We start from the raw sequence: 72,089 nt of genomic DNA on the forward strand, positions 1-72,089 counted from the left end.
TGGAGGTCCTTGATCCATTTGGATTTGAGCTTAGTACAAGGAGACAAGGATGGATCAATTTGCATTCTTCTGCATGCTGACCTCCAGTTGAACCAGCACCATTTGTTGAAAAGGCTATCTTTTTTCCATTGGATGTTTTCAGCCTCTTTGTCGAGGATCAAGTGGCCATAGGTGTGTGGGTTCATTTCTGGATCTTCAATCCTGTTCCATTGATCCTCCTGCCTGTCATTGTACCAATACCATGCAGTTTTTAACACTATTGCTCTGTAGTATTGCTTGAGGTCAGGGATACTGATTCCCCCAGACTTTCTTTTGTTGCTGAGAATAGTTTTAGCTATCCTGGGTTTTTTGTTATTCCAGATGAATTTGATAATTGCTCTTTCTAACTCTGTGAAGAATTGAGTTGGGATTTTGATGGGTATTGCATTGAATCTGTAGATTACTTTTGGCAAAATGGCCATTTTAACTATATTGATTCTAGCGATCCATGAGCATGGGAGGTTTTCCCATTTTTTGAGGTCTTCTTCCATTTCCTTCTTCAGAGTCTTGAAGTTCTTGTCATACAGATCTTTCACATGTTTGGTAAGAGTCACCCCAAGATACTTTATACTATTTGTGGCTATTGTGAAGGGGGTCATTTCCCTAATTTCTTTCTCAGCCTGCTTATCCTTTGAGTATAGGAAGGCCACTGATTTGCTTGAGTTGATTTTATAACCTGTCACTTTGCTGAAGTTGTTTATCATCTGTAGGAGTTCTCTACTGGAGTATTTTGGGTCACTTAGGTAGACTCTCATGTCATCTGCAAATAATGATAGTTTGACTTCTTCCTTTCCAATTTGAATCCCTTTGACCTCCTTATGTTGTCGAATTGCCTGAGCCAGTACCTCAAGTACAATATTGAAAAGATAAGGAGAAGGGGGCAGCCCTGTCTAGACCCTGATTTTAGTGGGATTGCTTCAAGTTTCTCTCCATTTAGTTTGATGCTGGCTACCGGTTTGCTGTATATTGCTTTTACTATGTTTAGCTATGGGCCTTGAATTCCTGTTCTTTCCAAGACTTTAAGCATGAAAGGATGCTGAATTTTGTCAAATGATTTCATTAAGCATCCAATGAAATGACCATGTGGTTTTTTTCTTTGAGTTTGTTTATGTAGTGGATTGCATTGATAGATTTCCGTATATTGAACCAACCCTGCATTCCCGGGATAAAGCCTACTTGATTATGGTGAATGATCATTTTGATGTGTTCTTGATTCGTTTGGCAAGAATTTTATTATTTTTGCATTGATGTTCATAAGGGAAATTGGTCTGAAGTTCTCTTTCTTTGTTGGATCTTTGTGTGATTCTGGTATCAGCGTAATTGTGGCTTCATAGAAGGAATTGGGTAGTGTTCCTTCTGTTTCTATTTTGTGGAATAATTTGAAGAGTATTGGTGTTAACTCTTATTTGAAGGTCTGATAGAATTCTGCACTGAAACCATCTGGTCCTGTGCTTTTTTTGGTTGGAAGACTTTCTATGACTCCTTCAATTTCTTTAGGCATTATGGGACTGTTTAGATGATCTATTTGGTCCTGATTTAATTTGGTATTTGGTATCTGTCAAGGAAATTGTCCATTTCCTTCAGATTCTCCAGTTGTGTTGAGTACAAGCTCTTGTAGTAGGATCTGATGATTTTTTGGATTTCCTCAGTTTCTTTTGTTATATCTCCCTTTTCATTTCTAAGTTTGTTAATTTGGATACTTTCTCTGTTCCCTTTGGTCAGTCTGGCTAAGGGTTTATCTATCTTGTTGATTTTCTCGAAGAACCAGCTCCTGGTTTTGTTGATTCTTTGTATGGTTCTCTTTGTTTCTACTTGATTGATTTCAGCCCTGAGTTTGATGATTTCCTGCCTTCTACTCCTCCTGGGTGAAATAGCTTCTTTTTGTTCCAGGGCTTTCAGGTGTGTCATAAAGCTGGTAATGTATGTTCTCTCCATTTTCTTTTTGGAGGCACTCAGGGCTATGAGTTTTTCTCTTAGCACTGCTATGTGTCCCATAGATTTGGGTATGTTGTGTCTTCATTTTCATTGTGTTCTAAAAAGTCTTTAATTTCTTTCTTTATTTCTTCCTTGACCAAGGTATCATTGAGTAGAATATTGTTCAATTTCCATGTGTATGTGGGTTTTCTTTTGTTTTTGTTGCTATTGAAGACCACTTTTACTCCATAGTAATCTGATAGGAGGCATGGGATTAGTTCGATCTTCTTATATTTGTTGAGGTCTGTCTTGTGACCAATTATATGGTCGATTTTGGAGAAGGTACCATGAGGTGCTGAGAAAAAGGTATATTCTTTTGCTTTAGGATAGAATGTTCTATATATATCTGTTAAATCTAATTGGTCCAAAGCTTCAATTAATTTCATTATGTCCTTGTTTAGTTTCTGTTTTCCTGATCAGTCCATTCAGGAAAGTGCAGTGTTGAAGTCACCCACAATTATTGTGTTAGGTGCAATGTGTGATTTGAGCTTTAATAAAGTTTCTTTTACGAATGAGGGTGCCCTTGCATTTGGAGCATAGATGTTCAGGATTGAGAGTTCTTCTTGTTGTATTTTTCCTTTGACCAGCAAGAAGTGACCCTCAGGGTCTCTTTTGATGACTTTGGGTTGAAAGTCAATTTTATCTGATATTAAAATGGCTACTCCAGCTTGTTTCCTGAGACCATTTGCTTGTAAAATTGTCTTCCAGCCTTTTACTCTAAGGTAGTGTTTGTCTATGACCCTTAGGTGTGTTTCCTGTAAGCAGCAAAATGTAGGGTCCTGTTTACGTATCCAGTCAGTTAGTCTATGTCTTTTTATTGGGGCATTGAGTCCATTGATGTTAAGAGATATTAAGGAATAGTGATTGTTACTTCCTGTCATTTTTGACATTATTTTTTAAGTTTGATTGGTTAACTTCTTTTGGGTTTGATGAAAGGTTACTATCTTGCTTTTTCCAGGGTGAAGTTTCCCTCCCTGTATTGGTGTTTTCCTCCTATTATCCTTTGTAGGGCTGGGTTTGTGGATAGATATTGGGTAAACTTGGTTTTGTCATGGAATATCTTAGTTTCTCCATCTACGGTGATTGAGAGTTTTGCTGGATATAGTAGTTTTTGCTGGCATTTGTGTTCTCTTAGAGTCTGCATGAGATCAGCCCAGGATCTTCTAGCCTTCATAGTCTCAGGTGAAAAGTCTGCTGTGATTCTGATAGGTCTTCCTTTATATGCTACTTGGCCTTTTTCTCTTACTGCCTTTAATATTCTTTCTTTGTTTAGTACATTTGGGGTTTTGATTATTATGTAACGGGAAGTATTTCTGTTCCGGTCCAGTCTGTTTGGAGTTCTGTAGGCTTCTTGTATATTCATGGGCATCTCTCTCTTTAGGTTAGGGAAGTTTTCTTCCATAATTTTATTGAAGATATTTGCTGGCCCTTTAAGCTGTAAATCTTCACTCTCATCTATGCCTATAATCCTTAGGTTTGGTCTTCTCATTGTGTCCTGGATTTCCTGGATATTTTGGGTTACAAGCTTTTTGCTTTTTGCATTTTCTTTAACTGTTGAGTCCATGGTTTCTATGGTATCTTCAGCGTCTGAGATTCTTTCTTCTATCTCTTGTATTCTGTTGTTGATATTTGCATCTCTGTCCCCTGATTTCTTCCCAAGGCTTTCTATCTCCAAAGTTGTCTCCCTTTGAGTTTTCTTAGTTGTTTCTACTTCTGATTTTAGATCCTGGATTGTTTTGGTTAGCTCCTTCACTTGCATGTTTGTGCTTTCCTGTATTTCTTCAAGAGATTTTTGTGTTTCCTCTTTCATGACCTCAGCCTGTTGACCAAAGTTCTCCTGTATTTCTTTAAGTGTTTTTTGCATTTCCTCATTGTTGGCTTTTGTATTCTCCTGGATTTTTTTCAATGATTTTTGTGTTTCCCTTGCAAGGGCTTCTAACTTTTGATCCATTTTCTCCTGAATTTCTTTAAGTATGTCCTTCATGTGTTCCTGTACCAGCATCATGACCAGTGATTTTAAATCTAAATCTTGTTTTACTGGTGTGATGGGGTATCCAGGACATGCTGGTAGAGGAGAATTGGGTTCAGATGTTGCCATATTGCCTTGATTTCTGTTAGTGATGTTCCTGTGTTTGCCTTTTGCCATCTAGTTCTCACTGGTGTTACTTGGTCTTGTCAGTGCTGGACTCACCAGTGCAAGCTGCCCCTTCCCAGTTGGCCTCTGGTGCACAGCTTACCCCCTGCACTGCCTGTAGACAGGGTGCTGCTGCCCAGGCTATTCAGATCCCGAAGCAGGCACCCGAAGGGTCCCTCTGGGGCCTGCTGGATTCACTGGAGCACACAGACTTCTCCCAGCTGGCCGCCCCGAAGCCCCGCTAGCCTCTTGCAGGACCTGGAGATGTGGTGTGGCCGCCCAGGCTGATCTGGATCCGGAAGCGGAGAGAGTTGAGCTGAGGGCTCCCGCCTGAGGCCTTGCCCCAGACTGTGTTTGTGGACCAGATGGATCCTGTGTACCCCCAGGGAGCGCCAACGGTGTATGCTGCTGGGACCTCCCCTGTGTTCCGCTCACTCCGCTGGGCAGCTGATCCCCCAACCGGGCTGGCACACACAAGGTTAGCCTGGCTGCCCAGGTCCTGAGTCCAGGCAAAAGCCTTGGAGGCCAAGGTCCAAGCAAATTCCCCTAGGGCTGTGACTGTTAATTGGGTCCGCCAGGTGACCAGGATGGCGGGCGTGTGTGCCCGCGCTCCCTGAAAGCACCGGGAGAGTCTGCTGTGCTAACAACCTCCTGGGCGGGTTGACTCACAGGTGGCCCACCAAGCTGCCCAGTTCTTGGGGTCAGTCCTGTGCCTTTTGGGGCCTAGACCCCCGCCTTGTTAGCCTCAGGCTATGCCCGTTATGACTCTGCCCGCCAGAGCTCTCTGTCGTCCTGCCGGCAAAATGGCGGCGCGCGTGCAGGCCCAGGCAAAAAACCTCCTGGCTGGGTTGACACCCGGATATACCCCCGAACAGCCCAGGGCCTGGGTGCAGGCCAACGCCCGTTGGGCTTAGACCCCCGCGGTGTTGGCCTCGGATTATGTTTGTGTACCTCAGTCTGTCTGATGTCTCTGGAGTCCGAAACCAAGACGGAGGTCTGTAGTAAGTCACTTGTTCATACCTTTATGGTATAGATAAAAGATAATATCACAGAAGATTATTAACACAGCATCAAGACCAATACCTGAAAACATCTCATATTCTTAGTTAATATATAATCTTGTATTTTCATGAAAAAGAAGTGTACATGTATATGTGTGCATGTATGTGCATGCATGTATATATATATATATGCTTAAACTCTCAGTTTATCTTAAAGGTCTTGCAACACTTGTGTTGTCTTTTGTAACTGTGTTGTCTTTTGTAACTGCATACTCCTCAGAAGTTACTTGACTCTGCTGTTCATTTCACAATTTAAACACTGGTCACTGCTCTATATTAATATGACTATTATCAAGATTATTAAAAAACTCCAAGGAGGTTCCACATACAAGAGAATTTGTAATGTAAACAGGTAGAAATGAACTGGAGCCTCTGATGTAATATCATTTTGCTTTACATAAATGTAAGGCACTTGCCTATCTGTAAGAGCTACTGCTGTGGTGCCCATCAATCTCAATCAGCAGATAGCCTCTGACGGCTTCCAGTATTATGATTCCATAAAAGTGGCAGATAAATGACGTTTCTTTGAAACATACAAATAATCACAGTTAATTATTTCTTTCACTATATTTTTCATTTTGAAGAAATTTTTTAGCACTTTATAAATACCATCTAATGCTTTTACATCTGCTAGATTGTGTGTTCTAATTAACTTAAGGTTTAGAAATGTTTCATATAAAGGTTGAACTGCAATAGATTATAAAGGAAACTCCATTAGTTGGTGGAAATTTGTTTTCAGTCTATATGAAGGATGTCATTCATTTGCCCAAGTAAAGTTGATTTTATTCAATATGGACTACCTCAGTGCTTTTATAACCCACAGGGAAATTATTTTTTAAATTACTTAAGGGAAAAATTAGCGTTGCTTGACATCAAGGATTAACAGTTTCTACATAAAAATTAAATTATATTAAGAATGTGCAATATGTTTATGCTGATTTTAGTGTTGAACAGCAGAGCCAAATATTACAAGTATATTTTCTGGACATTATTCTAAGAATGACTCAGAATTAATAAGCTAAGAATATTTATGAAGCACAGCAGAAATATCAACTAATTTATATATTAATCTGGAAACTTTTATATCTTAAATATAACAATTTGGCACAGTTGAGCCATGGCCTAAATAACACCTAAATAAATAATAATAATAATGAATTAATTTCAGCCATACTTTAAATGAATCTATTTTTGTGTGCCAAAATATATGGAGTGTGTATTGATGAAAAAAGAAAGAAGAAATAGAAATGGAAGATAGCACTTGTGTAGTTGTTTACAGCTCAGAATGGCTGAACATATAGACTATTCATAGTTGATTTGAGGTAGGCCATGTTAATGATACAAAAGTTAAAAACAAACTCCCAGGCAAGTGAGATGGGTTAGTAAGGAGAAGTATCTGCTACCAAGCCTAAGGACTTGAATTGGCTTTCTGGCAACAATTCAAAGAGGAAAAATAAGTCTGACTCCCTTAAGTTGTTTTGACCTCCAACACTATACCATGACATGATGTGCATACGCACATCTATGCATACTAAACAATTAAAATGTAAGAAAAATATGATATCATATATGTGATTGAGACCTTCTTGATCAACCTTGGGATTATTTATCCTGCCTCTCTCCTTGTCCTTTTGTGTTGAGCTCTTTCCTCCCTAGTTCAAGTTCTTTTTCCCATGTTTCCATTTTCCTCTTCATTTCACCTCTGTTCTGCTTTCTCCCTTTCAAACTAAAGGAAAATTTCTGTACTTTTAAAAATGTGTGTGTGTGTGTATGTATATCTGTGTGAGGGTATGCCAAGCAAATAGGTCCTTATGGAGACTCAAAGTTTTGGATCCCAACAGAGCTGGAGATATAGATATAGTTATGAGTCCCCTAGTGTGGATGTTGGGAAGCAAACACAGAAATGTTCTTTCCAACTGATTCCCTCTCTAGCACTAGTATATTGTTCAGTGTGGAAAACTAATGAGCAAAGACAATTTTAATAAATGATTAACATAAGAAAAACTAGATGTTAAATTCTAAAGTCAGGACCAATAATTCCTTCTTTGTTTTAGCTTTAAATATCTTTAGAATTGCTTGTATGTGTGTGGGGAGGAGGAGAATGAGACAGCAAGAAACAATCCCACATGCACACACACACACACACACACACACAGAGAGAGAGAGAGAGGGGCGGGGGGGGGGCAGGGCCGGAGACGGAGATGGAGATGGAGATGGAGATGGAGATGGAGACGGAGATGGAGACAGAGTAGTGACCTTGTGAATGTTGAAGGACTGTTTATTGTTTGTTTCAAGAGTGCATTCGACAATATGGAATCAAGGCAGTGAAATCAAGTTAGTGCAAAAACCTCATTCCTGTGATTCTACCAGTCACACTATCCCAATTACCCTAGGCTACAGTTTTATCAAGTCAGTCTGAGATTAAACTAAACCATGAATTCTCTTCTATCCAACACTATTTCCACAAGTCTCTCTTATCATAAAAATCAACTAACAAGACTCTAACTAGCATCCATTCTTCTCAAGAACTGATAATATAAATTTTGAAAATGCAACCCAAGGCATCTATAAAATTTAAGAAAAGGGAAGCAAGTGTCAGAATGTCTTCAATACACTATGAATTAAAATTATAGGCTAATTTTTGCTTGTATATTTTATTTGATGTTCTAATCATCATGTGGCTTTATGTTTTTAAAAGAAACTAAGACATTCAAATGATGTTTGAAGGAATAAGTGTGCTTATTGTAAACAATACTGAATATCCAAGTGACACTGTTGCTGTGGAAATCTGTTTTGTTGTTTTTAAATTGATAGAGAAGAGGTTGAAATGACATTGCAAAGAGAGTAACTATCATGGAACAGTAAACCACCAGCGCAAAATTCTGATTCTTATTGCAGAGAAGAGTGGCTTCTGATGACTGTGAAATCCAAAAGTTGAATGCAATGATACAAACTACATGAAGATTCTGATGCAAATGTTTTAATATACTCAGAAACATTACTTAGTAGAATGTAAAGAAAAAGAGATAATAGCAGTTCTAAAGGAAAAATTAAGGATGATATGACAGGGAATAGTGAGAAGACTCAAGAAAGAGCACGTGATGATCTGGACTAAACACCAGGTGAGTGTGAGGTCTGATTATATTTCCAACATATGGGAAACAGCAAAAGTGCTTCCCCAGAGCAAGCTGGCTAGCTAGATGAGCAAAATGGGTGAGTTCTGAGTTCAAGTAAGATATCTTTTTTGAGTATATGAGGAGGAGAGAGATCAAGAATGAAACAGCGAGAAACAAGCACACACACACACACACACACACACACACACAGAGAGAGAGAGAGAGAGAGAGAGAGAGAGAGAGAGAGAGAGAGAGAGGGAGCAGTGACCTTGTGAATGTTGAAGGACTGTTTGTAGTTTGTTTCAGTAGTGAATTCCACAATGTGGAATCAAGACAGTGAAATCAAGAACATCAGCATCTAGCTTCCCCATGTGAACACACATACAGAGACATATGCAAAAACATGCCACTACATACAAAGCATGCATGTACACCACACATACACATAGAGGGGGAAAGATGACACAACATATTAAGAATTTTGATAAAAATGGAAAAATATAAATGGGGAAATCTAATAGAAATCACTCTGTATAAGTGGCCTAGTGTAACACATTTCATACCACCCAGCCTACATACTGACTGACTACTACTCTGTGGGATGTGGGCATGAAATACTCATTGCTTTAACTCTGACTGATCCTGCTCAAAACACCTTTTTCCTTTAGTTGAAAAAATATCCCCAAATCAAACCCAGGAACATTGTATAAAATGGATGGGCAATGGCTCCTGTAGTGAGCTGTAGAGCCCTTGTCTATCACGAACAAGGACAAGGAAGGTCTTAGGTTCAATACCCAGTGCCACCTACAAATAAAACAACAAAGGGCAGGAAAATAAGAACAAAAGAGAAACTCAAGGTTATAAGATCACTCACAACACTGTAGATAGGAACAGCACTACAGGGAAAAAAAACTGCATAGTTACGAAAACAAAAGCCATAATCCTTATATTTAAAAAAATGTGTAAAATAAATCTCATAAAGGATTTATTTGAAACTATGGAAGTGACATGAAGGACTGATTTTTATAGAAAGAGATGATCGCAGATCCCTAGCTCAGTAGCTCGATTTCTGTGGATATAAAAACTGTCTTGAAACAAACAAACAAGCCTTTGCTATAAGGCAATCAGTAGTATGATAGAGACACAGATGAATATACAACTCTGTAAACCCTGCAGACCCCTGAGCTTGCTTCTCTCTCTCTTTTAAATTAGCACAAGGATGAAGACAGGCCTTGAGGTTTCCATAGAAGTGCTTAGAACTCTGGTTCTTTTTAATAGTAAGCACATTTATCCCCCCCCATTAACAGTCCTGTAGGAAAACAATGTTAGACATGGACCCCTGAACTATATGCACAGGAGGAGTGGGCCTTGCATTTAGAGCATTGCAGAGACTCGGGACTTCCCTGCCATGTGTTATTAACATTGACTCTCAGCATTTTATTAGAATAGATTTTATTTTTTCATTATGTCAATTACCTTGACTGACAGTCTACAATGAGATTCCCAGTAACATCTAAGGGATGCTTAAGTTTCTTACTTTAGTATTCTTATAAATATTGAATGCCTGTCACTAAAATCACTTTTTTTCCCTGCTGATGAAGACAGTTTTTCATTTAGCTCATATATAATTTGACAAATAAAACAAGGCTTTAGACTAGGCAATCGCTGACACTGTAGTTTTTAGGTTGCTTTTCCCCTTTTATTATTTATTTATTTATTTATTTATTTATTTATTTATTTTTCTTGATAATTCCCTGGACTACTCTGAAAGTAATTTAGTGCTTAAGATTGATTTGTTTGTTCAATAATATTCATTCATTTGTTCAGTTATGGCTTATATGCTCTAAATAGATGAAGCCTTTAAATTTTTGTTTATGTTTTTAATTACATGTAGTGGGCATCTGTGTGGGAATTTAAGTATAAGTTACCTAAAGAGCTAGAGGTGTTGGAGTCCCCTCAGCTACAGTTATAGGCCGTTATTAGCTGATAGAAACCCATTTAGGATACTTTGCAGGAGAAAACAATCAATATAGAAAAGTTACATCGCTTTAGTAATTTTGTGAAATACTGAGTGTGTGAATGAGTGAGTCTCTAATTATTGTGACTTCACATCAGCTCTTTTTCTTCCATTGGTTTGCTTTGTCCAACTTTGATGTTATTGCTCCTGTCTTATCTTACTACATTTGTTATGTTTTGTTGGGTAGAGAGGCAAGTTGGAACTGTGAGACGTGGAGGCAAGGGAAACTAATCAGGAAATATATATTTTTTGTAATATTTTTATTTTCTATATTCTTTGTTTACATTCCAAATAGGAGAAAATAATCCACTCTCAGTAATAGAGGAGAAACAAAAATTAAGTATACTTGATTTAAAATTTTACAAAAGGCATAGCATTTTTAAAAATAAAAATATTTATTTCAAAAATTTTACTGAAATATATATTATATATATTTCTTTGAATATATGTTGATAAACACAATACCAATCCATGATAATACATGCAGGTGCAATCCACTCAGACTTGGAGCCACATGGTATTTACCATTGTACTGGCTAGTTTCGTGTGTCAACTTGACACAGGCTGGAGTTATCACAGAGAAAGGAGTTTCAGTTGAGGAAATGCCTCCATGAGATCCAGTTGTGGGGCATTTTCTCAATTAGTGATCAAGTGGGGAGGGCCCCTTGTGGGTGGTACCACCTTTGGGATGGTGCTCTTGGATTCTATAAGGGAGCAGGCTGAGCAAGCCAGGGGAAGCAAGCCAGTAAGAAACATCCCTCCATGGCCTCTGCATCAACTCCTGCTTCCTGACCTGCTTGAGTTCCAGTCCTGACTTCCTTTAGTGATGAACTGCAACGTGGAAGTGTAAGCTCAATAAAACCTTTCCTCCCCAACTTGCTTCTTGGTCATGATGTTTGTGCAGGAATAGAAACCCTGACTAAGACAGACCATATTATAATGTATTATTGTGATTAACCTGTTCTACCATTAATGACACTTTTGTGGATTAGGCTATTAAGAATAAGGCTTGTATGAAGTTGTATTACATGCATTTTAAATCATTCAGACTTTTCATTGTCATAACAAACCAGTTCAGTAAAAGGGATCTCCTATGCTCATTGGATCACTAGGACTAAAATAGTAAAATAGGTTACATCTTACAAAATGTAACCTACAGATTCAATGCAACCCCCATCAAAATCCCAATTTAATTCTTCACAAAGATGGGAATATCAATTTCAACTTCATGTAAAATAACAAAAAAAAAAACCCGAGAAATTAAAACAATGAAACAAAATAATACAAAACAAAGCAAAAGAAACCAACTAACTCAACAAACAAACAAAAACAGAATAGTGAAAACAATTCTCAGTAATAAAAGAGGCTGCGCAGTGGTGGAACATGCTTGTAATCACAGCACTCTGGGAGGGAGGCAGATTTCTGAGTTCAAGGCCAGCCTGGTCTACAGAGTAAGTTCCAGGAGAGCCAAGGCTATACAGAGAAACCTTGTCTCGAAAAAACCAAACCCCAAAAAACAAAAATAAATAAATAAATAAATAAATAAATAAATAAATAAATAAATAATAAAAGAACCTCTGAGGGAATCAACATCCCTGACCTCGAGTTGTACCATATATCAATAGTGATAAAAATCACATGGTATTGGTACAGAGAAAACTGCGTCAATCAATGGAATGGAATTGAAGAACCAGAAATAAACCCACACGCATATGGACACTTGATCTTTGACCAAGACACCTAAAATCATACAGTGGAAAAAAGAAAGCATCTCTAACAAATAGTACTGGTCTAACTGGCAGTCTGCATATAGAAGAATGACAATTGATCCACGTTTATCTCCTTGTACAAAGCTCAAGTCCTAGTGGACTGAGGACTTCTACATAAAACCAAATACATTGCATCTAATAGAAGAGAAAGTGAGAAAGAGCCTTGAATATATTAGTACAGCAGAAACTTTCTTGAACAGAATACCAATAGCTCAGACTCTAAGATCAACAATTGACAAATGTGACTTCATGAAACTGAAAGCTTCTGTAAGGCAAAGAACTCTGTCAATAAGACAAAAGGACAACCTACAAATTGGGTAAAGATCTTGACATCCAATAGAGGGTTAATATCCAAAATATACAAAGAACTCAAAAAGTGAGATTCCAGAAAACCAATTAACCCAATTAAAATGAGTTACAGAGCTAAACAGAGAATTTTCAACTGAGTAAGGAGGGAGGGGGGAATCTGGGTGGGAAAGGGGAAGGATAGAAAAAAGGGGGACAAATCAGGTATGTGAGCAGAGACAAAAGAGAACCCCACAAAGCCAGGCATATTAATGGAAATATGCAGCAATGTGGGGTGGGGCACAGGGAGAACATCTAGAATGTCTCAGATACCAGGGATATGAGATGCTCCCAGGATTCAATGGAAGGAACCTTAGTTAAAATGCCCAACAGTGGGGAGATAGAACCTGAAGAGACCACCTCCAGTAGATAGACATGGCTCCCAGTTAAGGTATGAAACCCCTACACATCTCAAAAACTTTGACTCAGAATTGTTCCTGTCTAAAGGAAATGCAGTGACAAAACTGGAGCAGAGATTGAAAAAAAGATCATCGAGAGACTGACCCAATTTGGGATCCATTTCATGTGCAGGCATCAAACCTCAACACTATTGATGATGCTATACTGTGCTTTCAGACAGGAACCTGGAATAGCTGTCCCTTGGGAGGCTCTACCAGCACTTGACTGAGACAGATGAAGATACTTAGAACTAACCACTGGACTGAGCCCAGGGACACCTATGAAAGAAATAGGGAAGGACTGAAGGAGCGGAAGGGGATTGCAACCCCATAGAAAGAACAAGAGTATCAGCAAATAACACATTATTATAAAGTTTCAAAAAATGATTAATAAAATGGGACCATATCAGATTCTTCAGACACTATTTCAGGAAATTCTTAGCAAACCTAAATCTTCAACACAACAGTGATCAGGAAGCAGTAGAGAATGCACCTGCACTAATGAGCTTTCTCCATTTCCCAATGTTATTCTAACTAGGTCCTCACCCAATAATACTGTGAACTCCATGTTCAGATTTGATCTTACTTTATTAGTTAGTCCTTTCTAGAAACACTCTCACAGATAAATGTAGTGATATATTTGCTAAACAAGCAAATTCTTCTCAGTCTAGTCAAGATCATATCCACATTTTCTTAGATTTAAATAACCATTGAGAGTTCACAGATAAAATGTCCAAGTCACAGCACATGCACATATTCAGCCACAGTAAATGATGTGAATTAGATTAATTAATTCATTAGTTAAATTCATTGTACAATAGTGTATGCATGCATGTATCAAAATTTCACTCTACCAACAGCTCTATGTAAAATTATTTTCCAATTAAATTACAAAACACTGATTTTTCTGATTATATAATATAATAAAGTACAAGAAATCCAGATTAATGAAAGAAATATGTCCTAAGAACCTACAACTGCCCTAAAACCCATTGATCTTGCTCCTTATTTCTGGATTGATCTTATACACTCAATGTTTCCATTTTTATTTGATCATTCAAGGCCAATTCCCATCTACAATGCAAAATCCTCAAGTATATTCCTTGTCTATTATAATATTTCTTATGTGTAGATATTTTCATATGTACAAGGCACATAGAAAGTGATTTTGTATAAATAAATGTTTTTGCATAGAATTTTCTTTCAGCTTACATTTATCAACTTCAAAAATGAAAAAGGCATTTAAAAATTATGCAAGCCTACTAATAATGGAAAATTGATATGTTCTTTATATTTATATATAATTTAAGCACATATTTATATATCAATATAGATGATAGATTGGTAGAAATAGAGAAAGGGATAGATGTAGATATATAGCTACATATAGCTACATATGATACAGAGGATAATAGAGTTAGGTACAGATACAGATAGATGAAGAGAGAGAGATAAAAGAATTGTACCATTAAACAGATCTGTCATACTAATAAACATGATTTTAATAATTAGCATTCTATCAGTGTTAATTCAAGCTTGCTATATTCTGTCATGATAAATTTGTGGAACTGATTCTATCAAATAATCTACTCCTCTCCTCTTAAATATACTCTGAAAGCATGTCATAATAAGGAGCATCTCATACATTTTTCAGTAGTAACACTTTTAGGGAACTACCCTGACTTGTCTCAGAAAAATTTCAATTGAAAAATACAGTTCCAGCTATTTACACCAGGCATTATATTATCTCATACGTTCTAAATAAACATTCAGTGCATACACTCTACTTTCAAATGTTTGGTCTTGGACCAAACACAAAAGGGTCAACAAAGTAATAGGAAAAGATAGATTACAGTACTTTGTTGATATTTTAAAACTTATGAATAAAGATTATTTGCCTTCTGATGATTTTACTGAAAGCAAACACAATATAATGGCTATATCATTTTATATTAGAAAATGAATTTGTATCCTAGATAACTTTTATTTTAAATACTTCATGCATTATCATGTTTTCATTTGTGTGCTGTGTGTGTGTGTGTGTGTGCATTTGGATTTTTTTGAGACAGAATATCATGTACCCCAGACTAGCCTCAAGCTTTGTTACTGAGGATGACATTGATCTTTTTCTAATAAGAACATATTGCCGAGACTCAGGGCGGCGGCGGTGGCGGTGGCAGTGCAGCAGTGGCTGGTCCAGCTGAAGGGCCATCAGCAGTGGAACCAAGGCGACACAGGGTCCAGTTAGGCCCTGCGCCCCTTACCACTGACCTTCGCTGACCAGCGGGCTGCAAGCAGCTGTGGTTTTGCGGCGCCTTTCGCTGCACGGAAGCCACTTCAGAACTTGGCCTCCCCAAATGTATGGAGCTAGAGAACATCATACTAAGTGAGGTAACCCAGACTCAAAAGGTGAATCATGGTATGCACTCACTAATAAGTGGTTATTAACCTAGAAAACTGGAATACCCAAAACATAATCCACACATCAAATGAGGTACAAGAAGAAAGAAGGAGTGGCCCCTGGTTCTGGAAAGACTCAGTGAAGCAGTATTCGGAAAAACCAGAACGGGTAAGTTGGAAGGGGTGGGTGGGAGGACAGGGGAAGAGAAGGGGGCTTACGGGACTTTCGGGGAGTGGGGGGCTAGAAAAGGGGAAATCATTTGAAATGTAAATAAATTATATCAAATAAAAAAAATTAAAAAAAAAAAAAAAAAAAAAAAAAGAACTCGACTTCCCGCCAGTCAGGAGAGGCTCACCTCCATCTTGGTTTCGCACTCCAGAGAGATCGGACAGACTGAGGTACACAAACATAATCCGAGGCCAACACCGAGGGGGTCTGAGCCCGACGGGCGTTGACATGCACCCAGGCCCTGGGCTGTTCGGGGGGCCATCGGGGTGCCAACCCAGCCAGGAGGTTTTTTGCCCTGGCCTTCGGGCGCACCGCTATTTTGCCTACAGGACAACAGAGAGCTCTGGCGAGCAGAGCCGTAACAGGCATAGCCTGAGGCTAACAAAGCGGGGGTCTAGGCCCCAAAAAGCCCAGGACTGACCCCAAGAACTGGGTGGCTTGGTGGGCCATCTGTGTGTCAACCCGCCCAGGAGGTTGTTAGCACAGCAGACTCTCCCAGCGCTTTCAGGGAGCGCAAGTACGCACGCCTGCCATCCTGGTCACCTGACAGACCCGATTAACAGTCATAGCCCTAGGGGAACTTCGCTTGGACCTTGGCCTCCCAGGCTTTTGCCTGGACTCAGGGCCTGGGAGGCCAGGCTAACCTTGTGTGCACCAGCCCGGTTGGGGGATCGGCTGCCCAGCAGAGTGATCAGAACACAGGGGAGGTCCCGGCAGCATACACCATCAGTGCTCCCTGGGGGTGCACACGGGCTCCATCTGTTCCACAGACACAATCTGGGGCAAGGCCTCAGGCGGGAACCCTCAGCTTAACTCTCTCCACTTCCGGATCCAGATCAGACTGGGCAGCAGCACCACATCTCCAGGTCCTGCAAGAGGCTAGAGGGGCTTCCGGGAGGCCAGCTGGGAGAAGTCGGTGTGCTCCGGTGAATCCAGCAGGCCCCAGCGGGAGCCTTCGGGTGCCTGCTTCGGGATCTGAACAGCCTGGGCAACAGCACCCTGTCTAAAGGTAGTGCAGGAGGTAAGCTGTGGACCAGAGGCCAACTGGGAAGGGGCAGCTTGCACTGGTGAGTCCAGCACTGACAAGATAAACTAACACCAGTGAGAACTAGATGGCAAAAGGCAAACGCAGGAATGTCACTAACAGAAATCAAGGCAATATGGCAGCATCTGAACCCAATTCTCCTCTACCAACATGTCCTGGATACCCCATCATACCAGTAAAACAAGATTTGGATTTAAAATCACTGGTCATGATGCTGGTACAGGAACACATGAAGGACATACTTAAAGAAATTCAGGAGAAAATGGATCAAAAGTTAGAAGCCCTTACAAGGGAAACACAAAAATCATTGAAAGAAATCCAGGAGAATACAAAAGCCAACAATGTGGAAACGCAAAAAAACACTTAAAGAAATACAGGAGAACTTTGGTCAACAGGCTGAAGTCATGAAAGAGGAAACACAAAAATCTCTTAAAGAATTACAGGAAAGCACAAACAAGCAAGTGAAGGAGCTAAGCAAAACCATCCAGGATCTAAAATCAGAAGTAGAAACAACTAAGAAAACTCAAAGGGAGACTACTTTGGAGATAGAAAGCCTTGGGAAGAAATCAGGGGACAGAGATGCAAATATCAACAACAGAATACAAGAGAGAGAAGAATCTCAGATGCTGAAGATTTCATAGAAACCATGGACTCAACAGTTACAGAAAATGCAAAATGCAAAAAGCTTGTAACCCAAAATATCCAGGAAATCCAGGACACAATGAGAAGACCAAACCTAAGGATTATAGGCATTGATGAGAGTGAAGATTTACAACTTAAAGGGCCAGCAAATATCTTCAATAAAATTATGGAAGAAAACTTCCCTAACCTAAAGAGAGAGCTGCCCATGAATATACAAGAAGCCTACAGAACTCCAAACAGACTGGACCAGAACAGAAATACTTCCCGTCACATAATAATCAAAACACCAAATGTTCCAAACAAAGAAAGAATATTAAAGGCAGTAAGAGAAAAAGGCCAAGTAACATATAAAGGAAGACCTATCAGAATCACAGCAGACTTTTCACCTGAGACTATGAAGGCTAGAAGGTCCTGGGCAGATCTCATGCAGACTCTAAGAGAACACAAATGCCAACCAAAACTATTATATCCAGCAAAACTCTCAATCACCGTAGATGGAGAAACTAAGATATTTCAGGACAAAACCAAGTTTACCCAATATCTATCCACAAACCCAGCCCTACAAAGGATAATAGGAGGAAAACACCAATACAAGGAGGGAAACTTCACCCTGGAAAAAGCAAGATAGTAACCTTTCATCAAACCCAAAAGAAGTTAAGCAATCAAATTTAAAAAATAACATCAAAAATGATAGGAAGTAACAATCACTATTCCTTAATATCTCTTAACATCAATGGACTTAATGCCCCAATAAAAAGACACAGACTAACTGAATGGATACGTAAACAGGACCCTACATTTTGCTGCTTACAGGAAACACACCTCAGGGTCAAAGACAAACTCTACCTTAGAGTAAAAGGCTGGAAGACAATTTTACAAGCAAATGGTCTCAGGAAACAAGCTGGAGTAGCCATTTTAATATCAGATAAAATTGACTTTCAACCCAAAGTCATCAAAAGAGACTCTGAGCGACACTTCTTGCTGGTCAAAGGAAAAATACAACAAGAAGAACTCTCAATCCTGAACATCTATGCTCCAAATGCAAGGGCACCCTCTATCATAAAAGAAACTTTATTAAAACTCAAAGCACACATTGCACCTAACACAATAATTGTGGGTGACTGCAATACTGCACTTTCCTCAATGGACCGATCAGGAAAACAGAAACTAAACAGGGACACAATGAAACTAATTGAAGCTTTGGACCAATTAGATTTAACAGATATATATAGAACATTCTATCCTAAAACAAAAGAATATAGCTTTTTCTCAGCACCTCATGGTACCTTCTCCAAAATCGACCATATAATTGGTCACAAGACAGACCTCAACAAATAGAAGAAGATCGAACTAATCCCATGCCTCCTATCAGATCACTATGAAGTAAAAGTGGTCTTCAATAGCAACAAAAACAACAGAAAACCCACATACACGTGGAAACTGAACAATATTCTACTCAATGATACCTTGGTCAAGGAAGAAATAAAGAAAGAAATTAAAGACTTTTTAGAACACAATGAAAATGAAAACACAACATACCCAAATCTATGGGACACAATGAAAGCAGTGCTAAGAGGAAAACTCATAGCCCTGAGTGCCTTCAAAAAGAAAATGGAGAGAGCATACATTACCAGCTAATGACACACCTGAAAGCCCTGGAACAAAAAGAAGCGATTTCACCCAGGAGGAGTAGAAGGCAGGAAATCATCAAACTCAGGGCTGAAATCAATCAAGTAGAAACAAAGAGAACCATACAAAGAATCAACAAAACCAGGAGCTGGTTCTTTGAGAAAATCAACAAGATAGATAAACCCTTAGCCAGATTGACCAAAGGGCACAGAGAAAGTATCCAAATTAACAAACTTAGAAATGAAAAGGGAGATATAATAACAGAAACTGAGGAAATCCAAAAAATCATCAGATCCTACTACAAGAGACTGTACTCAACACAACTGGAGAATCTGGAGGAAATGGACAATTTCCTTGACAGATACCAAATACCTAAATTAAATCAGGACCAACTAGACCATCTAAACAGTCCCATAATGCCTAAAGAAATAGAAGGAGTCATAGAAAGTCTTCCAACCAAAAAAAGCACAGGACCAGATTTCAGTGCAGAATTCTATCAGACCTTCAAAGAAGAGTTAACACCAATACTCTTCAAACTGTTCCACAAAATGGAAACAGAAGGAACACTACCCAATTCCTTCTATGAAGCCACAATTACGCTGATACCAAAGCCACACAAAGATCCAATAAAGAAAGAGAACTTCAGACCAATTTCCCTTATGAACATCAATGCAAAAATACTCAATAAAATTCTTGCCAACCGAATCCAAGAACACATCAAAACGATCATCCACCATAATCAAGTAGGCTTTATCCCGGGAATGCAGGGTTGGTTCAATATACGGAAATCCATCAATGCAATCCACTACATAAACAAACTCAAAGAACCAAACCACATAGTCAGTTCATTGGATACTGAAAAAGCATTTGACAAAATTCAGCATCCTATCATGCTTAAAGTCTTAGAGAGAACAGGAATTCAAGGCCCATACCTAAACATAGTAAAAGCAATATACAGCAAACCGGTAGCCAGCATCAAACTAAATGGAGAGAATCTTGAAGCAATCCCACTGAAATCAGGGACCAGACAAGGCTGCCCCCTTTCTCCTTATCTTTTCAATATCGTACTTGAGGTACTAGCTCGGGCAATTCAACAACATAAGGAGGTCAAAGGGATACAAATTGGAAAGGAAGAAGTCAAACGATCATTATTTGCAGACGACATGATAGTCAACCTAAGTGACCCAAAAAACTCCACTAGAGAGCTCCTACAGCAGATAAACAACTTCAGCAAAGTGGCAGGTTATAAAATCAACTCAAGCAAATCAGTGGCCTTCCTATACTCAAAGGATAAGTAGGCTGAGAAAGAAATTAGGGAAATGACCCCCTTCACAATAGCCACAAACAGTATAAAGTATCTTGGGGTGACTCTTACCAAACATGTGAAAGATCTGTATGACAAGGACTTCAAGACTCTGAAGAAGGAAATGGAAGAAGACCTCAAAAAATGGGAAAACCTCCCATGCTCATGGATTGGTAGAATCAATATAGTTAAAATGGCCATTTTGCCAAAAGAAATATACAGATTCAATGCAATTCCCATCAAAATCCCAACTCAATTCTTCACAGAGTTAGGAAGAGCAATTCTCAAATTCATCTGGAATAAAAAAAAAAACAAAACCGATAGCTAAAACAATTCTCAGCAACAAAAGAAATTCTGGGGAATCAGTATCCCTGACCTCAAGCAATACTACAGAGCAATAGTGTTAAAAACTGCATGGTATTGGTACAGTGACAGGCAGGCATATCAATGGAACAGGATTGAAGATCCAGAAATGAACTCACACACCTATGGCCACTTGATCCTCGACAAAGAGGCTGAAAACATCCAATGGAAAAAAGATAGCCTTTTCAACAAATGGTTCTGGTTCAACTGGAGGGCAGCATGCAGAAGAATGCGAATTGATCCATCCTTGTCTCCTTGTACTAAGCTCAAATCCAAATGGATCAAGGACCTCCACATAAAGCCAGACACTCTGAAGCTTATAGAAAAGAAACTGGGGAAGACCCTTGAGGACATTGGTACAGGGAGAAAATTTCTGAACAGAACACCAATTGCGTATGCTCTAAGATCAAGAATTGACAAATGGGACCTCATAAAATTACAAAGTTTCTGTAAGGCAAAGGACACCATCAAAAGGACAAATCGGCAACCAACAAATTGGGAAAAGATCTTCACCAATCCTACATCAGATAGAGGGCTAATATCCAATATATATAAGGAACTCAAAAAGTTAGACTCCAGAAAACCGAACAACCCTATTAAAAAATGGGGTACAGAGTTAAACAAAGAATTCTCACCTGAAGAACTTTGGATGGCGGAGAAGCATCTTAAAAAATGCTCAACTTCATTAGTCATTAGGGAAATGCAAATCAAAACAACCCTAAGATTTCATCTTACACCAGTCAGAATGGCTAAGATTAAAAATTCAGGAGACAGCAGGTGTTGGAGAGGGTGTGGAGAAAGAGGAACACTCCTCCACTGCTGGTGGGGTTGCAAATTGGTACAACCACTCTGGAAATCAGTCTGGCGGTTCCTCTGAAAACTGGGCATCTCACTTCCAGAAGATCCTGCTATACCACTCCTGGGCATATACCCAGAGGATTCCCCACCATGTAATAAGGATACATGCTCTACTATATTCATAGCAGCCCTATTTATAATTGCCAGATGCTGGAAAGAATCCAGGTATCCCTCAAAAGAAGAGTGGATGCAAAAAATGTGGTATATCTACACAATGGAGTACTATTCAGCCATTAGAAACAATGAATTCATGAAATTCTTAGGCAAATGGATGGAGATAGAGAACATCATACTAAGTGAGGTAACCCAGACTCAAAAGGTGAATCATGGTATGCACTCACTAATAAGTGGATATTAACCTAGAAAACTGGAATACCCAAAACATAATCCACACATCAAATGAGGTACAAGAAGAAAGGAGGAGTGGCCCCTGGTTCTGGAAAGACTCAGTGAAGCAGTATTCAGCAAAACCAGAACGGGGAAGTGGGAAGGGGTGGGTGGGAGGACAGGGGAAGAGAAGGGGGCTTACGGGACTTTCGGGGAGTGGGGGGCTAGAAAAGGGGAAATCATTTGAAATGTAAATAAATTATATCAAATAAAAAAATTAAAAAAAAAATACTTGGAGGAAAAAAAAAAAGAACCTATTGCCATGCTTGGCTTTCTTATAACTATATCCCATATTAGGCTGTTCCTCCACCATCCCCTTTAGGTTTCAGATATATCAATGACATGAACCTCAAATTATATCTTTTTTTTACTCTCCAGATTTTATTTCCCTCCCAAACTACCCTCCAACTGGTCTATGTCCCATACTTCCTCCTTGCACCCCCTCCTCCACGAAGATGTCTCACCCCCAATATGCCTCTAAACAACCTGGGGCTTCCAGTCTCTTGAGGATTAGCATCTTATCTGACTGAACCCATACCTGCCAGTCCTCTGCTGTTTATGTGTTGGGGACCCCATATCAGTTGGTATATGCTGCCTGGTTGATGGTCCAGTGTTTGAGAGATCTCATGGATCTGGGGTTAATTGAGATTGTTGATCCTCTTACAGGGCTGCCCTCCTTTTCAGCTTCTTCCAACTTTTCCCTAATTCAACTACAGGGGTCAGCAGCTTCTGTCCATTGGTTTGGTGCAAATATCCTCATTTGACTTGGATCATGTTTTCAAGCACTCTATAGCCTCAGTAATAGTGTCAGACCTTGGGGCCTCCCTTTGAGCTGGATCCCACTTTGGGTCTGTCACTGGACCTTCTTTTCCTCAGGTACTTCTCCAATTCCTTTCCTATAGTTCTATCAGATGGGAACAATTACGGATCAGAGTTTTGACTGTAGGATGGCAACCCAATCCCCCACTTGATGCCCTGTATTTCTGCTGGAGATGGGCTCTACAAGTTCTCACTCCACACTGTAGTGAAGTTCATCCCTTTGAGTCCTGAGAGTCTCTTACCTCCGAGGTCTCTCATACATTCTAGAGGGTACCCCCAAACTCCATCCCTGGAGGTTTCCTGTGTCCATTCTTTATGCTGACCCTCAGGGCTTCAGCTCTTTCCCCCTATCTAATACAGATCATGCTCCCCTTTCACCCCATCCTTTTGTCCCCTTTCCTTCCCAGGTCCCTCCTTTCAACCTTGTGGTTGGTTTCTTCTTCCTCCTTAGTGGGACTGAGGCATTCTCAATTGGGCCCTTCAGCTTGTTGACATTTATGAGTTCTGTGGGATGTATCTTGGGTATTTGGCACTTTTTTTTTGGCTAATATCCACTTATTAGTGAGCACATACTATGCATGTCCTTTTGTGTCTGAGTTGATATTTTCTAGTTCTATTCATCTGCCTGCAAAATGTAGGATGTCCTTATTCTTAATAGCTAAGTAATATTCCATTGTGTAAATGAAACACATTTTTTTGTATCCATTCTTCTGTCATGGGACATCTGGATTGTTGCTAGCTTCTGGCTATCACAAACAAGGGCACTATGAAAATAGTGGAAAACATGGCATGGTGAGGCACCTTTTGGGTATATTCCCAAGAGTGGTATTGCTGGGTCTTCAGGTAGATCTATTTTCAATTTTCTGAGGAACTTTCAGATTGATTTCTAGAATGGTTGTACCACTTTGCATTTCCACCAGCACTGGAGGAGTGTTCCACTTTCTCCAGATCCTCTCCAACCTGTGTTGTCACCTGAGGTTCTGATTGAAGCCATCCTCTTTGATGTAAGGTAGAATCTCAGGGTAATTTTTATTTGAATTTCTCTGATCATTAAGGACTTTGAACATTTCTTTGGGTGTTTCTCAGCCATTTGAGATTCCTCTGTTGTGAATTCTATTTAGTTCTGTACCCCTTATTCTTCATTATATGTGTAATATAGGTTTTCACAAACTTATTGATATTCTTATTAAAATAATTTGCACTTTAGAAATAGATGGAGAAAGGTTTGTATTTAGGTAACAAAAATAGTTTAATTGGTTTTAAGGTTTAAATGTTGATACTATAATATTATGTAAGAATATTTAATAAGCATATCTAGGACATTTCTCATGTAAAGTTTTTATGATACAGTGAGCAATTACTCATGCAATGTGGGCAGCCCAAGCCATCCACACACAGGGCAGTTGACTCGTTTTTCTTTCTTTCTTCTTTATGTTAATTCTTCTTTGAGCTCTAAAATGAAGAATAGCCTTTTTAAAGTGTTAGAGTTCCTATATTCTAATAAACTCTATTATTAAATACAAAAGAAGAAAATAAAGAAAGCAAAACAAATGCAAGGAAGTAAATTTTATTGTTTTCTTTTTCACATCTTCAAATCTAGAAAAGATTTTTAAAAATTAAATAAAAAAAGGAGACTATTCTAACTCTAGTTATATTTACCAATTTCTGGAAAACAATTCCTGAAGAGTATTAGTTAATTTTAGTTTCCAATAATACATTTTATATTTTTTCAGCCTTACATTTTAAAATAATTTTTTCATTTATTTTCATATAACTGTTTTGTGACTAAGTGTATGTATGTGTATCATGTGCATGCAAATTCCTTCAGGAACCAAAAGGGGGTATCAGATCCCTAAAGCTAGAATTACAGACAGTGAGTAAGCCATCAAGGTGCTAGCAACTGAACTCAGGTCCTCAGAAAGAACAGCAAACATTCATCAGGTCCATGATTTCCTAATTCCTCTTACAGAATGTACCTTCAAGTTTAAAATAAGTATTATATTTTGGAGTTTAACTTCTTTATATATTTTAGATATTAGCCCTCAAGTGAATGTAGGGTATTGAAGATTTTTTCCCAATCTGTATGTCGCCAATTTGTCCTATCAACAGTGTCCTTTGCATTATAGAAGCTTCTCAGTCTCCTGGGGTCCCACTTATCAATTATTGATCTTTGAGCCTGAGCTATTGCTGTTCTGTTTAGAAAGTTTCCCCATGTGGCAGTGACTTTGAGTGTCTTTCCCAATTTCTCTTCTATTAGATTCAGTGTATTTGGTTTTATGTTGAGGTCCTTTATCCACTTGGACATGAGCTTGGTGCAAGGTGATAAATATGGATCTATTTTCACTCTTCTACATGCAGACTTCCAATTAGACCAGCTCAATTTATTGAAGATGCTTTCTTTTTTCCACTGTATGTTTTTAACTTCTTTGACAAAGATCAAGTGTACATAGGTGTGTGGGTTTATTTCTGGGTCTCCTATTCTATTCTATCGATTGGCTTGTCTTTCTTTGTACAGAAACCATGTGGTCTTTATCATTGTTGCTTTGTAAAATAGCTTGTAATCAGGGATGGTGATTCTTCCAGAAGATATTTTATTGTTGAGAATTGTTTTAGCTCTCATGGATTTTTTATTTTCTATATGAAGTTGAGAATTGATCTTTCCATGCCTGAGAAGAATTGTGTTGGAATTGTCATGGGAATTACATTGAATTTGTAGATTGCTTTTGGAAAGGTGGCCATTTCACTATGTTAATCCTACTGATTCATGAGCATGGGAGATTTTTCCATCTTCTGAGGTCTTCTCCCATTTCTTTCTTCAGTGATTTGAACTTCTTGTCATACAGATCTTTTACTTGCTTTGTAAGAGTTACACCAGGATATTTTATATTATTTGCAGCTATTCTGAAGTGTGTTGTTTCCTTAATGGGATGAGAAAGTGTAATCCCAATCCCGAGTGAAGTAACACAGACCCCAAAGGATGTATATGGTTTATACTCACTGAGAAGTGGATATTGGTCAAAAAGTACAGAATATCCAGAATACAACACATGGACTGTAATAAGTTTAACAAGAAGGAAGGTCAAAGTGAGGATGACTCAATAACACTTAGAAAGGGGAACAAAATAATCACAAGGCAAAGGAAGAAGTGACCTGGTAGGAGAGAGGGGGTGGGAAGAGGAAAAGGGGAACATGATCAGGTATGGCAGGACAGGAGAGAAGCCCAAAGGGCCAGGAGAATGGATGGAAACATGAAGCTTCTGGGGTGGGAGGGGGGACTCTCTAGAATGTCCCAGAAACCTGGGATGTGAGAGACTCCCAGGACTCAATGAGGATGACCTTAGCCAAAATTCCCAACAGTGGTGAGTGGAAACTCGTTAAGTCGACTTTTAGTAGATAGACAGGGCTCCAAATGGAGGGATTCAGTTACCAACTCCATCCAGTTACCATAATTTTCGACCTAGATTTTTTTCTGTCTAATAGAACTGCAGGGACAAAAATGGAGAAGAGTCTGAAGTAACAAGCCCAACTTGGTATCCATTTCATTGGGGTGCACTAAGGCCAGACACTATTACTGATGTTATGATGTGCTTACATACAGGAGCTTAAAATGACTGCCCTCTAAGAGGACCTACCAGCAGCTGACTAAGACAGATGTAGATACTTATGCTTAACCATTGGACTGAAGTGCAAGACCCCTATGGAGGGATTAAGGGAAAGATTGAAGGAGCTAAATGGGATGGCAACCACAAACAAACAAACAAACAAACAAACATAGCAGTCTCAACTAACTGGGTCTCTTAGGAGCTCCCAGAGACTGAGCCACTAACTAGGCAGCATATAAGGGCTGGTCCAAGGCCCCTGATACATATATAGCAGAGAACTACCTGATCTGGCTTTTTGGGGATAAGATGTCTTCCTGTTTAGTGTTTATTCCTGAATGTGTGAACTAGTGGGTCTCAGATTCTTGTCTCATATTTTTGGGCTCTGTCTTAGTTGGGATTTTATTTTTGTGAAGAGACACTATGACCAAGGCAAATGATAAAATGGTAAACATTTTAATTGGGGCTGGTTGAAAATTTGAAACGTTAAGTCCATTATCATGCAAGCCTATATAATGCTGGAGGAGCTGAAAGTTATACATCTTGATCTGAAGACAACTAAGAATTGGCTCCATTTCACACTGGGCAGAGCCTGAGCATAGGACCTCCATGGACACCCGCACAGTGACACCCTTCCTCCAACATAGTCACCCCTTCTAATAGTGCCATTTCCCATAGGCTAAACATATTCAAACCATCACAGGCTCTTCCCCTTCTCTTGGTATATCTTGTGCAAATTTGATGTGATAATTTTGTTTTATCTTAATATATACTTTATTTTATATTTTTAAAGAAAAGAGTGAATCAGCGAGTGAAAACCTAGATATTACTGTAAATGTTAACTTTATTATACCTGTTAGGAGGAAAAAAAGGAAGTTTTCTCCAGTGGAGTGACACTGGGTATGTCAACTACTCCAGAGGAGGAGTAGTTGAGTAACAAATAATAGACTACACGTTTTGTGTGTGGTTTATTTAATTATAGTTTGGTGAGTTTTGTTTGTTTTCTTTATTTGTTGTTTGTATTTCATTTTGTTTTCTCTGTTTTTTGCTTTTTTGTTTGTTTTTTGAGAAAAAATTTAAAGTTGGGTGTGTGGGTAGAAGATCTGGAAAGACTTGGAGGAGGAGGAGGAGAACATAATATATGTAAATTTAACACTTAAATTTAAAATATTTAAATTTAAAAAGTGCCTTACATGATTAAAATATAATAAAAGGGAAAAAACTGGTTCTCAGACACTGCATAATTGTTGACTCATTCAGAAAAAGTAGTATTAAATAAAAACCATCTGGAGAGAGGGTTTAGCTCTTAAGAGCACTATTTGTTCATCCAAGAGCACCACCGGTTCACAGTAGCTGACACTCAAACTAGGTAGCTCACAATAGTCTGTAATTCCAACTCCAGGGATCAGATACTTTCTTCCGGATTCTAGGGCCACTGCACTTGTGTGTACACCACACACACACACACACACACCCTACATATTAAAAAAATAAAGTTATATCTTAAAAGACTATAAAGAAACACTGTCATGTATATAAAGCAGAGCAGCTACACATAAGTCATAATGGAGAAATAAAGACAGAAAGTTTGATAAGGAAAAATGAGGTTGGATCTTGAAAGAGTTGTGGAAAGATGAATGCATATGGCCAAAACAAATTCTCAGAAAACTAATTTCTCAAAGAAATTCTCAAAGATCTAATAAAAATTGTAAATAAAAATAAACATACCAAAAATTTTCTATGAAGAGGTTGTTTTGGAAGACTCAAACTTTCCCCTTTTGTAAAATTATACCAAATATTTTGTTTTTAGGTGGGAATGCAATACAAAGATGATTACCTTACTGGTCTTGGGTATTCGGGAGGAGAGGCAGAGTGGATAGTGGTGGGTGGGAGGACAGAAGGAGGGGACAGCTGGAGTTGGGATGTATTGTGTGAGAGAAGAATATAAATAAATAAATAAATAAATAAATAAATAAATAAATAAATAAGCAAGATATACCAATTATTAACTAGGACATTGTGGTGAAGAGGCAGGAAATATCTCTGTTTAAGGTCAGCTTGGATTGACAAGGTTCCAGTAGAACCAGGGCTATACAGATACTGTCTTAAAAACCTAAAAGAAACATATAAAAAATAAATTATACCAATTATATTATTGGGGATTGAAGGCCATTGATATGAGAGATATCAATGAACAATGCACATTAATTCCTGTTATTTTGTTGTTGTTGTTGTTGTTGTTAATGGTGGTGGTGGTGGTGTGTGTGTATGTGTGTGTATACATATACATACATATATGTATATATACATATATATAAATGTGTGTGTGTGTGTGTGTGTGCTTCCCATCTTTTGATTTTGCAGGTGTGTGTGAGGCTAATTTTGTTTTCTTTGTTTCTCTGTCTCTTCTGCCTGTCCTTCTGATTCTTTTCCTCCTGTTGAGTTGCTGTATGCAGTCTCCATGAGGGCTTTGGCCTTGTTCAATTGTATTTGTTTTGACATGTTTGGCTGTTTTCTCTTGGAACCCTGATCTTCTCTGAAGAAGAAAGAGAGGGGGAGCGTATCTGGGGAAAATGGCGGTGGGAGACGCTTGCATGAGTAGAAGAAGGGAAACTGTTGTTGGCATGTATTATATGAAAGAAGAATCTATTTTAAATAAATAGGAAAAATAAAAAACTACTCAACCATACCTATTTTAGTGTACAGTGTGCAAATTATGTTTCTTTAAACAGAGTAAGTATGTTTAGAAAGAAAATATAGCATAAAATCATATGCATATGGAAGTTAACTAAATCTGTCCAAAATGCCACATGATTTTTTTTTGATAATGGTGGCACACACCTTCTGAGCTCGAGGCCAGTCTGGTCTACAGAGTAAGTTCCAGGACAGCCAGGGCTACACAGAGAAATCCTGACTTAAAAAAAAAAATTTTTTAAATAAAGAACGTTATTATAAATAGTTCTTCAATGAAAACAAAAAATTAAGAGAAAGATGCAAAGATAACTTATGTTTACTACATATTTTGACCAAAATAAAATATTATTCCGTCCTACTATTTAATTTACTTGAGAATGTAATGTGATGTTCCAGAAAGAGTAAATTATTACGTTTCTATGTTTTTAACATATAACTCCCCATAGTTCCTGAAATAGCATAAGGGTGCTGTGTGCTTTTGTACAATAATCCTCACTATAATCTTTTGGGAAGCTTTTATTCATCATATTGTAGATTCATTCCAAAACTATTTCCACCAGGGAATGTCTCGTGCTTCATTATGCTGAATTTGAAAGCAGTTAGCATGTTATGACAAAGTGCTCCAAAACTGTTTGAGCACAAGTGTCATTAAAATTTGCAAACTGCACGCTGAGCCTTCAGAGATATGCATGAACCATCTCTTCAGATTTTAGGAAGGTTCTGTTCCCTAAATAAAATGGCAAAATGTGCAAATAATAGAAACAGCCTTGTGCATATGTTTGCTGTTCCAAAACACATATTGGCTTTTCACTCAAACAAAATAATGTAGAAGGGAAGTGGAGCCAGAGAGAAGACTGACTTGCTGAATTATAAATACTCACAGAATATTCAAGAAGATCCATCTGGAATCCAGAGGAATTCAGTTTGAACATTGACAAAAAAATGTTTAAAGTGAAAGCATACATACATGTCTACTCAGACGGTGAAGGTGCAATTTTCAGTGGAGAGTCTAGCAATTGTAGTAAAGAATTGTCATGGGGTACCTGGGCCTTTGATATATCTACAACACAACTACTAAAACTAAGTCTCAGGCAAGAATCATGGAAGCTGGGGGAGGAAGGATTTTAAGAGGCTGAGGACAGGATGACTATTGCTACATAGTATCTTCCAGACCAGACAAGGAAAAGGCGCTGATGAAATCTCAAAAAAAATACATTTACCCAAGCAAGACTTGCATACTGACTATGATAGTAAATACCAACACGGATGGGGGGAATTTCACAAGTCTCTGCCACTAGATGAAGAATCACAGGCAAATATGGTTGCTGAGAGAAGGAGAATATGTTTTCTCCAGTTTCAAGGACCATGATGTGTTTTTAACCACAGTGGCCACACCTCAACACCTGTACATACAAGCAACACTAAATACACACACACACAAACACACAAAAACATGAGTATATATACACATGTATATGTGTATATAGATATGCATATAAATATGTGTGTATATGTGTTAAAATAATAATGATAAAGTGTTCGTGATTTTAAGAGGGTGTGGGAGAAATGTACTTTGGAGACGCTAAAGATGGGAGGGATGTGAAAATGGTATAAATACTCATTATGAAATTCTCAAAAAGTAAATATAAATAAGAAATATAAATATTAACTTTTTTTACCATTTTAAACACAAAATTTATGAATGAAATAAGATATTATATAATTGATGCTTACAGTATAGATTGACCAATTCAGAGCAATGAACAGACCAATAACCTTAAATTTTGTTCCTTTCTTTATGGTGACTACAATGAAAGTCCCGAGTCTAACTATTGGAGAGGTATAATAGAGTATTACTGATTATATTCTCAGTGCCACAGAGGATTAGAAACCTTATGTCTGTGAAAAATAGGAGGTATCTCGAGCTATGCTTCCCCCCATAACCCTTCATTGTCTACAGAGTCTTCAAATCACTATTCTACACTTGGCCTCCATGCAATCAATGTTTTAGATCTCAGTATTGTGGAGACCATTCAGTGTTTGTTGTTCTGGGTCTGACATTTCAATCAATACCTTTTCTCTCCATCCATATAGTATCATCTGGCAGAATTCTGGGTTATATTGCAATGCTCCAGATTTGGATAGAAGCTGCATGGTATGATAGGTATAAAAATTATGTACATCATAATATCTAAAGCACACTTAAATTTGACTTCTTCAAGCCTAAGTTTTCATAAAAAGGAATATTATGTGCAGAATATTTAGTTAGGAAGGAAGTTATTAAACTATAATAACAGTCTAGGTAAAAAGTAGAAATAATGCACATGTTTCAAGAACATTTATTTTATACTAAAATGAATTTATTTTAGTTTTTTTCCCCAAGTGTCTAGAATATACTTAGAAATTAGTATAAACAAATAGTACATGGGAAGCTATATTACACAATTTGTGTGGAAGTTATAGTTCTGTGGTAGAACACTTGTCTAGTATATATGAGGCTTAGGTTCCAGACCTAGCACAACAACAAATAAAAAGGGAAATATGTATTATTTTAACCCTTTATATGCTATGTATTGAAGGAATATAAATCTCAGAATCAAAGAACAGATGTAGATAGCATTTACTTCAAATGTATAATTTAAATATAACTTTACACTGTATATTTTATACAATAAAAGGACTAAAGATAAAGACTAATAAAGCAGCTTATTGGTAGTGAATACAATGGCAAAGAAGATAACCAAGATTTCTGAGGCAGAATAGATTTATGTTTATAATAATTATTAATCTGGGTTGGCTCGTAACATGTGCTTACACAGATCATAGAAACACATTTTATAGATGAATACACAAACCCAATACCTACAAATACACACACACACACACAGATACACATAAACACAGATTCCAACACTATGGTTTTTCTTCCTCCATAAAACAAAGAATGCATTCATGAAGAATTACTTTTCTGTTGAAAGAGTCAAAATCAAAGAGTTCCTTCAATTCACTGAAAATATAACAGGTACACTAAGAAAAAATGGCCACCTCTCTCAGAAGTAAGAGATATGTGGGAAATATTATTTATGACAAAAGTTGTAAAAGGACATATGGTTATTACTTATAATTTTTCTTAAATTTTCAGGGCAATGAGACATTTCACACCAGTATTTATCTCTTACACAGCAGTGACAAGGGTCATTGAAGATATGTTGAAAACTTTAAGCTCTCCTTCTAGGAATATAATCATTTGCAAATACACTCTTTTCTAGAAAATCCATTGTGTGTGTGTGTGTGTGTGTGTGTGTGTGTGTGTGTGTGTGTGTGTGTGTGTTTATTGTGTGCATTTACCTAAAGCTGTTTGTAGGCTTAAATATCCCAAATGAGAACTTATACAAAATTATTTTATCCAAACGAAACTGCTTAGTTATTGGGGATATGAGAACTTTATTTGACTTCCACTGAGTTCATATAGTTTTGCAATCACTTTGAATTTTAAGCACTCTCATGCAAAGAGTAACAGTAATATGCATAGTTCTTTAAAGTGTTAATAAATGATCTGTTATTCCTTAGTTTACAAAATTTACTGATGTGGATGTGAGAGGAGTGTAGGAGTATATATGCTCTACATAGCAATCTAAATATTGCAATAACTCATTCCTCTCACAGAACACACTGACTCTTATTTTTGTATTTAATCTTCTATTTATTTATTTATTTATTTATTTACACTCCAGATTTTATTTCCCTCCAGGTCCACCACTGTTCTACATCCCATACATCCTCTCCACACCCCTGCCCTCAGTCTCCAGGAGGATGTCCCCACTCCATCCCCACCAGAACTTTAAACACCCTGGGGCCTCCAGTCTCTTGAAGGTTTAGGTGCATCTTCTCTGACTGAACCCAGACTGGGCAGTCCTCTGCGCTATATGTGTTGGGGGCCTTATATCATCTGGTGTATGCTGCCTGGTTGGTGGTCCAGTGTTTGAGAGATCTCGGGGGTCCAGGTTAATTGAGACTGCTGATCCTCTTACAGAGTTGCCCTCCTCCTCAGGTTCTTCCATCTTTCCCCTAATTCAACCACAGGGGTCAGCAGCTTCTGTCCATTGGTTTGGTTCAAATATCTGCATCTGACTCTTTCAGCTGCTTGTTGGGTCTTTCAAAAGGCAATCATAATAGGTCCCTTTTTGTGACCTCTCCATGGCCTCAGTAATAGTGTCAGGCCTTGGGGCCTCCCTTGGGCTGGATCCCACTTCGGTTCTGTTGCTGGACCTTCTTCTCCTCAGGCTCCTGTCCATTTCCACACCTGCAGTTCTTTCAGACAGAAATAATTATGGGCCAGAGTTTTGTCTGTGGGCTGGCAGTCCCATCCCTCACTTGATGCCCTGCCTTTCTGATGGAGGTGGGTTCTACAAGTTCCCTCTCCCCACTGTAGGAAATTTCATCTAGGGTCTCTCCTTGAGTCCTGAGGGTCTCTCACCTCCCAGGTCTCTGGTACATACTGCAGGGTAAACGCAACCTATTTTTAATGTTTTGACAATTTTAATGAGGTTAGAATATAGCTTGAAACAAAATTCTGAAACTAAAATTTCCCACGTATCACATCCTTTTGGACAAAATAAATAACTGGTATGATATTTGTAAAAATGAGAGGTACTTCTGACTATGCAGAGATGAATTTTAGGTCATTCTAAATTACCTAATAATTAAAACAGGTCATGCCATAAAAGTAAAATTAAATTTGCATAGCAAATAAAATCAGTATAACTCACTGAATGAGAGAATATACACTTTGTATAAAATATTACATTGATCCAGTTTAAATAGGTAGGAAGAAGAAAATTCAATTCCAAGAAATACTTCCTTTCGTGTCATTTTGGTTTTAAAGTTTCTATAGGAAAATAAATCTTGTGTGCTTGAATATGTGATGTGACTTTTCTCACCTACTGCTACCAGTAAATTTTCTTTTCTCAGAATTAGTTAATGCTTTCATTAATACATAGCACAGAGAATTTCTTTTCTTGTCCTATATGTTTTATACTCTGTACCAGAAAATCATTTATTAACCCTTAAGAGAATTCTTCATATTATTATAATTCCTTGCATGAGAGTGCTTAAAATCTGAAGTGACAACATTTGAGGTGTATAATAAAGAAAATAACCAATAAAAATAAACACACAGAAAAAAATTTGAAGTGACTGTGAAACTGGCATTAGTGCGACTCAAATAATGTAGTCATGTCCTCACTTACCAAGCAGTTTCCATAGCTTTGCCACACTTTTACCTATGATTTTATTGAAAATATTTCTATGCCTTAGGCGTAGAATTTCTCTCATTTTTCTGAGACCATATTCATCAATTAGTTTATTGGTTTTGTGAATTAAAAATGATGTGTCATTGAATAACCAGATTGCTTCACTGTAGAAACATACTCTTATAAGCACAGCCTGTCAATACAAAAAGTCTGTGGTGAATGCACTGAGGCAGAAAATAGGAGGCTGGACATCCAGCAGAGATAGAGAGAATTCTAGGAAATTGTCAGGATGTGGGAGATTCACTCCAGAAAGCTCAGGAGATGGACATAAACCAGCAGGTAGCTGGACTCATGTTAGAGGAAAGAGGAGACCCCCTTGAAAATGCTGAGTTAAAGCAGCCACATAGTTGAAGCTAGGTTAGAATAAAAGGGATACTATGTTAAGAGCACGTCAGAGAGCAAGCTGGAGCTTATGATCTACACATTTATTAACAAATAACTAGTCTCAGAGTAGTTATTTCTGGGATTTAAGTAGTTGGGAAGAGAAAAACAGATTTAACTCTTTCCCTTATATGCAATCCTCATGCTATTAAAAGGGCTTTTCAATGAGTTGTGTGCTTGCCCCTCTTTGCTATCAGTATTATTCTGATTATCTTCCCATCTCCTTTTAGAATTCTAATTTCATAACTTGAATTGACTCCCTCATTTAACTCAGCTGTTTATATTTACTTGTAATTGATCCAGGGAATTCGTCCTTTAAGTTGTATACTTAATTAGTTGTACTATCTTAGATTTCTTTGGACATATTTGTGACCATTCTCATGAATTTTCTGCATTTCATCTACGTCACTGTCATTGGTGCCTGTTGCTACCAATGGGATTGGTAATTTGAATCTGCTGCTCATGCTATGAATATTATTGGGTTGGTCTTTGCACATTTACAGTTTTTTTTTCTTAAAGCTGTCTGACAAATTTGAATTTTATAAGATCCTGTTTTGGTGCTTTGTGCATATTGGCTTCCTTCAGCATTGTTTAACTGTGGAGAAACTCAGAGTTAGTTTGTCGATGATGTAGCTTAATGTTATATGTGATTGGTTGGGAGGCTGCAACTTCTAGCTTTTTAAACTGCCACATTGTGACTTTTATCAAGGGGTAAAGAATGCATCAGCACAGCAAGAAATCACATACACATCACGTTACTATTTCCAGACTGTCATCCGTTCACAAGCACAGGAAAAAATAATGCACAACAGTTAATTTCATGATCTTCAAATAAACAAGCTCAAAAACTTTCAAAAGACACTGTGCCTCTGAACAAGAGCTATGCTGCATGGCTGAAATTATATGCAACCCCTTTCTTTTATCACAATGCTTAACTCTTTGACATTACAGAAGTCTGAGAAACATCACATAGGTTCTCCTTCAAGTAACAGTACTTGAACAAAACCACAGAAAGACTCTGTTCTCCGATTAGATTCATATGTATTCTACATTGTCATTATCACAAATGTAATTAGTTTTTCTGTTTAGCAATTATCTGAGAAGATTTGTAAAATGCATCTTGACAGTATTCTGACAGGGACTCAGAGAAGTTACAAATTATCTATAGAAAGTTCATTTATACTGCAGTATAAGCCCATGCTACATGAAGAATGAATCCTATTTATTCATATGAAAATAGAATCACTCTAAGGGATTTCTGTCACAGAGATCTGGTTCACTATTTGCTCAAATGAATAGTTAGGATGTCAAATATATAAATTTTAACCAAGTAGAAATGTTTCTTTTGAATTTCATGTCTATAAATTAAAAATTACAATTATCTAACAAGCTAAGGCTATTTGTTGTCAGTGCAAAGCCAAAAAGATGAGATAATTAGCTTTGGGGAATCTACATTAAGAGACAAAATATTAGCCTGTTATTTAAAAAGAAATCCAGGTATCTAACTCAGAAAGGTTATGTAAATACATGCGATCCTTCAGCGAGTCACTGATTTGCATAGTACACTCATGCCATTTTAGAAACTGAAAATGAAGATAGGTAGTTCACTAAAAAGTAAGCGAATTTGGCAGAGTAAGATGGCTTTCTTGTAAAAGCACTTGTCACTAATCCTGATGATTTGAGTTCAATTCCTGCCAGGGCCAAAAGTGGCACTGGAACAGAACCAGTCATTTCAATGCCCTATGTATGTTCACACAAAATACAGTGGTTAAAAATGATGCTAAGTAGATGCTAAGTAAGTCTTTCTACAATTCTTCTTGTTATCTTAATTTAGGTGATTTTTACTTATATTTAAAATGTGTCCAGATTTAATTTTTAAATATTTTTAAGTTACAGTTAATTTCATGCTTTCACTAAATGGTTAACTGGAACACACGAAAGAAACAGTCAATAAAGGAAAATTTTGTCTAGAGAGATGACTCTGTTGGCTTCCCAAAGCTGTGGTAGAGAAGTCAAGAAATGATGCCCACTGACCAGCCAGGCTAAATGAATTGATGAACTCTAAATCAGTTGAACACCCTAATATTGAGATGAATAAATAATCAAGAAACCATTCCTGAGGGAAAATATTGAAATATAAAGCAATAGAATGATTAAATAAGATATATCAGAAAATGACTACAAATCATGTGTCATGACAGTGGATTAATATTAACAACAATAAATATAAATGGACATAGTTTCCATTGGAAAATAAAATTTCTGAATGAATTAATATTATTAGCATAAAATGTGACTCAAAAATGCTACATTTGCCTTGCATGATTAAAAATGGAAAATAACAAGAACACAAAATTTTAAAATCCTAAACTATTGTAATGTAGAAAAAGCATCCAAAAGGAAAAATTAAAATACTAAAATATGAATAAAATACTTGATATGGTTAATATTTAAGTCATCCAAAATCTTATTTAAAATAACTTGAACAAATACTGTCACAATTTAGGAGGAAATATAAGAAAGTTTACAGTTACTCAGCAGGATGTTCCCACCTCTATGTTAGTATTTGGTACATGAAATAGTCAACATTACACTAGTAACCAATTACATTTTATAATTAAAATGCTCTGATAAGAAGAAATAAATGCAGACACTTAAGATTGTTGGTTTGGCTAGTGATTGAGCCAGAATGTTGGCCATGCATTGATATATAACATCAATGTAACCAACAGTGGTGGTGTGGTTGAACAAAGGAATCCAGCTTAAGGTTGAAGTTTAAGATAAAGCAAATTAGCTGGGGGGTGGTGGCACACGCCTTTAATCCCAGCACTTGAGAGGCAGAGGCAGGTGGATTTCTGAGTTTGAGGCCAGCCTGGTCTACAGAGTGAGTTCCAGGACAACCAGGGCTACACAGAGAAAACCTGTCTCGAAAAAAAACAAATCCAACAACAAAAAAGATATAGCAAATTAACCAGTGAAGGAGTACAGTCATATTATGGGAAGTAATTGAGGAAAATGAGAATAGAAACTCCCACACTCAAGGGACTTAAACAAGGTGAAATTAATATCTATTTATAGCATATGTGCTATAAATAAAAACTTGTAAATAAAACTCACCAAGAAGAGTTTATACATTTAATTTTTTGTAAATGAACACACACACACACACATACACACACACACACACACACACACACACACACACACACACACACACACCCTGAACACTGAAATGTAGGTGATTTGAATTGAAGACAGAAAAGGAAGCAAAAATCAGCAGAATTCTCAAGTACCTTTGGTTCTACATTCTAAACACTTCCTAATAGTCAGCTAAGGTTTTTCCTATGTGACTATTCTATACACTTAACAGTTGTTTAGTAATCACAGAAGTAAAGAAACCTCACCCTGAGGACAAAACTCAGTGGTAGTGTTCTTGCCCACAATATTTGAGGAGGACATGGTTCAATCCCCAGGATTGGGGTAGGAAGGTAAGGAGGAGGGAGAGAATGAATGAGAGAGGAAAAGAGGAAGATAGATAAGAAAGAAAGAAGAGGAAGAGAAGAGAGAATGGAAAGAAAGGCTAAAAAGAAATTAGGTTATGTCATGGAGTTCCCTTTTCTTGGGACCTTGGATACGAACCCCACTACAAGCTCGAGGACACCGTCCTTTGGACACCTTGTCTACTATATCTCTGCTTAGAGGCTGAAACCTGCAGACCAGAACATCTGCCAAGGGGTCTTCAAACAGTAGAATATTGCATTATTAAATCTCTTGAAGTGAAGCATCTAGTTGGTCACAATCTAGGAATTTTCAAAGGCTGTATATTATTCAAAGGCTATGATAAGAATACACCACAGAATAGTCTTAATTCTATCTTTGCAAGGGTTAACATATATTTAATAGCATTTACATGTTGACATACAAAACCAAGCATTTATTTCCTGCCACATCTCCACAATATATTTTTATAATTTGTCATCATATAGCATCATTGTATATAGTGTCCTCCCTAGAAATGTAGTTTTAAAATAAAATTAACTAATTTTTTAAAGATAGATAGACAGAGAGAGAGAGAGAGAGAGAGAGAGAGAGAGAGAGAGAGAGAGAGAGAGAGAGAATGTAAAGAATGGCCTGTGTCTGAAGGTCAAAGGAAACTTGTGTGTGAAGCTTAAACCTCTCCTATCACTATGCAGCTCTAAATGATTGAATTCAGGTCATCAGGCATTGCCACAAGCCTTTTTGCCCACTGAGCCAACTCGCATATCCTATTTATTTCTTTCCTCCTTTCTTTCTTTCGTTCTTTCTTTCTTTCTTTCTTTCTTTCTTTCTTTCTTTCTTTCTTTCTTTTCTTCTTCCTCTATCTTTTCTCTCTAGCTCCATCTCTCAACTTGAGACAGAATTTTGTTTCATTCTTATTGTTTTGAGATGTTTTTGTTCTTATTGTTTTTAGAATAATATTGAGATTATAATATAATTAAATATTTTCTTTCTTCCATTTCCTTCATCTAAACCCTCCAGTATACCTCTCCTTTGTCTCTCCCAAATTCAGTCTCTTTTTTTCAAACAATTGCTGCTGTTGTATATGTGTATCTATGTATGTGTACATGAATATGATATATATATATATATATATATATATATACATACATGTATGTTCTGGAAATACAACATGCAAAATAATAACACATAATGTGATTTTTATGTATCTTTTTGAGACTGACCACTTGGTACTGAAAAACTAATTGGTATGCTCTTCCCTGGTAAGATTAACTCTCCCACTGTCAGTATTCTATAGTTACCTCTGATTCCTTATGTACAGTTGAGGTCTCATGGTTTTGCTGTCATCCACTTCTACATGTTTTTGGTGTCATCCTTGCTCAGATTACACCTAGACTGTGACATTAGTGTACCTTTATTGGTTCTGCTTATGCTATTTCTAAGAGACACAACCTCACAAAGAACTCCTTGGTCTTCTAGCTCTGATCCACCTCCCCATGTGCAATATTCTCTGAGTCTTAGGTGCAGGAAGTGTTGTGATGTTATATTCATTCTAGTTACAAGATCGGTGGCTATAAATTTTAATTGATTATGGCTTTCTGTAATGAGTCTCTAGTTTCTGCAAAGAGAGGTTTCCTTCATGAGGTTGTGGACTATACACTTTATAACAAAAAAATATGTTTATGATCTACCAAGTAGAAAAGCAAGTGTGAAAACATTCTGCATGCAGTCTTTAGTTGTCACACATCTAGATAGTATACATCATCTTAAAATTTTGTAATTATTATTTTCTAATAACCAGAAAATATTGTAAAATTAATGATAGCATTACTCAGAAAACTACCACAATGGAAAACATATGAGGAATGTATAGAAATATATAAATGTAACTATTTAAAGTTTGATCTGAACCACCTTTGGAAGCATAATCAGAACCCAGGTCACAGAACCAAGGTCACAGAAAAAACCTTACACAAACACTCTATTCTTACTGCCAACAAATAACACCAGACATTTAAGTGAAGCTTCTCCAGGACTCACTGGAAATATCCATATAGGCACTATAATAGCAAACAGCAAACTTTACAATAGCCAAACATATGGAGTTTTACGAATCAGGCAGGGATGGGATTTTTATTTCTCTTGCTAAGTTCTATAAAGAGACCCATGTGAGGCTCTAAGTGTGACTTAGAGGGAGCCAGTAACAGAGTAGTAATTGGCACACCAGGAAAGTGGGTAGCTTGCTTCTGTGGTTGGATTATAGTTTTAAGAGCTACCTGGGCTTTGTTTTTTATATATGTTACATCCCACTCATACTGGGTTATTAGAAGAGTTGGTCTAATGGCTGGATGGAATTTTTTGGCATGTGTATATGAGTGTTTGTCCATATGTATGCACTTCAAGTACTATAATGTAAAATAAATAGAATCTCTTAACATCTTAGGTAGGTAAAGATGTACAGCCAGTGAGCCTCCCTAGTGGTAAGCTCTGTATGACACTGGAGTCAGCTTTCATTTTTGAGTTTGTATCAACTTGGGTTTCTGGGCTTAAAGGGTGAATCCTTTCCCAAGTGACCATCTTGACATCTCTTGAGTAAATGTGTATCCAAGTATTCAAGTACAAATTGCTCAGAAAAAGTCAGTTGAGGCTCCATGGCAGATGCACACTTTCCCAAACTGCCCATAGGAACCTGTGCTGCTTTTGAAAGATTAGTATCTTTTCTCTACAAAGAGTGCTCTACAGAGGTTTGGAGCTTACTTGGGATTGCCCACCATGGCTTATCTTTGATTAACATAAGAGGCAAGACTGAAATACAAATGCAGAAAAACACATATAGAATAATAATCAATAAGAGCATACCAAAGAGACTCTTACAGAATGATAACCAATGAAGAGATGGCTGAATTAATTTAACTTCAGAGTGCTTCAATATATTGCTCTAAACTGTAATGTATAGTCTCTTAAAATCAATCTAAAGGCTATTGTGTCTTTAGTTACGATACTGAGATATGGAACAATGTTTTACTCATTTAGCAGGAAAATCCTTCCATGTCCCAAATTCCTGGCCTATATAACAGTTATAATAATAGGGGATAATACCTCCTTCTGCTCCTGTAATATCTGCTTCAGTCATTTGCTGGTGACAAATTTGGAGAAGCAAACACGTTTAATGTTGACAAATACAGAGGAACAAAACCCATCAATGGGCAGTATGTAGAGTGGGGAGACATTATTTTAACTTTATATAAAAATAAATGATTTCTGTGTATAATGTATATGTGTATGTGTGTGTATGTGTATATGTGTGTATGTGTATATGTGTGTATGTGTATATGTGTGTATGTGTATATGTGTGTATGTGTATATGTGTGTATGTGTATATGTGTGTATGTGTATATGTGTGTATGTGTATATGTGTGTATGTGTATATATATATATATATATATATATATATATATATATATATATATATATATATATGCTGTACCACTTGTGCTAACACTGTAGAACATGTAGTGTTATGCCAGGAGTGGAAAACTCCACTCAAGTGATTGGTTAAAGGTCTCAAATAAACTCCCAAAATAATGTTGGCTGTTGCTACTGCTCTTCATTGTCTCATGGGGTATACCATTAAGACTCTACTTATGGGGCTAGAGAGATGGCTCAGAGGTTAAGAACACTGACTACTTTTCCAGAGGTCCTTAGTTCAATTCCCAGCAACCACATGGCAGTTCACAACCATCTGTAATGGGATTTGATGCCTTCTTTTGGTGTGTCTGAAGACAGCTATAGTGTACTCACATACATAAAATAAATAAAGTCTTAAAAAAAGAAGAAGAAAAGGAAGAAAATTGTTTTTTAAAAAAGACTCTATTTCTGAAGAAAATGTACACTGAAACAGGAACTGAGTGAATTAAGAGCTTACCTGGAGGCGTTCTCCCTAGGTACTGGCTCTTATAACATCCGAAGGAGCTATACAAGTCACCAAGGGAGACAACTCAATAGTCCAAACAAGCTGTAAAGTCTATAAACCACACTTACTGGAATGGCCCCAAGAGTACAATAGTGGTACTTGTATCTTAGGTGTAACTAACCATTGTCTAACTGGACATTGGACTTAAGACCTATGAAGGGAAGTTCATGTTTAGTACTGCAAACCTACTGTCATTTACCCATGATGAGGCTGTGCTTCTCTGTGGGTTTGAGAATAAGTGTTTAGAATGCAGTTGGGAATTAAACTGGACTTATTCTCAAACCCACAGAGAAGCACAGTTCTCATCTCTCACTAAAGAAGCTTCATTATGTAAGAGTTGGAGGTCATTACAGAACCCAACTGGTCAAGCTGCAGATAACAACTGACCATGTAGTTCCAGTCTCAAGGGATACATCTACAATTCAATCACAATAACTAAAGCTTAGGGAAGTTTGTGAAACACTTCATTCAACTCTGGGCCTTGGAGCTGTATCAGCAGAGTGGGGAGGGGGAAAGACAGATAATATATTTTACCAAATTGCCTGTATGCTCTCAGGGACTGAAATTTTTTAGTTGTTACAATATTTACTTTTTTTAAAAAATTTTTATATACAGGAATATTTTAGATGTAGGAGGCATAATAGGTCTACTTTTAACTGATGGTGTTTTGAAGACCAGTGGTATTCCTTTACAGAGGGCACATAACTGTGACACAAATGATCATGTTTTGTAGTTGGGCTTGTAGGGTAAAGAAATCCCCTCACCCATTGTTGTCCATCTTATTGAAATGGAGAAAACATAGCTGTCAGGTCAATAGATACTTGCCTTCTATATTGATCTGTGCTATAATAATACCATTTTTGGAACAGCAGCTCTACCACAATGCTGGTTTGGTGATGTTTAAGATGTCAGACTTTGTCTCTAAAGTGCATTTATCTTTCCAATGACCTATCATAGGGTCTTAAATAGGAATATGACAAGCATAAACCTCCCGGCTCATTAAAATTTTCAGTTGACTCCAGTATAAATGATTCCCCCCCCCACAATATGGTGTTAATTTTGTGAATTATTTTATCTCTAGGCATGCTTGCTTGTAGTGAGGAGCTGTCACAGTGATGGACGCATGTTCAGTTTGTTCTCAGCGATTCACTCAGCAGGAAGTAAAGTCAGATGTTTAGTCACCTGACCCCTTGACTTTCACCATTGAACTTATGTTTGAGGGTCTAGATATTAATTCTTCCTCACCACACAGTGCTCTTCCTTGGTATTTCTCTGCTGTAGGCATCTTTTCCCTATGCTGGATTCAGGAGAATTTCAAGTGTATAATTATGTTAATGTCCCATTCCTCCTCATGAGATTGCATTTCTTTAACCTGAAAGGTGCTGGTTAACTAACTTTAAATGAGCCCATGGATCAGACCATCTTCATTACCACAAATTAATAGGATTTAAAATCATCTAGAATATAGGCAAGACTGAGATATTATCTAGATTGGATGAATTGAGTTGGGAAGACAGACCCTAATATGAGTATTACAGTTACATGGGCTAGAGTCCTAGAGTACAGATAAACAGATGATAGAAAGATGACAGATAGATAGATAGATAGATAGATAGATAGATAGATAGATAGATAGATAGAGGGATGGATGGATGGATGGATGCATGGATGGACGGATGGACAGACAGATAGACAGACAGACCTAGTTTAGTATTCATCATTCATATTCATTGCTCTTTGCTCCCTCACTATGGACATAATATACCAGCTTCTACAATCATCGACCATGATTTCCTACCCTTGGTGGATGAAATATACCCTTGAACACTTGGGAGAAAGAAAAGCTGTATTTAGGGTTTACTGAGAATTGAGAAGCCAGGAGCTAGTGAGAGAGCTGAATAAGAAAAACAAAAACAAAACCAAAAACAAAAACAAAACCAAAACACAAGAACCATCAATAAACTGGTCCCAAATTGTGAATGGAGAGAAGGGACTCCTCAAAGTAGATCTCTATCCTCCATCTTGTCATGGACATGCTTGATTAATTGTTGCCCCCGCCAATAAAATTGAACAAGTAACAACATAAAGAAATAAATTAAAGTAAGAAATATGCACAGTCTGTTAGTTCTAATGTCAAGTAACACTAATCTTGAAGCCTTGCTCCTCACCCACATAGTAATGCTGTTCTGTTTACTTTGAAATCTTTAGTTCCCGGCCTCATAGGCCCTTGAGCACTGATGATCTCAGGATGTGGAGGGCCTGAGTAGTAGGGTATTGTGCTTATACATGACCAAGAGACGAAGACTGTGTCAGAAGATAGCTTGTTTATTGAAACAGAATAATTAGATTGTATAGCTCCAGTCAAAGGGAAGGGAGGACAAAGGACAAGGGAGGAGGTGCAGAGGGGACAGGGGCCTTCCAGTCTATCAGCTAGATTATCAGATTGCTGGTCACATGGTTTCTGGGAACATTATTCTTTGGCAGGGAAACTGACATTTTTTGTCTCTATGGAGTTGAGTGTGCCTAATCCTCATTTGGGAAGAGAGCTGCCTCATTCCTACAGTGCTCTCTGAGAGATGTCCAGGATATGGGAAGGACTTTATTGTCCCTCATCTGCCTTGGGAACCCACTGAAATCTATTTCCAGTTTTGAGTACCACATATTTAAACAAAAAGCATTTCTCATTGCTATGGTTAAGTGATGGCAGCCAGTTCAGCTACTCTGGGAACAGCCTGAGTTGTGTTCTCTTCTGGTCTATTCAATTTAATAAAATCAACTCATTTAAAAATGATAGGATGTTACAGACATGAATGAATATGATCAGCAAGGAATGGAAAAATATCCACTGATCAAAATTCTAAGCATAAGATGAACCCAAGCTGCAGATACACACCTCATTATTTGTTCTAATATTCCCAGGTCAAGTTCTACCAGGTTCTTTCAACTGTCGCGAGAATTTTTTTAAGAGTTGACCTTACCATTCTTTTGTGATAGACCACCAGCACTGAAAGAGAATGTTTTTAATATATATATGTATATATATATATATATATATATATATATATATATATATATATATATATATGTGTGTGTGTGTGTGTGTGTGTGTGTGTGTGTGTGTACATTAAATGTTTGATTTAGCCTAATATCTAGAGACTTTTAATGGTTTTGCTTTGCATATCTGTTCTAAAAATGTACCCTGAAAGCCCAGCCTATGCCAGAACTAAGCTAATGTGCTTTACAATGGAAGGCATGGAGAGAGAGTGGCTCTGGTTTTATGAAAATTCAGGCTAACAGGAAAAACTAAATGAAAAGTGAATATATTATTATGATGGGGGTTAGGGTAATTGTGGAGCTTACAGGAATTCAAAATAAGTTAGATGAAATCAGAATTAGAAACATATTTTCATTGTTAAATGAAAATATGAAACATTGATTGAATGAAAGAAAATAGGTCAGAGCTACTAATTTGTTGAATTTTATATTGGTGACATTACACATTTCATGTACATTTCAAGAAAAAATTAGAAATTACTACAGATCAATGCTTTCCAGATATTAGTGATCAGAAGGAAAGAGGGTTTATATTGACATTTGACATTGTGAAGGAAGTGTGGCAGTAGAGTTTGCTTTCTTTCAAAGCCCAGTGTTGCCAAAATAGACAATTCAAAAATATGTTATAAAATGACTATGTGGAATTTTTTCAACATTTTAATATTGTTTAGAAAAGAGCCTTCTTGCTATTTTCAAAGAACACATAGCACAAAACCACAAACTAATAGGTGCACTTCAATGTATTTCAAAACACATAGTAAAGGCTCCAATACTGCTAATTAGCTTAGAGAGTTAGTTGATTCCTTTTGTTAACTCTGCATAAATAGATCCTTTTTGTATTTTCTGTATATGTTGGATGAAAGGTTTGCTGAAATCTGATGAAAGAAAATAATTACTAGTTATATTTTCAAAATATACAGAGACAGCTAAGACTTGATTGTTGTGTAAACAGAAGTAATGCATACAAAGATAACTGGATCATTATGTAATAATTATAATCAGCTTTACAGCCACATTCCCCGAAGCACTGCAATCACATTTAGGATGTTATTTAATCACATTTATCTGTCTACTGTTAAACTGGCCATGACAATGTCAGTTCTACACAATCTTGTTTTTTAAGATTTATTTATTATATTTATATGAGTACACTCTGTTTTCAGACATGCCAGAAAAGGGCATCAGATTCTCTTACAAATGGTTGTGAGCCACCATGTTGTAGCTGGAAATTGAACTCAGGGCCTCTGGAAGAGTAATCAGTGCTCTTAACTGCTGTGCCATCTCTAGACCAGTTCTGCACAATCTTAAGGCACATTTTCAGTTTGCTCATGGAGTTTGGGGATTACAAAGGTTGAGTATGATTATTTTTTCTGTGAAATAATAAGGCACATGTCTTCTCTGCACTCCATATCTCCATGGAACATCTTCAAAAATGTAATGCAAAAGGGGGTAATTGCGCTAAATTTTTTTGTGTATTGTATCAACACTGCATCATTTACAACTTACAAGGCTGAGAGCAAGGGTGAGTGGCCTAATATACAGATAAACAAACCACTCTTTATACGTGTGTGCAAACTATAAAGACTAATTTACCCAGATAACTTTTTAAAACAAACAGCTTTTGACAATTACAAAGAAATTGTACAGAAACCCAACTTGTCTCTAAAAATCACCAACTTTTTAAAAGCTCCCAATATATAGAAAACAGCTTTTGAGGCACCCCCAAAAAAGTACAAAATAATTTGAAGTTATAAATATTTTATCTGTACAATGTTGACTGTAAATACCTACAGTTATATCGAACGGGTTACCTGGATGGGAAGCTGGGGATGTATGGGAAGGTGGCAAAAAGAGATGGAGACCAAGACAACATTTGCTATTCAAGGTCTCAAAGTTAAATGGAGAACTCCAAATATATAGGCAGAGAAAAACCCTTGTCCCAAAGACTGGAAACCTTTCTGCAGAACTAGTTCAGTTGCTCTGCAAGTGGCTAGTGCTTCTCAGGAAACTGCAGGTCCTTGAAGAACAATGAGTTTCACCTTGGTGTGAGTGCTCCACCGTGGAGAGGATTATGGCTAACAGAGGAGTTCCCCATTGGTTGATGTTAAGTTCCTGCCAGGTGACATGGCACCCCAATAAGGCTCTCTACAGTTGACTCTATTTTTTTCCTCATTTTATAATGTTTTGATGGATGCACTTGACTGTTTACTAGCTTTAACTGTTTTTGCTGATGGAATATTTAATTAACCAAAATGGCAGTGAAGACATAGTAAGTTCTTAAAAATTCTTGTAATCTGGTTAAGAAAGAAAGAAAGAAAGAAAGAAAGAAAGAAAGAAAGAAAGAAAGAAAGAAAGAAAGAAAGAACAAAGGAAGAAAGAACAAAGGAAGAAAGAAAGGAAGGAAGGAGGGAAGGAAGGAAGAAAAAGAAAGAAAGAAAGAAAGAAAGAAAGAAAGAAAGAAAGAAAGAAAGAAAGAAAGAAAGAAAGAAAGAAGGGAGAAAGAACAAAGAAAGAAAGAAAGAAAGAAAGAAAGAAAGAAAGAAAGAAAGAAAGAAAGAAAGAAAGAAAGAAAGAAAGAAAAAGATATTAAGAGGCCACAAAGACTGAACTGCCAACAAGGGAGTTCACATGGGACTGACCTTGGCCCTCTGCACATATCTGTCTTGGGTGTTGGTCTGGTGCTGCTATATAAACAAATACTAAATTCTGTAGCCCAAGATCTAGTTGCCCCAAGACTAGCAAATTCCCATTTGCATAATCAGCTTTTGTTATGCAAACCTTGCTCCCTAATTTAAAGTTAATTAGTTAATAAAAGTATAGAGCCTATCATTGGGCAATAGGAAGACAAAGGAGGGAATTGTGGATCCAAGGAGGAATCTCAGAGGAGATGAGAGAGAAAGAGGAAAGGAAAAGGGGAGGAGTCAGCCATGAGAGGTGATGGACAGTGAGCACAGGGTCAGGAGAAACATCAAGAAACAAGGGGCTGGGATGTAAGTTATAATAGCTCAGAACTTGCCAAATCTAGACTTAGAACTTGTTAAAAACAAGTTAGGTTTAAAAACAGGTTAGATAGAATACATAATACATTTTAGAGGTTTTTATGTGAGACTCCTAACAGGAGGAGCAGGTGCTGTCTATAGAATACATAATACATTTTAGAGGTTTTTATGTGAGACTCCTAACAGGAGGAGCAGGTGCTGTCTCTGATTCTGCTGCCTGGCTTTAGGACCCTTTCCCCTTTACTGTGTTGCCTCTTGTACAATAGGAGGATATGCACCTAATCTTACTGCAACTTGATATGCTATGGCTGGTTAATATCCATGCGCCATGGGTATGGGCAGTGTCCACTTTTCTAAAGAGAAAGTGAGGAGGAGTGGGCTGGGCTTTTGGAGGAGGGAAGGGAAACTGCAGTCTAGAGGTAAACAAGTAAATTAATTAAAGAGAAAGAAAACAAAAGATAGATGTGTTTGATAGATTTTACTTACAGTCGTGTAAGGGTTTATTTACAGGAACATGTACAATTTGTTGTTGACTAACCCAGGGAAGAAAGTATCTCTTCCTTGCCAGTTAAGCATTAAATGCCTATAAATTGTGAAAGGAGCGTGATATTTTCCGATCTCCCTCATTCAGTGTGGAATGTTAAGGAATCCAAATTTCTTCAGGTCTTTGCAGGTACCCTGCCTTCATATGTACAGCCACCAGCCCCTACTGGAAGACAGGGTCTACAACATTCCATACATTCTATTTAAAAAAAAAACCAACTTCCATTTATTCTGTGGCATTTATGAGCCTCACCATTAATCACCATCCAAAAACATGCTATTCAAGATGCTAGACAAGAAAAATACTAAGGCACAAAACATCAACATTTGCTTCTTTTAATAGAGAATACAAACATCTGCTTTCTATAAGATTTATGTATATGCATTGTTAAAGATTGTGAGCATTGTATTTCTATATATTTCTTGAAGATGCTACCAGGAAATACATTTATACACATGGGTTTAACAATCCAAAATAACTTATCAAAAGCAGTAAGACCAGTGAATTTACTAAAAAGATAGATTTGGAAAGAATTCTGGCTAAGGCAAGCTCAGGAGTACCTGCTGCTAGAATCATTTTGTTTTAGACTTTAACCTTAATGTTTATTGACTAATAATGCTTTTAAGTCCTTATGCGGGAGTATCACACCTGAGGTTAGAGTCCTATTCTTCTACCTGAAAGTAGACAAGTGTCCATATAAAAATCATTACATGGCATCTCTTCTGCTTTTCTTGTCAAAGGAATCCAGATATCAACACAATATGATGATGAATAGCACTTTACTAATTGTCCAAAAATTAAGCATTGCTAAAGCGTTCACATAATCATGTAGCAGTTAGCTTCTAATCTATAATCCTAAACCTAAAAAATTGTTTCTTTTATTATGCCAGCCTGATTGAAAGTTAACAAATTGCTTACGTATATCTTCACTGTCAAAGAAACAAAACTTGAGAAATGTAAACTTTAAATTATTTATTAGTCAAATTTGTTCTCTCATAATTTTATATAATACACTATGCAGTTTAGCTCCCCTGTTTCTTATTGGCTCCCAGTTCCCTCCTTATGCTATGAGTCTCTCCTCCTCTGAAATCTTTTACATATTTACTAGTTTGAATTTTGTATAGCGTCCCAAGGAGTTTACTGGTAAGATGAGTAGTGTGTTTACAAATGGGTACCATAACCCTGACATCCAGGATTTGTGTGTTGCAAGCAGATCAAAAATATATAAAGGGGCCTAGGTTAACAATGTGTGGTAGGGTGTATAGGACCTTTCTTTCACAGCTGACAGTACATGGGGCCCAGGTGTTTTGTACCCAGTGCTACCTAGAAATGGTTCTTGTGAGTTTATTGTCCCTGAGTCAGTGTCCTCCTTAGAATATGCTGTATATCACAGAAATTCTCCCAATGGCTTGGCTCTCATATTTATTATGCCTCCAATTACAATGTTCTCTAAACCCTCAGAGGATCATGTAAATGTCTTGTCTAGGGCTGACTCCTCAATCAGCCATTATTTTCACCATTTTCTACAACCAAGTCTCTTTTACATTTATGTCCATTTACAGAAACATGAGAATCCTGTAAGACTGAAACTAGGTTTTGCTTATAGATGTAAACATATATATTTCTAAGTTAGTTTGATGCTACGTAAATGAAACTAAGCAGCCATCTTGGGCTCCTCAGTGGTTCTGAGAATTCTTCAGTCATAGACTTTGGACTAGATTTACAGTATTAGATATAGATTACTTCTTGCCGAGTAATCTCCAAATACAATTATAGAGTGGTCGATTACTCTTCTAATAATTATGTCACTATTACACCAATGTGTACAGCTTGAATGGAATGTTAGTATTATAGCCCATTATATTCACAATTGTATTAGACTGTAGGTGCCTTTACTTCTAAAAGACTGTATTGTATGATTTGGCATTGTGGGAACCATCCAGTAGTCTGTATTCTCCTAGCTATTGTCAGCTTAATTTCTCAATGTATTGTATCTATGAAGTGTGGTATCTACAATGTTTTGTGTGTTCTGGTGAGTAACCATGTCAAGAGCTCAAATGAATACTGGTTTTAGTCACAGTAATAATATTTTAAGGAACTGTGCATTTTAAAATAACACTGCATATGTTTACAGCAATAAATGTATACTTGAATCATTAATGTAAAAGCAAATATAAGACGTTCTCTAATTTTATCTCAAAAACTATTTCGGTAACTTACAGGTCCTCCCCTCCTAAAGCATATGGTTCCTAGATATTATTGTATTAACATCCAAAGATTATTTCCATCCCTTTTTCATAAGAAAATGCTTTTTACTTGGCATTTCTTAGTATGGATATTATTGTTTCCATAATGGCTAGGATAAGTATCTTAGATCCATATTTTCTTTTCTAATTCTTATAATATTTTAAATTATTCTTTGAAAATTATGTACAAATATACAATATATCCTCAACCTCCTATGTGATCTCCTCAATTATATATACCTCAATCTCCTAACTCCCTGTTCCTGATACTATGAAACTCAGTTTTGTGTCCTCCTCCTTTTCTTCATCATCTTTTTTATAACTCACTGAGTATAGTTAGTGCTGCCTTTATGCACATGGGCAGCCATACTCAAAGAATAATGACTTCCTCCTCCCACAGCAGACATCAATTTTCATTAACTATTCAATTAGTGGTAGAGCATCATGGTACCCTCCTTCATCTTTATTGAAATTATTTACTGGCTTGAGCTTACGTAGATTGGCCTGTAAAGGTAAATTTGGCTGCACTGAGTTCATGAGTACAATGGCTATATTATGTATGTTATGTGTATAGGACATCAGTTCACTTTGATTCTCACCAGCCTCTAGGTCTTTCAGTTCTTCTGCTTCTCCTCCATGCTACTCTCTGAGCCTAGTGAGAGTGAAACAAGTGTGCCTTTAAGACTGTATACTCAGTAGTACCTTCTTCTCAGCACTCTATCTAGGTATGAACCCATGTATTGCTTGCTGCCTTCTACAAATGGGACCTTTTCTGATCAAAGTTGATCAGTGGTTATAAACATATGGTAAAAGGAAATGGTTGTTGGTCACCTTTCCTCCTTTACATTGGTTCTGCTTTACCCCGTGCTGATAAGACCATTGAACTTCTGAACAATATATAACAATGTATCCTCTTTTTTTTTCAGATATTTGCTTTCTGAATTTTCAGTTACTCATGAAATGAATTATTAGTTATGCCCTGTAATTATTAGTTGAGGAATTATAGAAGTAAATCATTGGCAAGTTTTTGATTTGGCAAATCTACATATTTGTCACAAGATAAGTGCTCATGCTTTGCTGAACTGTCTACTGTGGTAGTTGCCCAGGTTACTTCATAACCTTGACATCACTCACCTTCCCTCATCATGCAGGCTCTGTATCAACCTATACCACCAGAAGGAAAAAGGTAAGTGCAGTACAATTGGACAATGTAAGAGACCACAATATTTTTGTTAAAGTTGTTGTCTTACTTACTTCATTTTGTTATTAACTAAAATCTCTTTCTTGTCTAATTTATAGATTAAACTCCATTAAACATTGCAAATCATATAATATTTATAGGATCTGGTACTGCCCTCTGTTTAAGGCATCTACTTTTCCAAAGATTGCATGAGATTGAGATCACTACTAATATTCCTTCAATGAAGAAGCCTGGTATCTAGACTTCCTATACTGATCACTCTACATAACCTTGTCTGTGCTATACTAACCTGCCAAAATATTTCACTCTCTTCCTTCCTTCCTTCGTTCCTTCCTTCCTTCGTTCCTTCCTTTCCTTCCTTCCTTCCTTCTTTCATTCATTCATTCATTCTTTCTTCCTCTCTCTTTTTCTCTCTCTCCCTCTCATTTTCTTTCTTTCTTTGACTTTTATTTAATTAGACTCACAGTTCCTATATTCTTTGATGCTTGTGTCTCTGTGTCTTAAGTACTTGTTTCTACCATCACATTCACACAAGGATAAAGAGTTTGTTTTGCTTCTGTATACAGGAATTTGTTAGTTACACAGCTAAGGGTGTGGCTTTCTAATTTGTAACAATCAAAGTTACTATGGGAACGAGTATGAGGACAAAACTCTCTCCTTAAAGAGAATAAGAGCACATTCTGGAGCCATACATTAGCAACAATGACCTAGGAGACATGAAACTAATTTTATTAAGGTTTTCATGTTCCCACATGAAAGCAGACTTGGGTAGGGGTTACAAGAACAGAGCAAAGGAAATCATAAATCTTGGAAATTTCAAACTAGATTAGTGGCAATGTAAAGCAGTTATAAGATGGGAGGATCTGGCCTATAGGCCTTGGATGGGAGCTGCTGATATTTTATTTATTAAGTTGATGGAAGTTGGTAGTCTGTTACTAGGTTCCAAAAAGATTTTATTATGTAATGACAGAATGTTAGTTCCAACAGAGAAGTGATCAAGAGATGGCTATTTGAGTAGCTAAAGCTAGCCCAAGATAAGATAGTTAGGTGCTGGACTTGTGATATTCTCATCTCTATGCAGTGATATGCTTGTAATCAGCCAATCAGTTTTTTACACACAGCTTCTTCCTAGGAATTTTCATTTATAAGTTATTATCTAAATCACATGTGTTACCTCATGTGAAAAAACATGGAATTATTATAAGAGGAGGTGTGGATGTGGAACAGTCAGAGGGTGGACAAGGGGCAGGGGGAAATAAAATATGGAGTGTAGTAAATAAACAAATAAATAAACAAAAAAAACAAAAAAGAAGAGAGAATTAAACACTGTCAGCTTCTGGGGTTTTAACTGTTATCATTGAACAGAAGTGCATAATAAGCACCATTAGAGACTCAATTTTTATTATAAATACAGATTCTATGTTCTCAATCTGTGTCACTTCTGAGACCTACCCCATTCAGAACAGCATAGAATTTACAGATAGAAAGGGGCTGAAAAAGTACATAATTCACCACATGCATGTTCCATATGATAAGATTGAAAACACAATTACGAAGGGAAATTTCTCAGTGCCATTCAGCTAGCAGACAGAAGAGATAAGAGAGCATTTGGGACTCTTTATTCAGGGGTTAGCATTTTGATTTTTGCATTTTCTGTGAGATATAAGTTGAAGTTTGAAGGTGAATACAGGCATAGACACAAATTCAGGAGTCACCTTTCAGATGGTCATGCAGTAGAATATCATGCTGACAAATCTATCAAGGGCAAGTTCTAAATCCAGAAGATAGCTTCAAAACTTAAATTTGGCAACAGCCTACCAACAAAGACCACCTTTTCTGATAGCAGACATTTAAGAATAATCTTAAAGACAATAGTTTGACTGTGTGTGAGTGTGTGTGTGTGTGTGTGTGTGTGTGTGTGTGTGTGTGTGTGAGAGAGAGAGAGAGAGAGAGAGAGAGGGAGAGTACAATTTGCTTGCAATAAGCACAAAGACCAGCAGAAGGTAGTAGAACTTCTTGAAATAGAATTGCAGACAATTTTGAGTGCTGGGAATGGTGCCTAGTTCTTCTGTGAGAGCAGCAAACATTCTTAAAATTGAGTCATGTCTCTAGATCACATGACATAATTTTGATTTAAAAAGAGAATATGGCTCACTGGTAATAATCAGATATTATTTACTTAGGATCCCAACATGTTTCTGAGTAGAAAATTAGCAAGTTACCTAAAAAATGATATATTTAGTGGCAATTTATGAAAAATGGATATTTATCACTGGATATCTTTGTGACTCTTGCTTTTAAGTTCAGATATCATAAATGTCTTCTAGAAAAATGGAACCTTTATACAGAATTAAACACTACATGCAGATAGCAGAATTTCTGGACTGTTCACTGTTAACATATAATTAACTAGTAAATTATGAAAGTATGTATAGATATGTGTGCATGCTCTGAGCATTGATATAGGTTACCAACTTTAATGAAATAAAGACAGATATTTGATTATCAGTTAGTTGTCTTCATGCTTCATGATCCCACTTGGTAAATGAGTGTAATTACTTGTTACTGCAAGCAAAGGCACTGTGTTAATACAAATACTAAGTCTTACACTGTATCAAACCTTATGAGTGGTTTGCATTATATAAGTAAACATGAACCCTTCTAAAACAAATATAGATATTTGGATATACTCATACACACACATATATTTTTGAAAACTTTTAATGAAATACAATCTTCATAATGAACATGTTAGAATGACTTGCTGAAACCCAGTTCAGATTAATAGAAAGTCATAGCTTTAAGTTTTTACCTTAACAACTCTGCTTATGAGTAAATGCTAACATATTCTGCATAGGTCAAATTATCAAGAACTGAGTTTTGTTTGTTTAATTAATTAATTACATAGTTGGCTCTCACGCATCTCTAATAGGAATTGGAATTTTGTCTCTAAACATAGCATAGCAGTAAATACACCAACCAAGTGTTACAAGCAGAAACAGAAGCCAGTGTACTTATTACCAAATTTCCCTAGATCTAGCAGCCAGAAGTGGGTGCTGAGACTGTGTCTGGCAGTCAGAACCTGCTTGAAGATTTTGAGTTGAATCAAACACTATATTTGCAAAACACTCTCCAAATACTGAAATTTTTTTGGGATCCAAGGCATTTATTGCATGAATGTCTTACATGTCTCATATGACAGTGGCTTTCTAGCAAATATATTGGCAATTCCAAATAGCACAGACAATTGAACAGATCTGTCTGTTTTTCTCTAATACTTTTTTGAAGTTACAATGCATTGCCAATTAAAGGTCAGTAACTATGATGATGGACTTTGGGTCACCTTTTACACTTGCTTTCATTCCCACATACATTCAAATTTTTACTTATAACACCAACAATCTGAAAAAAAATATATATACACATACATACATATATGTATGTATATATATATGACTTAAAAAGCTTGAAATACAAAATTCTTTAGTGCAGCCTCACATTTCATATCCTGTGGAATATTATAGGTACTAGCTTAAAGATGTCACAAGCTTGTCTTTACTTATTAATAAATACTTAGTATCCAGCTGAAAAACAATCTTACCAGTTGTTTACAGCTTATCTAAAATTACATTCAGGAAACAAACGCATTCAGGAAGCATTTTCATAAACCAGAGGAGCAAAATGCCAGGTGGTATATATATGCGTGTATGTATGTGTGTATGAATATATCCATCTGAGTACTATCTATCTAGGTCTATATATCTATGTATGTAAATATGTGTGTATATATGTGTCTATTGTCTATCTACAAGGCTATGTATCTATGTGACTAGGTATCTATGTATCTAAATATGTATAATGCGTGTATATAAGCATTATATATGTATGTAAATATATATGTATACACACATACATACACTTATCTTCCTATCGATTTACTTACCTTTCTATACATATACTTGCCTGTTGAAGGAATGCAAAATGCAATAACAAAAGTTTAAAATAACAAGTGGTTACAGTTCTGGAGTCTAAAAGCAAGTAGTATAATGTAAGATAATTTCTAAAATGCTTTTTCAATCGTATGCGTTATTTTAAAGTGCTACACATAGTATTTGTAGAAAAGGTCTCTCTCTCTCTCTTTCACATACACACACACATATATATATATTTACACACACAAACACACACACATATGCATATATATGTATGTATTCTATCATATTCTCATGGATGGTTTGCTAATTAATTGCCTAGAGACTTTAATGAGCAAACTAATTAAAATTTATATACACTCTGATCCAATGCTGTAATTTTAGGAAATTTCAAAGAATCATAATTGCTAATCCATAAAGAGATTTAATTTGCAACAGAACTTAATACCCTTAAATATGATGTAATGTATAAATATATTATGCTTCATTATTATACAACATATAACAAGATATTGTTTGTTCATTAAAAGAGATAAAATAGTATCATTGAACTGTATGAAAATATAAAGCCAATACTTAAAATTTTATGTATTTATAACCTCTGTTCTTTCAACAAATGGATCAACAACACTAGAATACTGTTACTGATCATTACATTGAATAGTGGCATGCAATTATTTCTTTCCTTCTTTTTATTATTTGGTTTTTATTTTAATCCAAACCCTTCTTCTGTTTGTATAGTATGACTTTAATTTTAATGTTTTGTTAAATCCTCAATATGCAAGTAAGTGGGTATCAACTGTGTGTGTGTGTGTATGTGTGTGTGTGTATTTGCTTATTTTAGACTACTGATTCTGGGACCTTCTTTTGGTCTCTTTTCCTTTAATTGATTTAAGAAGCATTATCTTATTTTTATTTTTTTATTTCTAATTTTAAATCACTATTGATTTTTAAATTTACATTAACAGGTTTACAAAATTTATAGATGGAAAGGCATATTTACACAAATAATTAAGTAGAACTTCAGAACTGTTATCATTCCACAAGATATATTAATAATTAGATATCATTTATTAATACTTTCTTAAGCATTTTCTTTCTTAATTTTATACAATTTTATGAACAAACATATAACATAAAAGATATCATCTAGTAGTAAGCTTTAGAATATCATCAGGCTTAGAAATTAAAAAAAATTCCAATCTTCAATTTCATCCTGAGGCATGTGATATTTTCTTACTGGGAGATAGCATATTAAATTGCACTAGTTGTAAGTCATCTCCCACCAAATTAAATGTATGCCATCCTGACTGAAACTATTAGACTTTCAAACACTATCAGAAACTGTGTCTTATTCAAATAGACAAATCAAAGGAATACTTAATTTTTCTCAAATCAAGGCTACTTTTTGTTTTAACCTTCTAAATTTTTTAAGCAATTCAAATTTATTGAGCATTTTCTTGTTAAAAATTGAAGAAGTCATGTAATTTTTATATTTCCTTGTAGAAGATACACAGCATTAGCATTCATCTGGTATAAAACTTTACATTTGAAAAATCCAAAGCAATATCACAGATGCATTGATTCATCATAAAAAGTTCTGGGCATCTTATTTCATCAGGTCAACTACCATGATTGTATAGCTCAGGCAATGACTCATTTCATGATGAAAACAGACAATAAATATTGCTATTAAATTATTCTTCTGAAAACAAATTCCACAAGACTGAAATTGTATGCTCTGACTTTGAAGAAAGCTTTTCATTACTTATGAATATAAAATGAAAACATTATAATTTATAACTATTTAAATCTATTTATCTAGCCATAGCTCCTGCATATGATTGGCATTATGTTTAACTAATGTACATATAATAATAGCAGTCACATTAGCCAATGTATTTGATGAACCATATGTTTCGTATTATTTGCTGGATGGAACTTAGTTTTGAAAATACAGTCAATAGTGCAAATCATCAATATACAGATGGGGAGAAAAAATCTTCACCAATTCCACATCTGATTGTGGGCTAATATCTAAAATATATGAGGAACTCAAGAAGCTAACCTCCAAAAAACCAAACAACACAATCAAAAACAGGGCATAGTGCTAAACAGAATTCACAACAGAAGACTCTTGTATGGCCAAGAGGAACTTAAATATTCAAAGTCCTTAGTCATCAGGGAAATGTAAATCAAAAGAACCCTTGAGATTCGACTTTACACAAATCAGAATCTCTAAGACCAAAAACTCAGCTGACAGCACATGTTGGTGAGGATGTAGAGAAAGAAGAACACTCCTTCATTACTGGTGGGATTGCAAACTGGTACAACCACTCTGGAAATCAATCTGGAGGTTCTTTAGAAAATTAGAAATAGATCTTCCTGAAGACCCAGCTATACCACTCTTGGGCATATACCCAAAAGACACCCCAGCATACCATAAGGACACCTGCCCCACTGTGTTCATAGCTGCCTTGTTTGTAATAGTCAGAAGCTATAAACAACCTAGATGTCTCACAAAGGGAGAATGGATACAGAAAATGTGGTTCATTTACACAATGGAATACTATTCAGCTATTTTTTAAGCTCATTTATTTTAAGTATATGAATACACTGTAGCTGTACAGAAGGTTGTGAGCCATCATGTTGTTGCTGGGAATTGAACCCAGGACCTCTGCTTCTTCTGGCCCTGCTCACTTGGTTGGCCCTGCTTGCTCTGACTGTGATTTATCTATTATTATTTATTATTATATGAAGGTTTATTTATTATTACATCTAAGTACACTGTAGCTGTCTTCAAACACACAAGAAGAGGGCATCAATGGTTGCAAGCTACCATGTGGTTGTTGGGATTTAAACTCAAGACCTTTGGAAGAGCAGTCAGTGTTCTCTGCTGAGCCATCCCTCCAGCCCTATTTAGCTATTAAGAATGGTGACCTCATGAGTTTTGTAGGCAAATGGATGGAACTAGCAAATATTGTCCTAGCATGACAAAATAACATGCATGGTATGTACTCACTAGTAAGTGGATTGTGGTCAAAAAATACAGAATACCTAGGATACAATGCACAAAACTCAAGAACCAGAAGAGTCCAATTGAGGATGCTTCAATCTCACTTGGGAGGGAGAAGAAAATTATCACATGGGGCAGAGGGAGGGAGTGGCCTGGATGGGAGAGAAGAGGGGGAGAGGAGCAGGTGAACATGACCATATATGGAGCAGACAGGAGAGAAGCCCAGAGGGCCACTAGAATGACTGGAACTCATAGAGTCTTCTTCTGGTAGAAAGACAAGTTATCAACTGGAGGGATGGGGTTACCATCCTACAGTCAAAAACCTCTGACCCAACAAACAGCTGAAAGAATCAGATGCAGATGCTTACACCCATCTAATGGACAGAATTTAGGGCTCATGTGGTTGAATTCGAAAAAGTCTGGAAGAAGCTGAGTGGGTGATCCCATAGGAAGAGCTGCAGTCTCAATTAAGCTGGGCCCTGGAGATCTCTGACACTGAACCACAAACCCGGCAGCATACAGGAGCTGGTCCAAGGCTCCTGGGCACATACATAGCAGAGGACTGTCTGGCCTGGCCTCAGTGGAAGAAAATGGGCCTAACTCTTGAGAAAATTGAGGTCCCAGGAAGTGAGGAGGCCTACCATGGGGTGGGTGGGAAGAGAACACCCTCTTGGAGATTGGAGGGAGGAGAAATAGGATGAGAAACTGTGGCAAGGGTGCCTGGGGGGGGTGCAACGACTAGATTGTAAAAAAATAAGAGCAATGCAAACTATATTGAACAAAACATAAGGAATAAGTGTCTAAACTATAAGGAGATAATTTCACAAAAAATATTTAAAAATTATTTGATGTTAGTAAATAAGATGCTAGCTACTCCTATAAGGGAATTTGTTGGCCTCTTCAGGTCATTGTCTTTTCTGCAAAGAAAATGTTGCTGTGTCTTCTATTAACTCGCCTCTCATTTGTAGTTGTATGGCTGATGATTTTCTTTCATTCCCAGCCACAAAGGCCACCAAGCCTGCATCCACCAAGCTAAGGACCATCTTCCCCGATGGGATGAGCTGGAGCTCCCACTTCCTCTGGCTAGATGCCATCCCCAGTCCTGGGACTCCGGACTCCATTCTCTGCTCTTTCTCAACTCTCAGTTGTACCTGGATGTCCAAGAATCTGAGAACCCCATCGCCACTGCCTCATCGTAGGCCTGGGAACCCCTGAACCCAGTCTGGCTTTATCCCACCGCTAGACCTGTCCTAGCTGAGAAGTGGGATAAATGCAGTCAAATTCCCCCTTTCTGCCTCTCCAAGCTGCCATATCCAGTGGTGGTGTGGACACGGCCCAACTATGTCCTACCTTGAGTTTGTCCCCAGGACTTAGAACTTACCCTCCCAGCAATGGCAAGATTCAGTCCATTCCCCTGTGTCTATTTGTCAGGTTCACATTTCTCATGGTATTCATTAGATTGAGGATATCTGTCTTATGTGGACAGAATGTGTACAAGTTATATTAAATGCGTCTGTTGACACCATCTGCTGTGGAAGAAAGTTTCTCTGATGATAGTTGAGCAAGCAATTAATCTATGAGTATGGAAGAATATCATTAGGAGTCATGTTATTGCTACATACCTCTAGTAGAATAAAATATTTGGATTTTTCTTAGGTTCCTGCCATACAGTCTCATGTTCCTGGTTATTAAAGCAGCTTGGGTATGGACTCTGTCTCCTGGAATGGGCCTTAAGTCAAATCAGAGATTGGTTACTCTCACAAGCTTTGTGCTACCCTTTCCCTGGCATATCTTGCAGGCAGGACACCATTGTAGATCAAAGATTTTGCACTTGTAGTTGGATTGATGTTTACATTTCTCCTTTGTTAACATTCAGAGTATGTTTTGGTATCATGAACACTAGTCAGTAGGGACAAGGCTCCAGATAAGCACCAGCTCTAAGTCTCTGTGCTCACGGAGTTGTAAAAGTGGTGTCTTCAGCAATAGAACTTTGTTCTCAGGTTGTTGAAAGCAATCTATATCCTTGGCAATAACCTGGGTTGTTGGATGATTCTCATAGGACTCCTTTGGTTAACATTTCCATTAGATGTAACTCATATCTGGTACTAGAATCTTCATTTGGTTATAAGATATGTCCGTTGGGGCTCTGTCTCTCCCTACATTTAGTGATTTCATTTATGCTGCCTTCGTATATGTATGTTGCAGAAAGTACTAAAAAAAGTAGTGCTGTCACATTTCCACACGTGTGCCTCTACCTCGAGACCTGGCTGTCAATACACTGGCAGGCCATATCCTACCTGCTTTTATCTTATGGAGATTCTGATTCTGAACTCCACAATCTCTCCACCTGACTTACTAGGTTCCCACTGACAGGTCACTACCATGTCAATCCCATGTGTTAAAACTCCTTGGACTTTGTGGAGTACCTCAGGTAAACCCATGCTTGGCCACTGCACCTTTCTCTCTTGAAACCAGATGAGCCACCTTGTGAAGTAAAATGCAACATAAACTTAGTTCAAAAACAATGGTAACTCAAACTCTGGGCACAACAACTGAAACATAATCTTGTAAGCCTTATTAAAAGTTGATCTCTCAGGTGGTATAGCCTTGTGGATCTGCCCTGATACCAGGAAACTCTAGCAGCTACATCTTACCTGTCTGCTGTCCCAGTTCCAAAAGGAAGTCGCTTTCTCCTGCTTCCTTTCTTCTTCTGTCCAACCTGGAAATCATGCCTACTTGTCCAGTGATTGGATCCTTTATTCATTAGGGGATTGGTTCACAAGAAAAGCACCAGGCCCATCCGCAACATATGTATATATTTTAGAAAGATTCTATGTATTTGTTTTTTTAATATTGCCTGTTAAATGGCCCTCAGGTTTGTCTGTCTCAGTTTTCTCTCCCTCATCCCCTTTTTCTCTTCCCTTTCCTACTTGATCCTCTCATTTAGCCCCATTAACCATCAATAACTATATATTTGATTTCCATTTTCTAGGGAGATCTATCTATACCACTTAAGTCCCTACAGAGACCCAACGCTAGACAAAAACAAAGAAAATGAAAAAAGGAAGAGAGAGAGGGGGAGGGATGGAGGAAGGGAGAGGAAGAGGAAGAGGAAGAGGAAGAGGAAGAGGAAGAGGAAGAGGAAGAGAAGAGAAGAGAAGAGAAGAGAAGAGAAGAGAAGAGAAGAGAAGAGAAGAGGATGGAAAGAACCCTTATAGTTTGGAATGATTAAAATCCCCATGGAAATCTTAAATACCTTGCTCTCTAAAAATCCTAATTTTAGTAGACATTAATGAATTATCTGAGTTATATGTCACGTATTGTATAAGAATTACATAAGTATGTTGAGTTGCAATCTTGATTATATATAGGGTGTTATATAATGCAACAATATATTAACACTAGATTAATATTAGATGACTCCCTTCATATATTAACTTACACTGAATTTAAGAGTTGTACTCAACATTTTATAATGCAGAAATTAAATAATGTTAAATATATATGTATGTACATATAATAACCTTTAAAAACATGTTTTTTTAAAAAAATCATACAACACTTGGCAAGAATCTTCCTGGTGTTTTACTTGTTGGATTGTAAATCTGCAAATATTTATAGACTCTTCTTCATAAATTTTCTGTGAAGTACCAATTAACCTTTGCCTCTTTGTGCACTGAAATTGTTTGACACCAACCTGTTTATGTCAATTTGACTCCAACACTTAATATGTTTCTAATTTGTATAAAACGTCTTATCCTACTATCACTCAGTCACTTGGAGAGAACAGATTAAGGTATGCATCTATGTTCATGGATTTTCCTCTTTCTCAGCTTATTTCATGTCTAAAATAAACGTTCTCCACATATTTCTGTTTGTAATTGGGTGTGTGTGAATATGATATGTGTAGATGTGTACATGGATCGAATCTATGTTTCCATCAGGCTTTGAGTGCTCCTGGCAGGAGAACGAACCTGTTCCCAGAAGCTATGCCAGATATGATATCTGGAGACTAGGAATATGTTATTTAGATTTTGCTATTTTTTCGATATATTTTTTATTTACATTTCAAATGATTTCCCCTTTTCTAGCCCCCCACTCCCCGAAAGTCCTGCAAGCCCCCTTCCATCCCCCTGTCCTCCCACCCACCCATTCCCACTTCCCCATTCTGGTTTTGCCAATTACTGCTTCACTGAGACTTTCCAGAACAGGGGGCCACTCTTCCTTTCTTCTAGTACCTCATTTGATGTGTGGATTATATTTTGGGTATTCCAGTTTTCTAGGATAATATCCACTTATTAGTGAGTGCATACCATGATTCACCTTTTGAGTCTGGGTTACCTCACTTAGTATGATGTTCTCTAGCTCCATCCATTTGCCTAAGAATTTCATGAATTCATTGTTTCTAATGGCTGAATAGTACTCCATTGTGTAGATAGACCACATTTTTTGCATCTACTCTTCTGTTGAGGGATACCTGAGTTCTTTCCAGCGTCTGGCAATTATAAATAGGGCTGCTATGAACATAGTAGAGCATGTATCCTTATTACATGGTGGGGAATCCTCTGGGTATATACCCAGGTGTGGTATAGCAGGATCTTCTGGAAGTGAGGTGCCCAGTTTTCAGGAGGAACCACCAGACTGATTTCCAGAGTGGTTGTACCAATTTGCAACCCCACCAGCAGTGGAGGAGTGTTCCTCTTTCTCCACACCCTCTCCAATACCTGCTGTCTCCTGAATTTTTAATCTTAGCCATTCTGACTAGTGTAAGGTGAAATGTCAGGGTTGTTTTGATTTGCATTTCTCTAATGATTAATGAAGTTGAGCATTTTTTAAGATGCTTCTCTGCCATCCAAAGTTCTTCAGTTGAGAATTCTTTGTTTAACTCTGTACCCCATTTTTTAATAGGGTTGTTTGGTTTTCTGGAGTCTAACTTCTTGAGTTCTTTATATATATTGGATATTAGCCCTCTATCTGATGTAGGATTGGTGAAGATCTTTTCCCAATTTGTTGGCTGCCGATTTGTCCTCTTGATGGTGTCCTTTGCCTTACAGAAACTTTGTAATTTTATGAGGTCCCATTTGTCAATTCTTGCTCTTAGAGCATACGCTATTGGTGTTCTGTTCAGAAACTTTCTCCTTGTACCGATATCCTCAAGGGTCTTCCCCAGTTTCTTTTCTATTAGCTTCAGAGTTTCTGGCTTTATGTGGAGGTCCTTGATCCATTTGGATTTGAGCTTAGTACAAGGAGACAGGGATGGATCAATTCGCATTATTCTGCATGCTGACCTCCAGTTGAACCAGCACCATTTGTTGAAAAGGCTATCGTTTTTCCATTGGATGTTTTCAGCCTCTTTGTCGAGGATCAAGTGGCCATAGGTGTGTGGGTTCATTTCTGGATCTTCAATCCTGTTCCATTGATCCTTCTGCCTGTCACTGTACCAATACCATGCAGTTTTTAACACTATTGCTCTGTAGTATTGCTTGAGGTCAGGGATACTGATTCCCCCAGACTTTCTTTTGTTGCTGAGAATAGTTTTAGCTATCCTGGGTTTTTTGTTATTCCAGATGAATTTGATAATTGCTCTTTCTAACTCTGTGAAGAATTGAGTTGGGATTTTGATGGGTATTGCATTGAATCTGTATATTGCTTTTGGCAAAATGGCCATTTTAACTATATTGATTTTGCCGATACATGGGCATGGGAGGTTTTCCTATTTTTTGAGGTCTTCTTCCATTTCCTTCTTCAGAGTCTTGAAGTTCTTGTCATACAGATCTTTCACATGTTTGGTAAGAGTCACCAAAGATACATTATACTGTTTGTGGCTATTGTGAAGGGGGTCATTTCCCTAATTTCTTTCCCTGCTTATCTTTTGAGTATAGGAAGGCCACTGATTTGCTTGAGTTAATTTTATAACCTGCCACTTTGCTGAAGTTGTTTATCAGCTGTAGGAGTTTTCTAGTGGAGTTTTTTGGGTCACTTAGGTAGACTATCATGTCATCTGCAAATAATGATAGTTTGACTTCTTCCTTTCCAATTTGTATCCCTTTGACCTCCTTATGTTGTCGAATTGCCCGAGCTAGTACCTCAAGTACAATATTGAAAAGATAAGGAGAAAGAGGGCAGCCCTGTCTAGTCCCTGATTTTAGTGGGATTGCTTCAAGTTTCTCTCCATTTAGTTTGATGCTGGCTACTGGTTTGCTGTATATTGCTTTTACTATGTTTAGGTATGGGCCTTGAATTCCTGTTCTTTCCAAGACTTTAAGCATGAAAGGATGCTGAATTTTGTCAAATGCTTTTTCAGCATCCAAGATTTTGCTATTTTTAAAAATATTTTTATAATGGTTTCAGTTTTCCACATTTTCTTTATACTTACTAATTATTGACATATTTTAGTGGGTGATGTATGCTCATCTTTACTACATGGAAACTAGATTATTTTATAACTCATTCTCCTTTGAATATTTACCCAGTATATTTTGCAGTTATAGAGTTAAGGTTAAGCATTTAAATTGTTACATCATCAGTTAACTTTTCTGTTTGTGAATTTTTGTGTCCATATATATGTGTGGGATATGGGCATGTATATATTGGTTCATACATGTACTTTCATTCTAGTGGAAAACATTGTATATACTGCTCCATCACTCTCTAACTTATTTTCAAGAAAACTTAGATTGAAGTCTCTGAACCTGGCCCTGTGCCACCAGCTGATGATCAGAAAACCCCACCATTCCACCTATATCTGCACCACTACTGGGTTTACAGGCACACATGGCAATACCCATACTTTTATGTGAATGTTAGGATCTGCATTTGTGTCCTCATGCTTACAAGGGAAGATGCTCTGACTCTCTGAGCTGTCTTTCTAGCCTCATTTTATCCACTAACATTTTCATAATCATTAAAAGTATCTATGTTGTCATTTCCCCTCTCAGTTAATACTCTGTTCTTCCCTGATAGTTACCTTTCTTTTCCTCTTGGAAGACCATGGCTACAACATGAATGACAAACACCAAGCATACGCTCACATTACCATGATTTGTTTTTTTCCCATTTCCTTCATCTTTGTCTACTGTATTTTGCTCAATATATTTTCTGCTGCCACAAGATTAATGATGACCTCTGCCACCCTGTTGCATCAATCCTTTCATTTTTTTTAATTTCTTTTTTTTATTCGATATAATTTATTTACATTTCAAATGATTTCCCCTTTTCTAGCCCCCAACTCCCCAAATGTCCGGTAAGTCCCCTTCTCTTCCCCTGTCCTCCCACCCACCCCTTCCCACTTCCCCGTTCTGGTTTTGCCAAATACTGTTTCACTGAGTCTATCCAGAACCAGGGGCCACTCCTCCTTTCTTCTTGTACCTCATTTGATGTATGGATTATGTTTTGGGTATTCCAGTTTTCTAGGTTAATAACCAGTTATTAGGGAGTGCATACCATGATTCACCTTTTGAGTCTGGGTTACCTCACTTAGTATGATGTTCTCTAGCTCCATCCATTTGCCTAAGAATTTCATGAATTCATTGTTTCTAATGGCTGAATAGTACTCCATTGTGTAGATATACCACATTTTTTGCATCCACTCTTCTGTTGAGGGATACCTGGGTTCTTTCCAGCATCTGGCAATTATAAATAGGGCTGCTATGAACATAGTAGAGCATGTATCCTTATTACATGGTGGGGAGTCTTCTGGGTATATGCCCAGCTGTGGTATAGCAGGATCTTCTGGAAGTGAGGTGCCCAGTTTTCAGGAGGAACCACCAGACTGATTTCCAGAGTGGTTGTACCAATTTGCAACCCCACCAGCAGTGGAGGAGTGTTTCTCTTTCTCCACACCCTCTCCAACACCTGCTGTCTCCTGAATTTTTAATCTTAGCCATTCTGACTAGTGTAAGATGAAATCTTAGGGTTGTTTTGATTTGCATTTCCCTAATGATTAATGAAGTTGAGCATTTTTTAAGATGCTTCTCCGCCATCCGAATTTCTTCAGGTGAGAATTCCTTGTTTAACTCTGTACCCCATTTTTAAATAGGGTTGTTCGGTTTTCTGGAGTCTAACTTCTTGAGTTCTTTATATATATTGGATATTAGCCCTCTATCTGATGTAGGATTGGTGAAGATCTTTTCCCAATTTGTTGGTTGCCGATTTGTCCTCTTGATGGTGTCCTTTGCCTTACAGAAACTTTGTAATTTTATGAGGTCCCATTTGTCAATTCTTGCTCTTAGAGCATACGCTATTGGTGTTCTGTTCAGAAACTTTCTCCCAGTACCGATGTCCTCAAGGGTCTTCCCCAATTTCTTTTCTATTAGCTTCAGAGTGTCTGGCTTTATGTGGAGGTCCTTGATCCATTTGGATTTGAGCTTAGTACAAGGAGACAGGGATGGATCAATTCGCATTCTTCTGCATGCTGACCTCCAGTTGAACCAGCACCATTTGTTGAAAAGGCTATCGTTTTTCCATTGGATGTTTTCAGCCTCTTTGTCGAGGATCAAGTGGCCATAGGTGTGTGGGTTTATTTCTGGATCTTCAATCCTGTTCCATTGATCCTCCTGCCTGTCACTGTACCAATACCATGCAGTTTATAACACTATTGCTCTGTAGTATTGCTTGAGGTCAGGGATACTGATTCCCCCCAGACTTTCTTTTGTTGCTGAGAATAGTTTTAGCTATCCTGGGTTTTTTGTTATTCCAGATGAATTTGATAATTGCTCTTTCTAACTCTGTGAAGAATTGAGTTGGGATTTTGATGGGTATTGCATTGAATCTGTATATTGCTTTTGGCAAAATGGCCATTTTAACTATATTGATTCTGCTGATACATGGGCATGGGAGGTTTTCTTATTTTTTGAGGTCTTCTTCCATTCCCTTCTTCAGAGTCTTGAAGTTCTTGTCATACAGATCTTTCACATGTTTGGTAAGAGTCACCCCAAGATACTTTATACTGTTTGTGGCTATTGTGAATCCTTTCATATTTATGCCTTTTTGTTTTGAATTTTCTTTCAACTAGTTCTTTTGAACACAAGTTCTTCAATTTATACTTTTATTTTTGTTTTACCTATTTCTGTTTATTTCTGATACAATTTCAAACTTTCAGTGAAGTGTCAAGAATGCTTAGAATGCTTTGATCAATCAGTTTCTCAAGTATATTAGAACAATGTCTGCCAACCTGATACTTTATCATTGCTGAACACTCAAGTGCATGATCCTACAGCTACATACATATCTTTGCATGAGCAAAACACATGCATCAAAATCAGAAAGCATGTATATGTTCACTACTATGGTATGATTTACAGTTGTTCAAACAATATGTCAATATGTTTTATATTTTAAAAAAATGTTCCTTTGCTGAAATGCTGGTTTATATTTGAGTTTTTGGTTTTCCTTTGACCTAAGACATTCAATTTGCATGACTATTTATTTCATTTCATGCTTATAGGATCTTGTTTCATCTTAAAGACCAACCTCAATCAGAATAGGTGCATATTCAATTTATATGTCACATTAGTAACAAGACATACTAGGTGTGCATTTTTATCTTTATCATTTGATTTTCTTGGTTGGCCAAGAAAGAATCTTTTTTTAATTATTTCTAGTCTACTGTCATTATTCTAAAATAATTCTCAAATCACAATTTTTCCCATCCCACTGTTCTTTTCAGATTACTCACTATCAGGTAAAATTCACTTTTATGTGAATGCCATTGTCGCTGTTTTACCCTGTCCAGTGTATTACAATATAATGCTATAGTTATCAATGTTAATGTTTGAAGTTGCACTGATTTGCTGAGTGGATACTTTTATGTTGTTTATAAGATTTCCCCATTTTCAGCATTATCATGTCACAAACTATTCCAAGATCTTTTTCCATTTTGATCTAATCATGGTGTCATGTCTCCAAAGTGTCAGAGAGCAAAATTCATATGCATGTTCATCACACACGTTTTCTCCTACATGTGAGATGCAGATTTTATATACAAACACACCAACAGCATGAAAATGGAAGATGTGCGTAGTTTGGAAAACGATGGGACCATAAGTGAGGAAAGACGATACAAGGAGAGTAACGGAGGCTGGCCGTGGCCAAACTACATTATGTTCTTGAATAAAAGTTTCATCATGAAGCTCAACACTTCATACACCAAATGTATGTTTACAATCAAAAATCACTAATACAAAAGTTAATAAAGAATCGTTAAAACCCACCATGTATCTGTAAGTTACAATGCCATTATAAGACAGAAATATTGTTTGAAACAAAATGCCTTTAGGTCTTATATATTTTAACTTTCTCCAAAATTTATGCAGTTATGACATTTATGGAATTTTATTTGTAGTATTGTACTATTTACAACCATTTAATATTATCCTGGCTTTTTCATGCTATACAACTTTGGTGGGAAGAGTACACCAAATTTATATACATATCAAAAGAAAGACTCTCTGAGGCCCGCACAGCTCAGGGGATGTATAATTAGCAGTACATTTGCACTTTCCCTAATATCAGACTATTATGTTTATGGTCTAGAAGCATGGCATGTATGACATGGAAGATCACTAGTCTCCTGTGGGGTCTGCATTAGAGTTTGGGCATGATGTGGAATGCCGTTTTTCTCTTTGAGTGTACTTACAGGAATTATTTAAAGCTATGATAAATAATAGATTAAGAGTTAATCAGTGGGAATAATGTCATTTTTTCTGTAATTATTTACTGCAGCTTGGCTCCAGGAGTGTTTAAACATGTTGTATTATTAAAACTTGGGCTCTTGCCAACTAAGTAGTTTGAAAAAATCTTTTCTCATGGTGCTTTAATTATGAAGAAGATACTTTTTAAAAGTATGGTATCACAAACCTTTTGGTCAACGGAAGGACTAAGCTTGAAAAAAACAGATATCTAGTAGATACAATGCCTGTTGAAGAGTGTTTCCAAGTAGAGCAGAATAGTATGAAATGAAAGTTCTATTAAACACGCACGCACACACACACACACACACACACTATCTAACTATATCACCTATATTCAGATATAAATAATATATGACCTTCACACGCAGGCAGAAAAGCACAAATGCATAATGCCCTGCCTTGATTAGGGGATGGCTGCATATTCTCTGAAGATTAAGGGTAAGATTAATCTTACTCTTATACTCAAGGATTATTCAGGCACTTAACAACCTTGTATATATGTGCACATCTATTTCTTACAAAGTCTCTAGATTTTGATTCAAAGTGTGTCCAATACTGTTTCAAATTTCAAGCTTTTGTTTTTGAAGATGGTTTAATATTTAAATGTAACATGAGATGACAAATTACCAACATGATAAGGGATTAAAAGAACTATGTTTGCAAAGTATACAGAGAAATGTCAAGTAATTAGTGTTTGCAATCAAAATCTTTAATACATAATTATGAGTCTAAAATTATTAAAATTTACTCATTGATATATATTTATTTTTAATATTTTTATATATATTTTATGGAACAATTTTTGTTCTCTTTTATTTGTTAAAGGGTTTTTTATTTTTTTATTCGATATATTTTTTATTTACATTTCAAATGATTTCCCCTTTTCTAGCCCCCTACTCCCCGAAAGTCCCATAAGCCCCCTTCTCTCCCCCTGTCCTCCCACCCACCCCTTCCCACTTCCCTGTTCTGGTTTTGCCCTATACTGCTTCACTGAGTCTTTCCAGAACAAGGGGCCACTCCTCCGTTCACTTATTTAATAGGGATACTGTGTTACTTAATCTAGCCAGTAGATAGAAATTTGTGCTTAAAATATACCTATATTATAATGTGAAGGCATAAATTTGCCCAGATCAAACAGCCAAATAATAAAAACATAGAAGGCATGAAATACAAAAAAATGTTATGTTGAACATAATTATAAACTGATTTAACTGAATGTCAAAAGAAAAGCAATTCTACGATATAAAGTTAGTTGTCCAATCATGAACACAAAAAATCGTCAAATTAACTGCCCAGGAATGAAAACAGTAGACATATCCCCGTCATGGTTAGGTCTAGTTTTTAATTGTCTTGGCCCATCCTCAGCAACCAGAGAAGGGTGACTATCAGACCAGGATTTGTCTCCATCAGAGTGGCCTGTGGAACTGTCTGCATAAGCGTTTAGATCTGTCTTGAAATTGGCTCATTCCACTCCATCTAGTCCTTCTCGAAATTTCAATCATGCTGCAATAGGAGTAGTGGTTTTTAAGCTCAAGTCTTTACTGTTAGGGAAATCAGCTGGCCCCCATTAAAAGAGACTAGCAATGAAGGAGGGCTGGGAAGGAAAATGTACCCAACCAGCTAGAAATTCGAAAGGGTTTCAAAGTGTCAAAAGCCAGCTACTCCCTGCAGCAGTGATTAGGTGGGATTTGGTGCTGGTTAACAAGCAACTCAGAGAGTCCCTCTCAATACCCTGGAGCTATGAACACCAAGGGAGATATTGCAGCGGTCTGCAGGGAATGTGTTATATTTGTCTCCTTGCCTGAGGAACTCACCAATTATGTGAAAATGTCAACTGGTCTCCATACCTTATTTGAGTAATATCACTCATGTAAAGAAAAATGTCCACAGACAGCAGACTAAAACCATACACGATGAGAAAAAAGAATAGATTCATTTTCAAAGAAAGCAGAGGGAATTAAATTTTTTTAAGGATATGGAATTAAAAGCCAAATGGGGTCATGAGAAAGGTGCCTCAGTCAGCAAGGTGCTTGTTGCCCAAGCAAGAGAAAGTGAGTTTATAGTCTCAGAACGCACCTAAAATGTTCAGCACAGCGGCATGTACTGCAATCCCAGTACTAGCAAGGTAGAGGCAGGAGTTTCACCATGGTTTAGTAGCCAGTCAAAATAAGCCCAACATAGCAGAAATCACAAGTTAATGGTTTAGTGAGATACTCTGCCTTAAGATAGGAAAGGGTAACTTTTGGGAAGACAAAGGACACTGACAGGACAGGGACAGAAAAAGAAAAAAAATGTAAGAAAGCATCAGTGTAGTCACAAGGAATTGCAGACATGCATGATGTCAGCTGTTCAAAAAGATTACTTATTAGAGGGGTTGAAAAGACTGCTATAAGTTTAAGAGTGTATGTTCCTCTAGAGACC

The sequence above is a fragment of the Apodemus sylvaticus genome, chromosome 10 (genome assembly GCF_947179515.1).
Source record: "Apodemus sylvaticus chromosome 10, mApoSyl1.1, whole genome shotgun sequence".
NCBI classification, from domain to species: domain Eukaryota; kingdom Metazoa; phylum Chordata; class Mammalia; order Rodentia; family Muridae; genus Apodemus; species Apodemus sylvaticus.